This window comes from Nerophis lumbriciformis, linkage group LG31, assembly GCF_033978685.3.
Source record: "Nerophis lumbriciformis linkage group LG31, RoL_Nlum_v2.1, whole genome shotgun sequence".
NCBI lineage: Eukaryota > Metazoa > Chordata > Actinopteri > Syngnathiformes > Syngnathidae > Nerophis > Nerophis lumbriciformis.
The window spans coordinates 20,532,577-20,604,665 of NC_084578.2; the positions used below are offsets into that span (position 1 = coordinate 20,532,577).

At 42.8% G+C, this 72,089-nt stretch overlaps 2 protein-coding genes across 2 annotated transcripts; both read right to left on the bottom strand.

Moving 5' to 3' along the window:
- Positions 1-7,977: 7,977 nt before the first annotated feature.
- Positions 7,978-20,699, bottom strand: LOC133574235 (trace amine-associated receptor 1-like). Its single transcript, XM_061926332.1, has 2 exons — positions 20,649-20,699; positions 7,978-8,794 (listed from the first exon to the last, which is right to left on the bottom strand). Exons 1-2 carry the CDS (start codon positions 20,690-20,692, stop codon positions 7,978-7,980), a joined length of 861 nt encoding a protein of 286 aa, XP_061782316.1. The 5' UTR covers positions 20,693-20,699.
- Positions 20,700-42,951: 22,252 nt separating this feature from the next.
- LOC133574191 (trace amine-associated receptor 13c-like) lies at positions 42,952-44,101 on the bottom strand. Its single transcript, XM_061926286.1, has 2 exons — positions 43,929-44,101; positions 42,952-43,759 (listed from the first exon to the last, which is right to left on the bottom strand). The coding sequence occupies exons 1-2, from the start codon at positions 44,099-44,101 to the stop codon at positions 42,952-42,954; spliced, it is 981 nt and encodes a 326-aa protein (XP_061782270.1).
- Positions 44,102-72,089: the final 27,988 nt, after the last annotated feature.

Consider the following 72,089-nt stretch of genomic DNA (forward strand, 5'->3'; position numbering starts at 1 on the left):
ATACACCAAAATCAATGCCAAAAAATATGCAGCCGAAGAAACATGACACAAAGGTCAAAAAGTACGAACATAATTGAAGATGCCACTAAGTAAGCAATGCCACGCTGGAACGGTAGTAAAAATGTAAGAATTATCAAGTAAGTATAATACATAAACTCACGCCATCCATCTTCTTCCACTTTTTTGAGGTCAGGTCGCGGGAGCAGCAGCCTAAGCAGAGAAGCCCAGAATGCTCTTTCCCCAGCTACTTCGTCTTGCTCCTCCCGGGGAATCCCGAGGCGTTCCCAGGCCAGCCGGGAGACATAGTCTCCCCAACATGTTCTGGTTAGATGCCAAACCACCTCATCTGGCTCCTCTCGATGAGGAGAAGCAGCGGTTTTACTTTGAGCTCATCCCGAATGACAGAGCTTCTCACTCTATCTCTAATGGAGAGCCCCGCCACCCGACGGCCGAAACTCATTTCGGTCGCTTGTACCCGTGATCTTGTCCTTTTGGTCATAACCCAAAGCTCATGACCATAAGTGAGGATCGGGACGTAGATTGACCGGTAAATTGAGAGCTTTGCCTTCCGGCTCAGCTCCTTCTTCACCACAACGGATCAATACAGCGTCCGCATTACTGAAGACGCCGCACCTGTCGATCTCACAATACACTCTTCCCTCACTCGTGCACAAGACTCCGAAGTACTTGAACTCCTCTGCTTGAGGCAAGATCTCCTCTCCAACCCGGAGATGGCAGTCCACCCTTTTACTGGCGAGAATTTACATTAGTGTGGAGAAAATGTATGTTGAAGCCAACACCAAGGATACAAAAATGCAAGCATGAGACAAAACTGAAGCATGTTTGAACAGTCTTGAACAGTCAGTCAGACAAGCATGGCAGCAAGGCTGAGAAAAGGAAGGCCTAATTTGCAAACATGCTCTCAGGAGGATTTGCTCAGAAACACCAAAGGAGGGCACTGCAAGATAAAGCAGGGGGCGATAGCAAAGTGGCAAGAGGCAGGCAGGACATTTTTATCCTAGTTTGTTTTGACAAACTGCGTTTTTTTGCACTTTGACCTGGCTGTGGTAAACGTGAGTTCATTGATCCATAACAACATGTGATAAACCTTAATAATAACTACATTAAGTCATTTTAGTAGAAACAGCATGTACGTGCTCCAATCGTGCTCCTATGCTGAAGCTGAACTGATATGCTGATGGAGATTGGAATGAATGTAGAAATACTTAAGAAAATGGTTTGGATGTTGAAGTGCAGAAGCTGTACTGAAACGTAATAAGAATTCTTAAAATGGAAAATGCATGTTGTAATGGTTGAAAAAAAAAAATAGGGGAATGTTTGGAGTATACCTGCAGAATTAGCTAAACGATAAATTATAGTACTTCCAAGAGGGTCCCAAGTAACGAAATCCATGACTTCCAGCTTTAAAACAAAGAAAGTTAGTTAAACTGCGAGTATAAAACATTAGCATGCTAATGTAAGTAAGTAATTAAAGCAATTATTTTTAGCTTCAACTTAAAAATTTTAGCTTTACTTCCAAGACGGGGACAAGGTTACAATTCTTGGGCTGAAAATGTTATGTAGGGGAGGAGTAAATATTACAGACAACAAGGGGGAGTAGTTAGCTCTATGTATTTATAATATATATTTACAATATATATATAATAACAAACAATAATCTAAATAAACCATACTTGCCAACCCTCCCGGATTTTCCGGGAGACTCCCGAAATTCAGCGCCTCTCCCAAAAACCTCCCGGAACAAATTTTCTCCCGAAAATCTCCCGAAATTCAGGCGGACCTGAGTGACGTGTTGACAGCCTGTTTTCACGTCCGCTTTCCCACAATATAAACAGCGTGCCTGCCCAATCACGTTATAACTGTAGAATGATCCAGGACGAGTTCTTGGTTTCTTATGTGGGTTTATTGTTAGGCAGTTTCATTAACGTCCTCCCAGCGCGGTAACAACACACAACAACAGCAGTCACGTTTTCGTCTACCGTAAAGCAGTTTGTCTGCCGTAAACAGCAATGTTGTGACACTCTTAAACAGGACAATACTGCCATCTACATTGCATGCATATGTGACAATAACATCTAGGGCTTTTAGAGAGTGCAGTGCACAACTGTGCACACAACAAGGAGACGAAGCAGAATGCATCATCAGAGAGGGTGTTCAGCATGGTTAGAAAAATAGTGACAGAGACTAGAACAAAGATGGACAATTCAACCCTTAACTCAACAATGAGTAGATGAGTGTTATGTGTGTGTGTATATGTGTAAATAAATGAACACTGAAATTCAAGTATTTCTCTTATTTATATATATATATATATATATATATATATATATATAGCTACAATTCCCTGAAAGTCAAGTATTTCATATATATATATATATATATATATATATATATATGAAATACTTGACTTGGTGAATTCTAGCTGTAAATATACTCCTCCCCTCTTAACCACGCCCCCGACCTCCCGGAATTGGTTGGCAAGTATGAAATAAACTAGGGAATGGAGTGTGACTAAATCCCAGAGTGTGTATGGTAGGCATAAACTATGTATGAATTAACTGTTGTGTGTTACCGGGAGTGTTGAGTGAGAGGCGGAAGTCCCGCAGCGGAAAAGCAGGCTTGAATGTCCGTGAGACAGGCAGGTAGTCGGGGGGGTATAGCGAGGCGTCAACAGGTCCGTGTCCAGGCAAGAGGTTGACATCCAAGAGGGGAAGCCAGAGAACCAGAGGGGAACAACAAGGAAGACGGGACGCACAGCTTGTCACGTGGAACGAAGTCAGACTGCAGGAAGGACGACAAGGAAGATATGAGACCAATCAAACACGACAGTTGCAAACACACAGAGAGAGAGTAAGGTTGCATAGAGCTGGATGATCGCTTACGGTACTCGAACAGATGATTACGTTCTGGCCCGCAGGACTGCACTGGCTTAAGAAACCCAGGAAAATCATCAGTGACAGGTGTGCTGAGTGCTGATTGATTGCAGCTGCTTGCTGCCGCCGGAGTGACGTGTGCAGGAGATGAGCGGCCGTGGGCGTGTCCCGAGGTGCGCTCCGCGGGGCTTATTGATGAATAATAATGGATTAGATTTATACAGCGCTATTCTTGACTCTTAAAGGCCTACTGAAACCCACTACTACCGACCACGCAGTCTGATAGTTTATATATCAATGATGAAATCTTAACATTGCAACACATGCCAATACGGCCGGGTTAGTTTACTAAAGTGCAATTTTAAATTTCGCGCGACATATCCTGCTGAAAACGTCTCGGTATGATGACGTCAGCGTGTGACGTCGCGGATTGTAGAGGACATTTTGAGACAGCATGGCGGCCAGCTATTAAGTCGTCTGTTTCATCGCAAAATTCCACAGTATTCTGGACATCTGTGTTGGTGAATCTTTTGCAAATTGTTCAATGAACAATGGAGACAGCAAAGAAGAAAGCTGTAGGAGGGAAGCGGTGTATTGCGGCCGACTTCAGCAACACAAACACGGCCGATGTTTCATTGTTTACATTCCCGAAAGATGACAGTCAATCTTTACCATTGGCCTGTGGAGAACTGGGACAACAGAGACTCTTACCAGGAGGACTTTAAGTCGGATACGCAGACACGGTACCGTGAGTACGCATGCAGCTGCGGCTTCCAAACATTTGATCGCTTGCCCGTACGTGCGTGCCGCTTTGTGCATGTCACGTACGTAACTTTGGGGACTTTGGGGAAATATATGTGCTGTATGAACTTTGGGGAGATGAACGGTACTTTGAGCTGTGGGATTGAGTGTGTTGTGCAGGTGTTTGAGTTGTATTGGCGGGTTATATGGACGGGAGGGGGGAGGTGTTTGTTATGCGATATTAATTTGTGGCATATTAAATACAAGCCTGGTTGTGTTGTGGCTAATAGAGTACCGTATTTTCCGCACCATAAGCCGCCCTGGGTTATAAGCCGCGCCTTCAATGAACGGCATATTTCAAAACTTTGTCCAGCTATAAGCCGCCCCGTGTTATAAGCCGCATCTAACTGCGCTAAAGGGAATGTCAAAAAAACAGTCAGAAAGGTCAGTCAAACTTTAATAATATATTAAAAACCAGCGTTCTAACAACTCTGTTCACTCCCAAAATGTACGGTAATGTGCAAATGAGCAATCACAAACTAAAATTCAAAATAGTGCAGAGCAATAGCAACATAATGTTGCTCGAACGTTAATGTCACAACACACAAAATAAACATAACGCTCACTTTCTGAAGTTATTCTTCATTCATAAATCCCTCGAATTCTTCTCCTTCGGTGTCCGAATTAAAAAGTTGGGCGAATACGGGATCCAAAATGGCCAGCTCCGTCTCGTTCTGTGAATCCTGCCTTCCGGAAAGCTCGGACCACAGTTGTGACCGAAATATCCGCCCAGGCATTTACGATCCACTGGCAGATGTTGGCGTATGTCGTCCGGCGCTGTCTCCCTGTCTTAGTGAAGGTGTGTTCGCCTTCGGTCATCCATTGTTCCCACGCCGTTCGCAGTCGTGCTTTAAATGCCCTGTTGACACCAATATCGAGCGGTTGGAGTTCTTTGGTTAATCCACCCGGAATGACGGCGAGTGTTGTATTTGTGTGCTTCACTTGTTTTTTGACACCATCTGTGATGTAAGTTTAAATTCTGCGTTATACGCGTGTCGCTTAGTAGGAGCCATTTTGTGGTCTTTACAGATGTAAACACACAAATGAAATGAAACGTAATATCCGCGCGCTTCTTCTTCTTCTACGGGGGCGGGTGCTTACCTTGGTGGTTGCTTACAGTAGAAGAAGAAGCGCTTCCTCTTCTATGGGGGCGGGTGCTTACCTTGGCGGTTGCTTACCATAGAAGAAGAAGCGCTTCCTCTTCTACGGGGAAAAAAGATGGCGGCTGTTTACCGTAGTTGCGAGACCGAAACTTTATGAAAATAAATATTTATATTAATCCATATATAAGGCGCACCGGGTTATAAGCCGCACTGTCAGCTTTTGTGAAAATTTGTGGTTTTTAGGTGCGGCTTATAGTGCGGAAAATACGGTATATATATATGTCTTGTGTTTATTTACTGTTTTAGTCATTCCCAGCTGAATATCAGGTCCCACCCGCCTCTCACAGCATCTTCCCTATCTGAATCGCTCCCACTGCCCTCTAGTCCTTCACTCTCACTTTCCTCATCCACAAATCTTTCATCCTCGCTCAAATTAATGGGGAAATCGTCGCTTTCTCGGTCCGAATCGCTCTCGCTGCTGGTGGCCATGATTGTAAACAATGTGCGGATGTGAGGAGCTCCACAACCTGTGACATCACGCTACTCGTCTGCTACTTCCGGTAGAGGAAAGGCTTTTTTATCAGCGACCAAAAGTTGCAAACTTTATCGTCGATGTTCTCTACTGAATCCTTTCAGCAAAAAAATGGCAATATCGCGAAATGATCAAGTATGACACATAGAATGGACCTGCTATCCCCGTTTAAATAAGAAAATCGCATTTCAGTAGGCCTTTAAAGCGCTTCACAGAGAACTAAGAACCCATCATTCAGTCATTCATTCATTCCACATTCATGACAGTGATAAGCTACATTTTCAAAGGCCCCTCAGACCACCACCAAACAGTCATTCACATGTTTACACCAGTGTGAGCAGCACTGGGAGCCAGGTGGGTGAGATGTCTCACCAAAGAACACAACAGCCGTGACTAGGACGGCAAAAGCTGGAAACTAACCTGGAACCCTCAAGTTGTGACACAGAGATGCTACCTCAGTAGAAGCATTTAAGTCCCATCTTAAAACTAATTTGTATACTAGTCTAGCCTTTAAATAGACCCCCCTTAGACCAGTTGGTCTGCCGTATCTTTTCTGCTCTGCCCCCCTTTCTTTCGTGGAGAGGAGGGGCACAGATTCGGTGACCACAGATGATAGCTGTCCAAAGTCGGGATCCAGGGTGGACCACTCATCCGTGCATCAGTTGGGGATGTCTCTGCACTGCTGACCTGTCTCCACTCAAGATGATCTCCTGCTGGCCCACTATGGACTGGACTCTCACACTATTATGTTAGATCCACTATGGACTGGACTCTCACAATGTTATGCTAGATCCACTCGACGTCCATTGCACCGGTCGCCAAGGTTTCTCATTGTATCCCATTGGGTTTAGTTTTTTCTTGCCCTGATGTGGGATCTGAGCCGAGGATGTCGTTGTGGCTTGTGCAGCCCTTTGAGACACCCGTGATTTAGGGCTATATAAGTAAACTTTGATTGATTGATTGAAAGACTAAATTGAGAGTTATTTGGACACTAGGGGAACATATTCTAAGTAACAAAGACTTAAGGGTTAGGGTGAGGGTTAGGGTTATTGTAGTTTAGTTTTTTTGTGATGTAAGAACAGACCATATTCATTAAGTGGTATTAAAGGGCCATGCAGAATAAGACATTAATAAGTACTTAATAATGACTAATTAAGAGCCAATATCTTACTAATTTGCATGTTAATAAGCAACTAATTAATGGTGAATATGTTCCCCATACGAAAGTGTTACCATATATATATATATCGGAGTGCCATTTATGGTACAGATGCACACCCCTAGTGGTTACATTTCTACAATTCAACATACCTGGAAAGGGGTAAGAAGAAGCGAAAGTATATAATCATACCCCTTCTCCGTGTCTTTTACTGATAATTGTTTCACATCATTACTTCGTCATGGTTCCCTCCCTGTGTGAAAATGTGTGCATTATGTTTGTCATTATATAAATTATTAATTTTGAGCAAACATTCTATCAAATGTACATAGTATATGTGTATTGTGGTGTGGTCTAAAACAACTGTAACAATTTTAACGTGGTTGTTTTGAAATGTTTTAATTTATGCATTGTATCTTTAAACAGTTTAAGAATTGATAGGTCTCTTTGCAAAGGCACATTATGGTTTATACTTACTGGCATACGCATTTTATGAATTGACAGTTGTATAGGTCCCCTTTTGAATAATGGGTGATTGTGAGAGGGAGTGTCTTTATATGAATTATAGGTATAAATACTTATAAATTTATATTCATGGGAGAAAAACAAATGTCACACCGCCTGACATACAATATTTTGTATGTAAATGGTGTCAAATTAAAGACTACAGATGGATTCCTTGTGAATAATGTATTGTACACTGTACATAAACTAATAAAAACAAACATCTCAATAAGTAACAAAAAAACCAAGCACATTGCATCTAAAGATACAGTACATGATGATCTGAAAAATGTGACTTATTTGTACACTTTGCAATAAAGCCCTAGACAAACAGTGTGTATATACTGGATATAGGGAATATGATTAGAGCCAAGAAAATTAAGTGCACGTCTTCTTCTAATATTTAAATGTGCTTGATTGTTTGTGTCTTATATTTGTTATAAAGATCCAGACTGGAAGTGCATTTGATGATAAGATTATTAAATGAAATTATGCACACAACATTCAGTGTTAGATTTATTGGTCAAATATATTCAAGATATTCACAAGTATTCACACCTATAAAGATGCACATGTTGTTCTGAAAGGATTGCTCGAGAATGTGCACACTCCTATAACTGTGCACAAGTGTGTGCTTAGTCTAAATAGTCTAAAAAACAGTATTTGAATATTTTTTAAATTACAAACACAAATGCTAAAAGTCTGTTGTTACTTTCCAGGATAAACAAAAATCAGCAAAATACATTTCCTTTGACTTAAAAATGTGCCGAGTGCATAAAATGATGTTGGCCTAAACACTGACTTAGAGACTTAGACTTAGATTTAGACTTTCTTTTTATTGTCATTCAAATGTGAACTTTACAGCACAGATAAGAACGAAATTTCGTTACATAAGCTCATGGTAGTGCAGGATAAAAAAACACTGCTGAATGACATTAAACAACTGGTTAACTGATTAATGTGTTCATGTGTCAATCGTTGATTTTACAGTACGTTGCTCTGCCTGGAGCCAGGCTGCAGTATGTGCAGAGTGAGAATAAGTCTTATGGCTCTTCTAAACCAAGAATAAAACAAGGCATATATCAAAGGGTTTAAAAAGGAGTTGAAGTGAAAGAGTAATGGACCATATTTTGCAAAATGATGCATAAATTTTCTGTCGGCTCCCAAATGGACAATGTAAAATGGGCAGAGACACATTAGGAAGACAAGGACAAGGATACCAAGAGTCCTGGCTGCCTTCAACTCTGACTTCTTTGCTCTTACTGGAACAAAATGCTGAACTTTGACTGATGTAACATGAGAGCGCATGGCTCGGGCCTGAGACAAAGCGACCACAAACACTCTCATGTACAGAGTGACGATGATGCTGAAAGGAAGGACAAAGGTCACAACGACATCAACATTTCCTGCATTGTTGTCAAAAATAACAGCGCACTCTCCATAGCAGGACTGATACTTTCCAGGATGAGCCAGCTGATCTTTCAAAATGATGCTGTTGTAGAGGAGAGCAAAGAACCAACAGAGACAAACACAAAGTTGAACTGTTTTTACACTGACTTTGGTGTTATAATGCAGAGGATCACAAATAGCAACATAACGATCCGCTGATATCAGCACCATGTTTCCTACTGAGGCAGAAGTTGCTATGAAGGACAGTAAATTATACAGAGAACAAAAAACGTCACCAAAATGCCAACAGGATGTTTGTTGCAGGATTCCTTGCGGGATCCCCAGAAGGCCCACCAGAAAGTCAGAGACAGCTAGAGACAGGAGAAGGAAGTTGGTGGGAGTGTGGAGCTGCCTGGAGACATAGAAATAAAGAAGACAACATAAGTCCGGAGTGGACTAAAGAGGATTAAAGACATAGTTCACCACAATTTACACAGAAAATAAGATAGGACACTGAAAACGACACATTGAAAAACAGTATAGATGTCATGCAACAGGCTACATTAGGAACATGTTGCTGTGAGCCTTGAAAAAGGATAAGTGCCTGAAATGGGAGATTGAGATGATGACCAGCAGGTTGAGAACCACTGTGAAGATGCAGATGCTGTACAACAGAACACTCCAACGAACACCTTCAGACCAATGAGACGTTTCCTTCCTGCAGGATATGTTGAGGAGTTGTGGAAAGCAGTACTCGGATTGGTCCTTTGTCTCTATCATTTAGAAGAAGAGATGAGAAGCTGGAGCCCTGGCAGATATCTGTCTCAGCCCTATGCTTTATACATCTTATTAGTTTTCATACACCCCTTTGAACCTCCCTCAAGCAAACCCAAACAGTGATTAAGAGTATGATGTCATGATTACATGTTATGCTTGTGGTTGCAATAGGGGTCATTGAAAAATAATTATAATCATAATATTAATGATGTTTAATGGTGAAAGATGAATGGTGAGGTGTGCTTACCTTCACACAAACTGACTTGACCAGAATGTAAAACTTTTGTTTTTGCTCCCATCTTTTATGAGCCAAACTAAATTACTGAGAAATATTTAGAGATAGCTCTAACTAGTTTCTATGGGCACAAAAGGCCTATTTGTCAAAATCTGTGTTCTGAACCCTTCTCTTTTGTCAAGATAATCCAGCCACCTCACAGGTGTGACATTTCAAAATGTATTATTCAGTTTTAAAGATGTTTTTTTTCTTTCTTTCGTTCAGACGCCATCGGTTTGATGACGTAGAAATAAAAAAAAAAAATTAAAAAAACATATTTATGCATTCACACAGACAATGGGAGGAAGGATGAGGTGATAGAAGAAAGAGAAAAATACACGTTTGTCTGTGGCAGCATCTGAATGCATATAACTGTGGTGCTTTCAAGGGCCGTCAAATGGTTCGAAACTGAGGCTTAAGTAAGTTTTAAAGGAAAACTGCACTGTTTTGGGAATTTTTATCATCATCAAAAATCCTTTTGTAAAACGACAGTGAAAAGTGCTAGCAGGCGGCAAACAATGAAGGCACACATACATATACTTACACGTACAAATATATATATATACAGTATATATATATATATATATATATATATATATATATACAAACCCCATTTCCATATGAGTTGGGAAATTGTGTTAGATGTAAATATAAACGGAATACAATATTTTGCAAATCTTTTTCAACCCATATTCAATTGAATGCACTACAAAGACAAGATATTTGATGTTCAAACTCATAAACTTTTTTTTTTTTTTGCAAATAATAATTAACTTAGAATTTCATGGCTGCAACACGTGCCAAAGTAGTTGGGAAAGGGCATGTTCACCACTGTGTTACATGGCTTTTCCTTTTAACAACACTCAGTAAACGTTTGGGAACTGAGGAGACACATTTTTTAAGCTTCTCAGGTGGAATTATTTCCCATTCTTGCTTGATGCACAGCTTAAGTTGTTCAACAGTCCGGGGGTCTCCGTTGTGGTATTTTAGGCTTCATAATGTGCCACACATTTTCCATGGTTAGACAGGTCTGGACAGGTCTAGTACCCGCACTCTTTTACTATGAAGCCACGTTGATGTAACACGTGGCTTGGCATTGTCTTGCTGAAATAAGCAGGGGCGTCCATGGTAATGATGCTTGGATGGCAACATATGTTGCTCCAAAACCTGTATGTACCTTTCAGCATTAATGGCGCCTTCACAGATGTGTAAGTTACCCATGTCTTGGGCACTAATACACCCCCATACCATCACAGATACTGGCTTTTCAACTTTGGGCCTATAACATCCGGATGGTTCTTTTCCTCTTTGGTCCGGAGGACACGACGTCCACATTTTACAAGAACAATTTGAAATGTGGACTCGTCAGACCACAGAACACTTTTCCACTTTGTATGAGTCCATCTTAGATGAACTCAGGCCCAGCGAAGCCAACAGCGTTTCTGGGTGTTGTTGATAAACGGTTTTCGCCTTGCATAGGAGAGTTTTAACTTGCACTTACAGATGTAGCGACCAACTGTAGTTACTGACAGTGGGTTTCTGAAGTGTTCCTGAGCCCATGTGGTGATATCCTTTACACACTGATGTCGCTTGTTGATGCAGTACAGCCTGAGGGATCGAAGGTCACGGGCTTAGCTGCTTACGTGCAGTGATTTCTCCAGATTCTCTGAACCCTTTGATGATATTACGGACTGTAGATGGTGAAATCCCTAAATTCCTTGCAAAAGCTGGTTGAGTAAGGTTTTTCTTAAACTGTTCAACAATTTGCTCACACATTTGTTGACAATGTGGTGACCCTCGCCCCATCCTTGTTTGTGAATGACTGAGCATTTCATGGAATCTATTTTTATACCCAATCATGGCACCCAACTGTTCCAAATTTGCCCATTCACCTGTGGGATGTTCCAAATAAGTGTTTGATGAGCATTCCTCAACTTTATCAGTATTTATTGCCAACTTTCCCAACTTCTTTGTCACGTGTTGCTGGCATCAAATTCTAAAGTTAATGATTATTTGCAAAAAAAAATGTTAATCAGTTTGAACATCAAATATGTTTTCAACCCATATTCAACTGAATATAGGTTGAAAATGATTTGCAAATCATTGTATTCCATTTATATTTACATCTAACACAATTTCCCATCTCATATGGAAACGTTTGTACACATATATATGCAGTGGCAGGCCGTGCGTTTCCCACCAAGGCCTTTAGTGATGTCCGACTTCAATGATTACCTCTCAAAATACCGTAATTGATGTCACTACATGATCATTGCTGGAGAAATACTATACAGCAACACATTTACACCCTACTGGTGAAAATGTCAACAGTATACATATCGGGTTATTTTCTGGCGCATTTAAAAATCAATTAAAACGCATCGGCATCTAAAACATATACCGTAAATTTCTCTGCTTGGCTTATGCAACTTCCGGTCTATAAAGTTTGATTCAAAGTACACACTTTTCAAAGATATATTAACTGCCCTGACCACATGATGGCGAAAAATACACATGTAACAATGTTAATTAAATGACAAGCATGACACACTTTTACGACAGGAGTTTAGTTGTAACAGAACATCTACTGTCAACAACTTGTGATCTGATTGGCTATCGCAACTGTCTATCAACTCTATATGTGTTCTCAAATTAATCCACTAACGGTGAGTATCCAATCACAGGGCACATAAATGTCACGTTCAACATGAGGCCAGCTAGAAGGCCTTACTGACGACAACTCGTGATCTAATTGGCTGTCGCAACTGTCTATCATCTCTATGTCCCTTTCACTTACAGTGTACGGGCGCCAGCATTGTTGATTCTAAAGGCATCTGGCAGATTGGGTACAGCATGGCAACATAAGCTAGCTGAATTCTGATTGGATACAAACTAAAACTAAAAACATCAGCACTGGAAGGAGCATTATATGACATGAAAATAATATGATGTATGTATGTATGTGTGTATATATATATATATATATATATATATATATATATATATATATATATATATATATATATATATATATATATATATATATATATGCATATATATATATATATATGTACATATGTATATATATATATGTATACATTTACATATATATATATATATATATATATATATATATATATATATATATATATATATATATATATATATATATATACTCTAGGCATTTCACTTCACAGGTGTGATTGAAGCAAGTATATATATATATAAATATATATGTATATATATATATATATATATATACACTCTTGGCAGTTCACTTCACAGGTGTGCTTGAAGCAAGTATATATATATTAGAGATGCGCGGTTTGCGGACACAACCGCGGAGTCCGCGGATTATCCGCGGGTCGGGCGGTTGAAATAAAAAAAAAATTAGATTTTATCCGCGGGTCGGGTCGGGCGGTTGAAAAAAAAAAAAAAATTGATTTTAAATAGATTCAGACGGGTGGCAGTTAAACCAATTCGGAAATATATATACATAGTTAAATGTTGTTACCCACATACGAAAAACGAGCAGGCACCTGCAGCATGCCACAACAGAAGAAGAAAAAAAAAAGAGATAGCAACGCCGGCAGCAAACGTGGTACGCGACAAACTAAAAAAGGGAATACTAAAGACCAGGGGAAAAAAAGGCCAGAAAAGTTCAGCGTGGACTCGTTTTTATGAGGTTGTAAATCAGGATGATAGTAATGCTGGCTACGTGATTTGCAAGAGCTGCGACGCTGTTTATGTCTACGACAGTCACAAAACCGGGACATCTAACATGGTGCATCACATTTGTGCAAAACCCCGAATCTCCACAAACACCCTGAGCATGAGCAGTTTCGGCCGCCGTGATCCCAGAAGAGTGCGACAGGATGTTAAAACAAGATAGAAAGCAGCTGCCTGCAGCAGTTTGAGTGGCGCGAGCGCGCTTGGAGGTGCGCTCAGCGCGGCTCCCAGATGATTGCGCACTGGTGTGCATCTGGGCCGTGACAGCGTGGCACGCATTGAATGTCTCTGCTACATTGGATCAGTCTCCTTTCTTTAACAGGCAAAAGCTTTATAACCTCACTAATGCCTTCCATCGTCTATATTAGATATATAACAACGGGCGGGTGGCGGATGGCGGGCGGGTGCGGCGAGGCCTCACCTGCCATCATGGAAAGAAAAAAAATGTTAAAAAAAAAATGTATTAAATTGTTATATGTATCCAGTGATTATACTATAAAGTTATTTTCCATTTAACTTCACCAGTTTTAGATTGTTTTTATTCAAAATCGCTGAATTTTCACATTTGTCGTTCAAATACTGAGAAGAGGTGGTGCGGTGATCCGCAGCCAGTTGAGGCACGTCACTCAATTGTGCCTCACCATGGATTGCGGACTCGGCTAACTGCTGGCCTGATGTGCAGTGAGACCGAATTGCTATATGAATTATATTATACATTTCCATAGTTTAGATAGCTGAGGTGTATAATGTACAGTGTATTTTGTCAACAACTGTATGTGTGTAACGTATTTCTTGTGCTGAACAATCATAAAACTGCTGCGAAGACGCACTGTGTGAGGCTTGCGTAATCCCGCCTCCTGGTGCTGGTTAATGCACCTCCTCCGCCGCAGACTGCACCCCCCGACGGGAACGCCACACCAACCAAAGCCCACACCCAAACCCTCCACGTGCAAGACCGAATCCACCCAAAAAAAGTCACTTAACAAGAAGCCAAAAAGTGCAAAAACAACAATGCTCGCGCCGCAGGAGCCGTGAACGATTGCAGGGACACAGCATTAGGTACACCTGCAGACTGCAGCACGGATTTCATATTTCATTCATTCACAACTTCTCCAACACGAACACCACTGTTCCCGCACTTATAAGTAAAGGTAAGACCATAAAAACGTTTTTTTTTATTAAATGTGCTTTTTTTGTGTGCTACAGTTTGTATGTGTAAAGTTAAAGTTAAGTTAAAGTACCAATGATTGTCACACACACACTAGGTGTGGTGACATTTGTCCTCTGCATTTGACCCATCTTCTTGCTCACCCCCTGGGATGTGAGGGGAGCAGTGGGCAGCAGCGGCACCGCGCCCGGGAATAATTGTTGGTGATTTAACCCCCAATTCCAACCCTTGATGCTGAGTGCCAAGCAGGGAAGAATGCTGGTATGAGCTTTTAAACATAACCCATTAACTGCTGCCAATCAAATGGTGAATAAGATACTCTTTAGGGTTCATATGTTTGTAAATCTGACTGTGATGAAGTCAGTGCCTCACCAGCCATCAACCTCACCGCACGTCACTGATATATATATATATATATATATATATATATATATATATATATATATATATATATATATATATATACTTAAATACTGCGGTTGTCAAACAATTAAAATATCTTTGAATAATAATTGCATTGTTGATAGTTAACACAAAATTAATCGCGATTAATCGCAGCTGTATATAATTTTTCATCATTAATAAGTGTACCCTAGACAGATAATTGTTCAAGTTTTAACACCATGAAGTAGGGATGATGTTCGTTAAGAAATTATCGAGTTCGAGCCCATTATCGAATCCTCTTATTGAACCGATTCCTTATCGAATATCTTATCGAATCCAGATAGGTTGTTGTGTGTATACTGAGTTCCAAAAGCCATAGATGTTATATGACTGGGCCGGCACGCTGTTTATATGGAGGAAAAGCGGACGTGACTGAGGACAGCGTGCGGCCGTTGTAGAGTGAAGGTTTCAGGTGAGAGAGGACGCTAAAGGCACGCCCCCAGTGAGCATCTCGTGCTGCTATGTGCGTTGTAAATAAAAAAAATTGCCGACAAACACATCACCAACATGGACGAGGTGCCGCTCACTTTCGACATCCCGGTGACGCACACTGTGGAGAAAAAGGGACCGGCACGGTAGCGAATCGATACGCACAACGGGGCAAGAGAAGTTGGCTTTTACTGTTGTGCTAGCTTGCTATGCTAATGGACAACGAGACTGACTTTGAAAATGAGGAGAGGGAATCTGGCGTCTTTGATGGAGAACTTGCCCAGCTGTTCATTTCGGACACAGAAGATGAGGACTTTGATAGATTTGTGGATGAGGATTGATCAAAAAATAATGTGAGTACATTGATAAATACTTCAATAAAGTACAACCGAACTCAGCTTTGCTCCTGCTGCCTTTTTAAAACAGCGTCCGTGCATGCTCGCGTATGTTTTAAGCTAGCGTATGTTTTAAACTAGGGTATGTTTTAAGATTGCGTATGTTTTAAGATTGCGTATGTTTTAAGATTGCGTATGTTTTAAGCTAGCGTATGTTTAACCATGCCTGCGCCCAAAATTACGATGCGCCTTATTTATGCGTTAAATACAGAAATAGCACCCGTAACTGACACGGCACATTTTAATATGGTGGGCCCTATGGTCTTTGATAACGGGAACTGGTTCTCAAAAAAGGATTCAAATCCATGGAATCTGTTCTTTTCTTATCGAACAATCGGGAGAACCGGTTTCGAACATCATCCCTACCATGAGTGTGTTGGTGTCTCGCCAGATTTTGTATTTTGTAGAAATAAATCATTTATATTCCTGCTTTAGAAGCCCTTGCATTCAGAGGAGGAGCTACATTTCCATGTTTAGATAACAGTTTCATGCATAGATAACACAAAATGTTGATTGTTATGATCCCGCTTTCAATGTCAAAGATCCATCCATCCATCCATTTTCTACCGCTTATTCCTTTCGGGGTCGCGGGGGGAGCTAGAGCCTATCTCAGCTACAATCGGGCGGAAGGCGGCGTATACCCTGGACAAGTTGCCATCTCATCACAGTTCAATGTCAAATATGTTTTTGTAATATCCAATCATCCATTTTCTGCAGTTTATCCCTTTTGGGGAAACGAGGGAGCTGGAGCCTATCCTAGCTGTTATTTGTGATATTTCTACCTGAATAAATGCTTCTGTACATTACATGTTAATGGTTTTCATATTACTGAATTGCAATGTTTTAACCTTCTCTCTTAATTAATACAAATGTAATATTCACCCTGCTAATTATTGTCATGATCCGTGGGTCGGATCATGTTTTGTTTATATTTAGTATTTCCTTAGTTGTTGATTTGGTTCTGTTTCAGCACACTGGTTTGTTTCTTTGTTGCCATGGGTGCTGATTATTGTCACTTGCCTCTGAAGAAGACTGCAGATGACAGTTCAGGGTGGTATTTGACAGACGTGTGGACTCGAGTCATGAATTTGATGACTTTAGACTCGACTTGACAAAATGTAAAAAGACTTGCAACTCGACTTAGACTTTAACATCAATGACTTGTGACTTCACTTGGACTTGAGCCTTTTGAATTGACATGACTTGACATGACTTGCTACTTTCCCCAAAACCCAAAGATGAAAAAGTTATTCGGGAGCGCTCCGTATTTTTCATTGTGTACTTGTCTATCAGCGTTGCGTGTGTCAGCTGGTGTGCTCTCAGTACAACAGCCAATCAAATTAGATCTACTTTGTTTTCATCACACAACATTCATCCAATCAAATTGCAGGACAACCAACGAAGAAGACATGTCCAAACCACACGCCAGTGAACAAAAAATGATACCTAAAATAATTTTGTTTGGGTATAAAAATTACGAGGTGGTCAACACAAAACGGTTTGCAGTATGCAACACATGCGGTTCGAAAATTACTGATGGAGAGGCAACAACTTCCAACTTCGTCCGGCATTTGAAGTTGCACAAAGAACGGTAAGTTTTGAATGTAAGATAACGTTTATTGGCTAAGTAACGTGACTTTTATTTGCTGTGTAGTTAAATCAGTGAGGCTGTAAACTCACTGCTAACGTTATAACGTTATTGCAAACACGGGAATCTGTTGCAGTTCACTACCTTATTCATACTTTTTGTTCAGTGATTTTTTCTAAGCAGGGTTACGTTAGTCAATATATCACACGTAACGTTAGACGGCGGTCAGCAGCAGGGCCGGCCCGTGGCATAGGCCGTATAGGCAAATGCTAAGGGCGCCGTCCATCAGTGCCACAAATGTTGGAGAAAAAAAAAAAAAAGTTGGTACTATTATTTCTAAATACAAAAAATAATCCCACGTTAATTAAAATGCAAAGTAAAGCCTATATAATAGAAATATTATTTGTTACAACATTACGCCCCCCCGCCCCCTCCCTTCCCGTATCATGACTCTTTTTGGACGTCACCACATCAAAAAATCAACACAAGATGTCAAAACGGCCAAAACTGTCAGGTGCCCAGGGAAGAAAAAAGAGAAAAGAAGAGGAGGAGAAACGAGAAAAAGACAAGAGGTAGCAGGTAGGTAACGTTAGCCTACATGAAATTATTTGTCTGTTACAGAATGTGATAGTAACCTGGCTTTTTAGCATTAAGCTAATGTTAGATGATTCGGCAATTGCTAATCAATAAATAGCTAGTTCTGTTTTAACGTCGGGTTAATATTGTGGAGGGGGCTAAATTGTTATGGAAAATAATAATGTAACGTTAGGTAATTACAGTACTCCCACCTTACATTCCTCAGGGACATTTGTATTAGATCTTTTAAGCAGGTGTTTTTTGTTTACATTGTTATTGCCTTCTGGTTAGCTAATGTTTGCCCTGCAGGTAGTAGTCACTTTTCCACCCCTTTATATATTAGGTATAGTTGTAAGCCTAGTTGTTAAAGTGCACATCATTAATGTAAATTAAGCAATATGTATGTAAAAAATATTGTATTTCATACATTCATTTTTTATTTTTTGCATTCATTTATTTATTCATATTTTTTTTATCTTGTTAACTATTCTGATTGTTAATTTGCTTTCTTTAAGTAAAAAAAAGGTCAAAGACAAAGCTATTCGGTTTCTTGTGAGTATATACACTTCACTGCCGATGTGGGGGGGCGCCACCTAAAATCTTGCCTAGGGCGCCAGATTGGTTAGGGCCGGGCCTGGTCAGCAGCACCGCGTATTTTAGCCACCTAAAAAAAGACAAAAATAGTAAAATAAAGGTCAGTTAAAATGTATACTATATTATGAATATGTGTACCGTTTTAGCTAGCTTTCTGACATACTGTTGGTTGTTTACCTCAGGGGTCCCCAACCACCGGGCCGCACTACAAAGACAAGATATTTGATGTTCAAACTCATAAACTTTTTTTTTTTTTTGCAAATAATAATTAACTTAGAATTTCATGGCTGCAACACGTGCCAAAGTAGTTGGGAAAGGGCATGTTCACCACTGTGTTACATGGCCTTTCCTTTTAACAACACTCAGTAAACGTTTGGGAACTGAGGTGACACATTTTTTAAGCTTCTCAGGTGGAATTATTTCCCATTCTTGCTTGATGCACAGCTTAAGTTGTTCAACAGTCCGGGGGTCTCCGTTGTGGTATTTTAGGCTTCATAATGTGCCACACATTTTCCATGGTTAGACAGGTCTGGACAGGTCTAGTACCCGCACTCTTTTACTATGAAGCCACGTTGATGTAACACGTGGCTTGGCATTGTCTTGCTGAAATAAGCAGGGGCGTCCATGGTAATGATGCTTGGATGGCAACATATGTTGCTCCAAAACCTGTATGTACCTTTCAGCATTAATGGCGCCTTCACAGATGTGTAAGTTACCCATGTCTTGGGCACTAATACACCCCCATACCATCACAGATACTGGCTTTTCAACTTTGGGCCTATAACATCCGGATGGTTCTTTTCCTCTTTGGTCCGGAGGACACGACGTCCACATTTTACAAGAACAATTTGAAATGTGGACTCGTCAGACCACAGAACACTTTTCCACTTTGTATGAGTCCATCTTAGATGAACTCAGGCCCAGCGAAGCCAACAGCGTTTCTGGGTGTTGTTGATAAACGGTTTTCGCCTTGCATAGGAGAGTTTTAACTTGCACTTACAGATGTAGCGACCAACTGTAGTTACTGACAGTGGGTTTCTGAAGTGTTCCTGAGCCCATGTGGTGATATCCTTTACACACTGATGTCGCTTGTTGATGCAGTACAGCCTGAGGGATCGAAGGTCACGGGCCGCGGCCCGGTGGTTGGGTATCGGGCCGCACAAGAAATAATTTTTTTCTTTTTCTTTTTTTAATTAAATCAACATAAAAAACACAAGATACACTTACAAGTAGTGCACCAACCCAAAACAACTCTCTCCCCCTTTTGTTCTGGGCATTGAACATGAAGACTCTTCCTTCACTGTTCCGAGTGGCCATGAGAGTCTTGGCAGTGCCTGCCTCCAGTGCTCCAGTGGAGCGAGTTTTCAGCCATGGTGGCATCATACTACGCCCCCATCGTGCACAAATGACTGACAGACTCTTGGCTAATTTGGTCTTTTGCAAATGCAATGCAGCATAGGGCCCTGACATATAAAAAGTACAACTTTTTTGTTATGTTCACGTATATGTCATGTTTTTTCAATGTTAACACTTTTGTACAAATAAGTACATTTGCACTTTATTTTTCAATGTGTTTGTTCTGTAAAGGAATGAGTTAATGTTTAAAATGACTGGTTAGTAGTGCTATTATAAAGTGCAATGTCAGCACAATTTTATTTCCTGCAATTTAAAATGCACTTGTTTTAATAAATAAATACAGCGTTTGAAAAGCATACACAATCTGTGTTAATATATTAGTCTGTGGTTAAAAGGACTTGAAAGGACTCAAAACTCAAAATGTAGGACTTGACTTGAGACTTTCCAGTCTTGACTTTGGACTTGACTCGGGGCTTGCCTGTCTTGACTCGGGACTTGACTCGGACTTGAGGGCAAAGACTTGAGATTTACTTGTGACTTGCAAAACAATGACTTGGTCCCACCTCTGGTATTTGACCATCCTGAGGACGGTGGGGAGGCTAACTCCCGGCTCCATTCTATACAGCAAGGCTTCGCTCTGTCGCAGAATACACCCCCGAGTTCCGTATCCTAGCTGCTGACAGTGGGTGGGGGGACAAGGCTCTGCAGAGCGCGTACAGGCGGGGACTCAGCGAGGCAGTGAAGGACAGCTTACTACGGGACCGATCAACGTCCTACAGTGCTCTCATTGAGCTTGCTCTCCTAATGGACCACAGGTTGAGAGAACACCTTGTTGAGCGAGCACAAAGAGTCCCCAACGCTTACACCAAACCTGCCCTTGCTGAGACACGGACTTTCGCGATCTCCGTCTCTGTCTCCAATGCTTCTCCAGCTCACCCTGCCATAATGCCTCGATCAGCATCCGCCTCTGTGACACCCATGCAGCTAGGCAGGTCATGTCTTGCGACCGAAGAGCGAGAGAGGACATCGTCTGCTGCTTCCACGCCTGCCTCGTCTGCTGCTGCTTCCACGCCTGACTCGTCTGCTGCTGCTTCCATGCCTGCCTCGTCGTCTGCTTCCGCGCCTGCCTCATCCGCTGCTTCCACGCCTGCCTCGACGACATCCGCTGCTTCCACGCCTGCCTCGACGACGACGCGCCCACCTCCCCGTCGGCCACGGATGTGGCCGTTCCCTGGTCGCCCGCCTCGCCAAGTGTAGCGGCGTTCAAAGTCGCCGCCACCTGACTCTCCCTCGCTGGTTGCGGGGACACTTGATCTGGCGACCCACCGCCAAGTCCCCAAGACTACCTCAAGGGTATGCAGAAAGTCCGACAATCTATTCACAAGCAATGCATGCAAGCATGTCCAAATTTTACCCTCCAGGAGGAAGTCAAGTCCTGATATACGTAGTTGACGTATTATTATTAGCATCACCGGATAAGGAAACCTGTAGAAAAGATACATTAGCAATATTAAATCATCTACATAGTGAAGGACACAAAGTAAGCAAAACAAAAGTCCAATTATGCAAAACAGAAGTAAAGTATCTAGGACATTCTCTAAACAAAAATGGACGCACTATTGTGGAAAGCTGAAAAACAGCAGTACTACAAGCACCAAAACCACAAGCAAAGAAGCAAATGATGTCATTTCTAGGGTGAACTAATTACTGTAGAAGTTGGATACCAAATTACGCTGAAATAGTAGCTCCATTAAGTAAATTAATGTATAAAAAAGATCTAAAAATGTCATCACCTGTAAAGTGGAATCCAAAAGCTGAAGCAGCATTCTGTGAAATAAAAAGAGCATTAGTGTCCAGCACAACGTTAGCCTTACCAGACTATAGCAAACCGTTCATACAAATGGTAGACTGCAGAGGCCATTTTATGACATCCGTGTTGCTACAACAACATGGCGCTAAACAAAGGACTTCTCATCTAAATTAGACAGTGTAGCATGCACACTTCATCATTGTGTGCAAGCTGTAGTGGCAGCATCTATGGCAGTTGATAGCAGTAGTCAAATTGTACTGTTCCACCCATTGACCCTAAAAGTGCCTCATGCTGTGTCAGCACTATTACTACAAACTAATCTAGCGTTCTTATCACCAGCTAGACACTTATCCTGTATGGCAACGTTACTATCTCAACCACATCTGACAATAGAGAGATGCACAACACTTAATCCAGCAACATTAATTCCTGACCCCAGTGACAGAGAACCACATGACTGTCAACAGTTGGGAGAACAAACATCTAAACCCAGACCTGACTTACAAGACCAACCTCTCACGGAGGGAGAAGTACTGTTTGTAGACGGGTCTGCACGAAAAGGGGAAGATGGAAAAAATAGAACAGGATGTGCGGTTGTCACAGCAACTAAAGTGTTGAAAGCTCTCAAATTACCATTGAATTACTCAGCGCAAGCTGCAGAACTAGTGACACTAACAGAAGCATGTAAATTAATGAAAGATCAAAAGGTTACAATACACACAGATAGCCAATATGCATTCTCAACAGTGCACACATTTGCACAACTCTGGCAAAATAGAGGAATGATAACGTCAACAGGAAAACCTGTAACACATGGAGAGTTATTAAAATAATTATTAAAAACGGTACAGCTACCAGCTAAAATAGCAATATGCAAATGTGCGGCACACACCAACGGAACGGACGCAATATCGCTAGGTAATGCGCTTGCGGACAATACAGCAAAACAAGCAGCAGAAGAAGAAATACATGCAACAAAAAGACATGCAACAACAAAGTACTCCAAAAGAAAAATATAAATGGATAAAAAACGGAGCCACGTTGAACAAAGAAGACATCTATGTATGTCCAGACAATAAACCAATCTTACCAAAAAATCTGTATAGGTGGTGTTGCGTTTTGGACCAGTTTTTCCTCCCAGGGAATTCAAGTCACAATCCGCTCCCAAGTTCTTTCCGACACTTAAAGCTGAGTTTAAAAACCACCAGAGACAGAATAGGTATTTTGTTGTATATATTCTCAAAGCTTTGACAACATACATTTTAGATCGAGACCAGTCTAACCCTAGAACCTTCTCTCGCGCACACCCAAAATGGTCTCTCTTCCCAACGCCAAAAACCTCTCTTTTCTTCCACCTCCCTAGCCATAACAAAAGCGCAACTCCCTAGCCATAATACATTCCAAAGAACTCAAGGTTATCACACATAGTATGCTTGCTGACAGAGCATCAAGAGAATAAATGGAAAAAGACGAGCTGTTTTCAAATATGACTAATAAATGAAAGAAGTACAACTTAAATTCGGATATATGTAAATATCTGCCTCCGACAATTCCCCCTTCAGATCTTCTAAAAAGATCTTTATCACTAGAACAACACTTCTAAAATACGCCCCTCTTTGAGCAAGCTAGTAAAAATTAAAAGCATAGTTACATGGGAGATAAACGGATGGAATCTATGTCAATGTCGTCACTCTCCGGGAAGGAAACTAGCATTTCTCGAAAGTCACCACTTTGCCTGACCCCCTTCAGTGACATAGCAAACCCAGGTTGTTCAGCAAGCCCCTCAACAGCATCACGAGTCAGGTTGGTCAGTCTCAACAGATTATAAAAAACATAGTTAATGCGTTCTACATTTTTAGTAGCAGTCACAGGGAAATTAGCACCAATTATAGGAAGGTTCTCGAAACCTGCACAGGATTCACACCACAATTTATGTTGTGGTGGGACCCTCCTTGGTTGTCCAATTGCATCAAAGTAAACACCCTCAGGGTTTCTCATCAAATCAAAGGAGCCCGTTACACTCCTTCGAGATAAAACATGGCGTCCTCTGCGGGAAGTTAGAGAGGCCGCTGAAACAGGAGTTCCAAGGGGTGTTAATTTGGTACCCTCTAGGGTGACTGGGGTCACCAGTCTAACCATAGCACAAAGCCCAACGGCTGACGTCGGGATTCTAATGTACAATCTGTGCTCCCCACAATACCAGAATAAGTCAGCTCGTGCCCAAGGGCCTATCCTTGAGCCATCTATCAGGGTGGTGCAACAGGAGGGGGTAATGTCACCCAATTTGTAGGGGGATGAAGGGGATCCTGTAAATTGCCACAAAGGGAAGAAGTCGGGTGAAATTGTCAACAGGAGGGTGCACACTAACCAACAAATCACAACCTGGCGGTGTGGGTTCAGAAAACAAGGAGATAAGACAGTTTGAGCCATTAGTGTCAGTCAACTCAAAAGGGGCGGGGTAAGTGTGGGGAAAGGGACGTCCACCTAAGCCACAGGTTGCCTGCACCTGCTCCTAAGGTCAAAGCTACCAGGTCTTCAAGGGGGCAGAGGTAGTTAACGCCCTCTCAAGGACATTCATTTTAATAATTCCTTTACGGTCTGTACCTGTCTGGTCAACCCCCAAAACAACATAAAAGGGACTAGGTATAACACCTGTTCTGGCAATTGTAGGGGAAAGGGGGTTCTGGGACCGATCAAAGTTCCTCTGAAAGGTCATCCCTCTCAGAATAACTTTGAATTGTGGAGGTATGTTGGCATATTAAGGGTCATGGTAGTCTAAGGGCCCTGTGTTGTGGGTTACCTGCTTCCATAAGGGGCACCACTTACCAGAGTATGTTGTCCGCATCCGACACCAATAGTTCAGGTTTGAGTCGTAACAAAGATGGAGGTTACTAGCACGGTAAGAACCAATTTTCCCCTCGCACTTAATCACACTACACAGGTCAGAAAAGTAAGTCTTGCTGTCCCCCTTGACCAAGTCTATTTCAAGTCCGCCGTACGTTCTAAGACACGTGTCAGTCACTTTCGTCGGGAAGGAAGAATTGAGACACAAGGTCAGTAGAGCAAGCCCAAACACCAGTCCGTCAGGGAATCCTACTGGGTATAACATCCTGCCTTTCAGAAATCAAAATCAGGGTAATTCAGGTAATGAGACAGGGATAAACATCAAACTTTTCACTTAATGTAACGACACAAATAGTATGCTGAAAGCAAGCAAGAAAAACTAAGAAACATCTAGCATATAGACTGGTCTCACAATCAATGGTATACAATATTGAAGTTGATCAGAGTATTGTAGGTAGAAAATCTGGAAGATCTACACGACGGTAGACGGCAGCTCAACGGAGAGAGGTGTCTCTCAGCGTCGTCTTTTGGGCCCCTTCCGTGGCAGGCTCCTCCTCGGGAGTGCGGAGGTAGAGGTGGTACCAGGTGTCCCCTGTACCAGCTAGTCGAAGGGCGTGGGACGTCCGTACCACGACCTTGAAGGGACCATTCCACCTGGGCTCTGTACATTTGCGTTTGATGACCTTGATCTTGACCCTCTCAGTGGACGGAAGGGAATCTGGAGTGGAGGGCTGTCTTCCTCGAATCTGTACAGAAGAACTGGCACACAAATTCTGCATTTTGTGTAAAATACCATTTTGGTTTTACGCTGATTCCTTCTTCCAGGGGGGTGTTGATCCTGGGAAGGGGCTGACCTGTATGCAGTTCATAGGGTGAAAAACTCAAAGGGCGGTAAAACAGTTTTATTCACGGACATTCGAATGATCATTAAAGCTAATTGCAACATGTCAATCCAATTCAATTTGGTCTGTGCACAGATTTTAGCCAATTCGTTTTTGATGTTCTGGTTCATCCTTTCAACCTTACCTTGGGACTGAAGATGGTACCCCCAAACCAAACCTGTGTTCTAGTCCAAGAGCATTTTCGACCAAGGCTAAGTGAGTAATTTCAAAATGGGTGCTTTTGTCTGACCTAATCTTTTTGGGGAAACCATGTCGGGGAATTAGGTCATTCACAAGCCATTTAATTACTGATTTTGCATCCTCTTTTGAGGTTGGGGTTGCTTCCGGCCAACCACTGTGATTGTCAACACCACTCAGCAAGTATCTTTTCCCTTTTCACCGGATTGATTATATCAATGAAGTCAAAACTATACACGGGTCACCCTCACCTCCTCCATATTCCGAATTGATTTACTAAACTACTATCGATGTGCAAAATCGTTATTTTCAAGTTAAATTTACAAACTTACAACAATTTAGTTATAACTTCTTCCCCACAGGAATATTGTTAAAGCTATTTTGTTGTACGGAGTTTGAATCCAAAAGTCTGAATCCACCCTCTCCTCCTCCCCCTTCTGTTTCTGAAAAAGGAACTGTGTCAGTAATACTATCACTTTCAGAAACATCTAAGAAAAAGGTCAGCTAATAGTCAAGTACAGCAAGAGCAGGGGCGGAGGACATGTCATGTTTGAGGTCAATGAAAGTCATTTCAGTCTCTGTGGACCACTGGAGGGTGGTATTAGGGTAGGGGACCCCTTAGCGAAATCAGAAATAACTCAAACTCAACTAAATCCTAAATTTTATGTACCTTATTCAATATGGTGAAAGCTTCAAAATATGCCTATATTTATATCGACACAAATACTAGAAAAACACTAACCTTATGGCGGATGCTTTTCGCAATAGTAATTTGACATTTCACCACGCCTGGTGGCCACAATAACAAATTAAGTCAAGCTCATGTTGTAGAAAGTCGAATGATGCGGACACGTTTGTTACTGAATACTTTCTATCAGACTTCTGTCATGGTGACTGTGTGTTTGTAATAAGCAGAATGTGTCGTTTTAGCTCAGCTGTTGTGTAGCTGCTAGCTCCTCGTAGCCTACAGCCGGGGTGTCCAAAGTGCAGCCCATAGCTATGTGAAAATGTGGTTTTGGGGTGTCGGTGCAATGAGTGGCAGTTACGCCGTGTTTTATCATTGGACCTAAGTCTTTGGTTTTGTAGGCGGGGCAAAGAGCAAGGGAACAATGTGGGACAGCAATTGTGTCCATCTTATACTATGCTAGTTGTAGCAAATATATGTCAACATGAGCAGCCACACCTTGAGTTCCAACATATATAAATATAAAGGAGTCAAAGGCCTCCTGGCATGAACATGAGGCGAGTCGGGTGGCGGTACACACGGAAGCATCTCAGTCAGTCAGGGTTTTCACTGATAGAGCAGCTGGAGATGTCAGCCATTTCTGGTGTTTCAGGCTGTGGTAGGAGCTCATGGAGGAGCTTTGGTAGTGGTGTCGCAGCTTGGTGGTTGAGCCGTCAGGTAACACCAGGAAGGTTCCTTCTGTGCGATATTGAATGTCAGGGTACAGTCTGTAAAGGAGGTCATTACCAATTAGGCAAGGTGTGTGCAGGTCAACCACGAAGGGGTGCTTCAGCGAGAGTCCAGCAATCTGAACCGGAAGAGGTTTGGTGACCGGTAACATTCTTGTGACCTCAGCGAAGCCTTCGACCTTCAAAAAGGAAGCACACAGTTTATTTGGTACCTCTGCATTCAGAAATGAGTGGGTGGCACCAGTGTCAATCACAAACTGATAACATTGTCCGTTGACACTTATGTCCAGCAGGGGGCCTGTCTGTATTTCCTGCTGGGGCTTCTGCCTTGGGCGTCCTTTGCCATGCCTGTATGATGTTTTGGCTGCAATTGGGAGCCTGTCTCGTTCAGAGGAGTTAGGACATTCACGTTGCCAGTGACCCGGCTGGTCACAGATGAAACAGTTTTCACCCTGTCTTGGCCTTAAAGCACCGTGTCCACCACCCGAGTCCAACCGTCTGGTCACACGTCTGTTGAGGTTTCTTTCCTCCACCTGCTGGGACTCAAAAGCAAGGTCACCCACTGCTGAATATACGCTAGCTGATCTTTGACCTTTTGGTTCTTTTAACTTTTCATCTTCAGCGATCTGTAATTTAAGTAGTTGTTTCCTTGCAGAGGTGGGTAGTAACGCGCTACATTTACTCCGTTACATCTACTTGAGTAACTTTTGGGATAAATTGTACTTCTAAGAGTAGTTTTAATGCAACATACTTTTACTTTTACTTGAGTATATTTATAGAGAAGGAACGCTACTTTTACTCCGCTACTTTTATCTACATTCAGCTCGCTACTCGCTACTAATTTTTATCGATCTGTTAATGCAAGCTTTGTTTGTTTTGGTCTATCATAGTGCCTGCGTTTCAACAAATACAGTCACTGGTGACGTTCACTCCGTTCCACCAATCAGATGCAGTCACTGGTGACGTTGGACCAATCAAACAGAGCCAGGTGGTCACATGACCTGACTTAAACAAGTTGAAAAACTTATTGGGGTGTTACCATTTAGTGGTCAATTGTACGGAATATGTACTGTACTGTGCAATCTACTAATAAAAGTTTCAATCAATCAATCAAAAGTGTGAGGGAAAAAAGATACTTGTTTTATTTCAACCGTACCGTCAAAAGCCTCAAGACTGACCGCACATGAGGACGTTCCTGTCTTCACAATAAAAGTGCCGCGCCATCGCGCCTGCGCTTTCAAAACAAGAGTCTCCGAAAGCCAGCGCAAACAAGCTAGCAAGCTACGGAGTTTGACGCCAATATATTTCTTGTAAAGTGTATAAAAACGAATATGGAAGCTGGACAAATAGGATGCCAAAAACCCACCACTTTCATGTGGTATTAGACAGAAAGGAGGAACTTTTCTTCTCCTCCATTTGAAAACGTGGACGTTATCATCACGACTGTCTGATTACAATCAATGCAAGTCATCAGAATCAGGTAATACACCAACTTATATTCTAGTCTTCATTAAAGAAAGGAATCTATATGTTAAACATGCATGTATATTCATTAAAACACCTTTAACACGTAAACAAAAACAGCAAAATAAATACTTATAAATTATATACTGTATATATCAATGTATATGTATGTATGTATGTCTATATATATATATATATATATATATATATATATATATATATATATATATATATGAGTGTGTATGTTACTCATCAGTTACTCAGTACTTGAGTAGTTTTTTCACAACATACTTTTTACTTTTACTCAAGTAAATATTTGGGTGACTACTCCTTACTTTTACTTGAGTAATAAATCTCTAAAGTAACAGTACTCTTACTTGAGTACAATTTCTGGCTACTCTACCCACCTCTGTTTCCTTGTTACTCTACCACCATCCTGCTCTGTCCAATTTTGCATATCACGTTTAAAATCACAGCATTAATTGTCCCATTAAATGTTAATCAATACTCCTAAATCAAAGATTATTCGTACTACTTCATGTGTATTTAAGTAACGTTTTAATTCAATTAAAGATTATCTATAAGTTAATTAAACTATCATTTGTCTAACAGTTGGTTCGAGCACGCTGTCATGCTACACTTCACTTGTGCACTCTGACCTCCTGTCGTGCGTGATATTCTACAAAATAAAGCATGTTTTTATTCTCGTTCCTCCATCTGCTTATTCAAACCAGTCACAACATGCACACACACACAGTGTTGTGCGCCAGTTATTTTTGATAGCGCGGCACAAACACACACAAGGCCGTGTGCTAAGTGATTAGCCGAACCACACTTCTCCCCTTTATAAAACTTTACAGATGCTAACCTAGCTCAATGCTAACCTAGTTCAATGCTATCCTAGCTCAATGCTATGCTAACAGTGTCACACCTCTCCGGCCCACGTCCAACGTGCAGCACGTCACACAGCCTCGTCACACCGACACATCTCTTATCTCAAAATGTCTCCCAGCAGAGCCTCCTTTTTTTCTTTTTTTCTTTTTTTCCTTACTGCGTCTTACTTTACCATAAAACTTCCAGTTACTTTTCTTTATTTACCAAACGTTTGAGTTCACGACTTTTCGAGTATTGTAAACTTCCTCTTAACCCTTATTTTTCAAACGTTCTCCTTTTTTCTTTTTTTCTTTTTTTCTCTTTTTTTCTTTTTAAACTCTACCTGCCAATTTCATTGTTGACAACAGTTGGTTCATCACACTTCTCCCCCCCCCCCCCCCCCCCCCACCGCCATCACATTCCTGTCTGTCACACTCCGTAGCCATTGTGTCTTTTACCTCAGAATTTTTCGTCCCAGACTGGAAACCCCTTTACCTCAGAATTTTTCGGCCCAGACGAAGGGTCTGGAAACCCTGTACCTCAGAATTTTTCGTCCCAGACAAAGGGTCTGGAAACCCTGTACCTCAGAATTTTTCGTCCCAGACGAAGGGTCTGGAAACCCTGTACCTCAGAATTTTTCGTCCCAGACGAAGGGTCTGGAAACCCTTACTCGTTTAGGCGACGACCAATGACCCAGGGTGAGCTACACCCAACTATTAGTTTATTCGTCAATGAAACTGCCCGTCACGGTAGTCGAGACACAATGGCGCGAGATGACCACTTATTTACAGCTTTTATGTAATGGCGGACAAGGGAGAAATGCAATCAATCCATCAAAATGTCCACTCTCACATCCCCGTCTCGTACAAAACACCTACTCTGTGTCTGGGGTACAAACAGTGTTTGACTTACATACTTCAAGACAGACTCCTAAAGCAGATTTTAGAAAAAGGCTCTGCTTACCTTGTTTTTGTTTGGCCACTAGTGAGTCTGTCCAGAAGAGTGTAAGAGGTGTCCAATTCTCAGCGTGTCGCCCGGACGAGCCCCCAATTTGTTGCGTTTTGGACCAGTTTTTCCTCCCAGGGAATTCAAGTCACAATCCGCTCCCAAGTTCTTTCCGACTTTTAAAGCTGAGTTTAAAAACCACCAGAGACAGAATAGGTATTTTGTTGTATATATTCTCAAAGCTTTGACAACATACATTTTAGATCGAGACCAGTCTAACCCTAGAACCTTCTCTCGCGCACACCCAAAATGGTCTCTCTTCCCAACGCCAAAAACCTCTCTTTTCTTCCACCTGCCTAGCCATAACAAAAGCGCAACTCCCTAGCCATAATACATTCCAAAGAACTCAAGGTTATCACACATAGTATGCTTGCTGACAGAGCATCAAGAGAATAAATGAAAAAAGACGAGCTGTTTTCAAATATGACTAATAAATGAAAGAAGTACAACTTAAATTCGGATATATGTAAATATCTGCCTCCGACAATTGGCAGCAGTATTGAGCCATGTCTCAACAGGAGGAATGATGACCCTTATACAGAAGTACTATACTACCTACGGCTTTTATTCTTATTCAAAAAATGTGTGTAGGTCATGCATGACCTGTGCGAGGCACAATCCACAAGGGAATATGCGCCCACAACGAGGCCAATTCCCCAAACCACAACACACGTTCCAACATCTATGCATGGATTTTATTGGACTAAATAAGAGTGAAGGAAAACAGTATTGTCTGGTCATAGTAGATGCATTTTCAAAGTGGGTAGAAACAGCACCGCCCCCAGTCCCCGGCCCGACGCGTCCGCCTGCAGACAGCAAGGGATGGTAAAGTCAGGCATGCGCAGTACCGGCTCCTCGCAGAGTGCTCTTTTTACCTTCTCGAATACCCGCTAGCACTGCTCCGTCCACTGGACCAGATCTGGAGCACCTTTTCGGGTGAGGTCAGTCAGTGGGCTGGTCAAGTCCGCGAACTGGGGGATGAACTGGCGGTAATATATCGCCAGACCCAAAAACTGCCTCACCTCTTTTTTTGTCTTGGGGGGTGGACAGGCTGCGATCGCCGCTGTCTTGTCTACTTGTGGCCGCACCTGCCCCGCCCCCAAGTAGTACCCCAGATACTGTACCTCCCTCCGGCCAACCGCACACTTTGCCGGGTTGGCGGTGAGACCCACCCGCCTCAGGGACTCGAGCACCGCCCCCAACCGCCGCATGTGTTCTTCCCAGCCGGTACTCTGGATGATGACGTCATCCAGATATTCCGCCGTGTATGCCGCGTGGGGGCGCAGCACTCGGTCCATGAGACACTGGAACGTGGCGGGCGCACCGAACAAACCAAACAAAAGTGTCACAAATTGGTATAAACCTTCCGGAGTGGAAAAGCCCGTTTTTTCTCGGGACTCCAGTGACAAGGGAATCTGCCAGTAGCCCTTGGTTAAATCCAGTGTCGTGAAAAAACAAGCAGTGCCCAGCCGATCTAGGAGCTCGTCGACCCGAGGCATTGGGTATGCGTCAAAACGTGATATTTCATTCACCTTGCGGAAATCCACACAGAACCGCACCGACCCATCCTTCTTCCCTACCAAAACGATGGGGCTACACCACGTGCTGTGGGATTCTTCTATTACCCCCAACTCAAGCATGGTTTTTAATTCTTCCCGAACTACTTTGCGTTTGTGTTCGGGAAGCCAGTATGGCCGAGACTGCATCGTAACCCCCGGGCTGGTCTCAATATGATGCTGGATGAGATTTGTACGGCCGGGCCGAGAGGAGAACACATCAGAGAAGCCGCTGCAGCTTAGCAACATCCGCTCTCTGTCTCTGCCCCGATCCGGGTGTCGAACCTCGTAATCCACATCACCCACTCGCCGTGTGACCTCATAAGGCCCTTGCCACTTTGCAAGTAATTTGGAGCTTGAGGTTGGAAGCAATACAAGCACTTTTTCTCCCGTAGCTGGGTCCCCTTGTTATACGCGCGCTGCTGACGCTCCTGGGCGCGGAGCAAATTCTCGCGTGACAAGTGCCCCATCGTGTGGAGTTTTGCTCGCATGTTCATGACGTACTGAATTTCATTTTTGCTGGAGCTCGGACCCTCCTCCCAGCTTTCTTTAATTATGTCCAGAACTCCGCGCGGCCTCCGGCCATATAATAGTTCGAAAGGCGCAAAACTTACGGAGGCCTGGGGTACCTCCCGCATCGCAAACATCAGGGGATCCAGCCATTTATCCCAATTTGGTTTGTCCTCGTGCGTAAACTTACGGATCATGGTTTTCAGCGTTTTATTTAATCTCTCCACCAGCCCATCTGTTTGTGGATGGTATACGCTGGTGCGGATGGCCTTAATTCCCAGTAACCCGTATAGTTCCTTTAACGTGCGTGACATAAAGGATGTGCCCTGGTCAGTCAGAATCTCTTTGGGGATTCCAACTCGGGAGATGACCTGAAACAGAGCATGTGCAACACTCTTGGCAGATATAGAGCGCAGAGGCACTGCTTCAGGATAGCGTGTTGCGTAATCCACCAGGACTAGCACAAAGCGGGAGCCCCTTGTGCTCGGGTGGAATGGTCCGATGAGTTCAATCCCAATTCTCTCGAAAGGGACCTCGATGAGCGCTAATGGGCGCAAAGGCGCCTTTGGGGTGGCCGCTGGGTTCACCAGCTGGCAGTCCGGGCAGGCAGCGCACCAGCGGCGCACGTCTGCCCGGCCAATAGAATCGGACCATGACCCGATTAAGTGTCTTATCATACCCCATGTGGCCAGACATGGGATTAACATGCGCCGCCTGGAAAACCATTTCCCGGCGGCATTTTGGCCCCAACAACTGGGTGTATTCCTCTCCGGTTTGAGTGTCACGGCTCACTCAGTATAACCTATCCCTAATAATTCCAAAGTGGGGGAATACCCGCGCTTTCCCCGGGCGCACCAGCTGATCGTCGATGTAATCCACCTGGTCCCAGGCCGCGCGCAAGCTTTCATCACGGGACTGCTCGAGCGGAAAATCCTCCGTAGGTTGCCAACGGGGAACCTAGGAGCTTCCCGCGAAGCCCCCACCGGTTCCCGCTCGGCAGTGTCGGATGAACCCGCGTCGCCACTGAGAACTGCGCGGATATTTCCCTTTCCTACGGTCAGTGAACACATCCCCACACATTGTCTCACTAGGTGATTAAATCCTGGCCAATTTGTTCCTAAAATTATGGGATGCGTAAGGTGCGCGCTTACGGCAACCTTGAAAATATGCTTTTGTCCCTGATACCAAATGTCCACAGGCACAATGGGATACGTGTGCACATCCCCATGAATACACTTAATTCGCCCCCATTTCGCTTGCCTCAACGCCCCGGGTCGAACCAGGTTTTGGTGGATCATGGACTGTTTTCAGCCCGAATCCACCATTGCCCGGTATGTACTCCCTTGACACAATACGCCTCCCCTGGATCGGGGGAAGGTGCTGGGGGTCCGACAACCCGCATCACCTGTCCCACCTCCATCAGGAAGCAATCCCTCCTCACGTGACCAGGCTGTCCGCACCCCCAGCACACCGGCCCTGGCGATCGAGGTGACGTCTGCGGGGGAAGCCCCCTCTCAGCAGCGCCGGTACCCTGGACAGAAGGAGGAACACTGGAGATGTTACAACCCCCAGACCCCCCCTTAATGTTGCTGGTGGATGGTAATGTGTGTGGGTGTCCATGTCCGGGCCGGGAACCTGCTCGCGGGTTGCGGTCGTCTCCACCGGGCGGAGTCTTGGCTCCAGCGCTGCCTCCTCCGTCTGCGCGCTCCGTCTTCACGGTGCTGGGTGGGCCATTCGGCCGCCCGTGGCGCTGGGGTGGGTCTTTCGGAGGCCTTTGGACTCAGCTCCCGGTGGACTGCCAGGTGGTCCTTGGCCAGGGCCACTGCGGCCATCAGGTCCCGCGGACGGTGGTACCGGACCCAAGCTGCAGTTCTGGGTGGGATGGCATCCACGAATTGTTCTAGGAGGATCAGCTCAAACATCTTGCTGTCAGACTCCTGGGGTTGGAGCCACCGGGTGGCCACGTCTCGGAGCCGCTGCGCCAGCGCAAACAGGCGGTCCTCCGGACCCAGCCACATCGCGCGGAACCGGCGTCGGTGATCCTAAGGGTGGCTACCGACCCGGTCCAATATTGCGCGGCAGAGGCTGGGGAAGTGCACCCTGGTGTGCGCCGGTAGACTAAGCACCGCCCGCTGCGCCTCCCCCGCCAGGAGCGGCAGCAGCTTTACACCCCACTCGGGGTCTGGCCAGCCACATGCTGCTCCTGTGGCCTCGAAGATGTCGAGGAACACCTGCGGGTCTTCATCATCTGCCATACGCTGCATGGAGGCCGTTGTTCCCGTCTTCGCAGCACCTCCCGTCTGGCTCACCAGATGGAGACAGGCCGCCAGCAGACCCAGATTCTGCAGGCAGCCCATCTCCATCTGCTGCTGGGTGGCCGCTGACACCTCCGCCAATACTCTTCCGAGCGCCTCCAGGGGGGTTGGGGCCGACATCTCTCCTCGGTCCTTGCTTGTGTTGGGCGCCAAACTGTGACAGATAAATGCTTTAAAATGTAATATCGGAAATTATCGGTATCGGTTTCAAAAGTAAAATAAATGACTTTTTAAAACGCCGCTGTACGGGGCGGTGCATATCCGGTAAAACACAGACGTAGGGAGCAGTACAGAGCAGTTGCGTCTTCCAGTCAGCAGCCCCTCCCATCTCCCCTCTCCCCTCTCTCACACACAACACAGGAGTTGACGACTGCAGCATGAGAGGTTTACTGGCGACGCTTGATGACCTCATCAAACTGCCGCGAGCGGAGCATAACAACAACAAGAGTGTGTTGTTGCCGGTGCTGTAGCCATGGCTAACAAGCGAGCTCGCTCGGTGACTGACTAACGACACCATGTCTATGGTTTGGGATTATTTTAAAGTGTGTCTGACCGATAAAAAACGGGCAATTTTCAATGACTGCAAAAAGTTGGTTATGCAAGGAGGAACCAAGACGTCTTCCTTTAATACAGGACGGCATGGCGAAGTTGGTAGAGTGGCCATGCCAGCAATCGGAGGCTTACTGGTTTCTGGGGTTCAATCCCCACCTTCTACCATCCTAGTCACGTCCGTTGTGTCCTTGGGCAAGACACTTCACCCCTTGCTCCTGATGGCTGCTGGTTAGCGCCTTGCATGGCAGCTCCCGCCATCAGTGTGTGAATGTGTGTGTGAATGTGGAAATACTGTCAAAGCGCTTTGAGTACCTTGAAGGTAGAAAAGCGCTATACAAGTATAACCCATTTATCATTTGTTATTTACAAGCAATTTGATCTTCCACCTCTTCAAGAATCATAAAGAGATACACGATGAATACAAGCGAAAGATGGATGAAAAGCAAACACCGAAAGCAGCTTGCAGTGAACAGAGGTGCCCTGTCTCAACGCAGCATTTCAGAAACTCTGGCTGACTGCTAGGCCACTTCAAGCACTCACCACTAGCTTGCAGCACATTTGTGTTACTCATACAAATACGTTACAGCAGGGCAGATTGAGTCCAGTTTATAATTTCCTGTTATACAGTATGCCAGGCAGTCTACTAAAGGAGGACTATGTTATCGTTTACTTTATTACTCTAGTATACTCTGGACTGAAACTGTGTGCCTTCAATGTTTTTGTAGCTGTTGTTTTGAGGCATGTTTAAAAAACAAAAATAATAATGCACTTTGTGAAAGTCAAAGTATAGTATTTCCCATAGTTGTAGTGGGTATTAGGATTATCTCAGGGAGAGTGTCAGGTTCAAACACTGATGACATCTAATAATCAAACAAGAAGCAAGGAATCATGCAGAGAGTTCAATTTAGCTCATGAGGAGACACGTGTTTTGGGCTGTATTCTAGTTACAGATCCAAACTGCGTTCTAAAAGTAAAGCCCGCGCGCCTCCTCTATTTATTAGGAAGGTCCCTATTACATCACTGAAGCTGTCGCTGAGGGAAGGGGGTAATCTCGACAACTCCAGTTAGACACAATATATGAATATATATTCGTACGATCCCGTATGAATATACGGGATCGGTAATTAAGAGTTGGACAATATCAGAATATCGGATATCGGCAAAAAAGCCATTATCGGACATCTCTACTTAGCACATTGTAAAAAGGTCATATCTGTTGAATCCTCCGATAAGGAAAGTGAAGCGAAGTCCGGTAAAAGTGCGGACTCACACGACAACTAGAGTTGAGCAGAAGCTAAAGCCAGTGAAGTATTTTCAAACCACTGACCTCAGTAGAGGAGTGAATCAGCAGAAAATACACCTCATGGCTCAGGTGGTCCATAACATGCCGGTTATCAATATTGGTACTGGTCGGCCCTGCCCTCCTGATATGGTTAATTTGGGAATTTGCAGAAAATATAGAACTTAGAAAACAAAATAGAACCACACCGATGACAAACTCGACCAAGCTAAATATCCAGGGGGCAAACCACACTCACAAGTACAGCCGCATTAAACGACAAACAGAAAATGCTAAGGCAAGAAAAACGAACTATGTCGTCTGTTCGATAAATCTAATCCTAAGCCCAGGTGCAAATATAACAACCTGTGTCCCATGGATAGTGTCGTGGGCCAACAGTGAATCACTGATTTTTATGGTAGCTCCCAATACCACCTCTACAATACTACTTCCTATAAGAAACTTAAAAGGATTCCGACTTGGACATCCCACCATGGGAAAAGACTGGCCAAATTACTGGTGATACCTCACAAGCCATACCAGTACGGGGGGATTGGGACACTCTGGTCACTACACAACAAGGAAATTATTGGCCCCCGGGAGATGGTGATGAAGCGAAATTCTTTAAAAGTCGAATAACTCTGAAGCATCAAGGCCCAAATCTAGTGTTAACCATATCACTCCCTGATGGACAAATTAGACCACCCAATGCCACACTGTTCAACACATCCTGCTGGGGTTTCCAACTATGAGCATGGTCAAATGGACCAGACCCATATTTCCCGGTAATTGTTTGCATAAATCAAACCATGCGCAACACCGAACAACCCAGAGTGAACGTCTGTACTAAACGCCCTGGAGTCACAGTTGTAAGCGTACCATTTGATGGTGTGGATGAATGGTTCAAAGTAACAACTGGTGTGTCAAGGTTTGAAAATAATTGGTTACTCATGGCGGAGGAAGCAGGAAAGGCTGCTAAAACTGATTGTGTTGTATGCCTAAGTCCCAGGCCATTACTCAAGATCATCCGGCACCTATGAATCAAGAATGTTTAATAGAGGTGATGAGTAGGACACATACTGAAGGGAATTGCACTACATGGAACAAAATCTACCCTGTAACCTAAGAAACAAAGCAGAAACCAATATTTGATAAACATGTGACAAAAGCTAATTACACCTGCATTAACATGCTAGGCTCCGGGCAACAGTTAGGAAACTTATCATCAGACAACTGATTACACATAGCAAATGTATCAATATTTGTACCAGTATCACGAGGTGATGTGTGGTGGTGGTGCGGTGAGGAAAGAATCTCTGACCGATTACCGAAAAATGTAACAGGACATTGTGCTCTGATCACACTCCTCATGCCCACCTCCATATACCCCACAACAGCACGAGAATTGTTAACACACCTGAACAGTTTGATACCCGAACATTGGAAAAGAACTAGACGTGATGTAAACTGGCAAAGTGTTGGAGATCCAACTTATATCGATGCAATAGGTGTCCCAAGAGGTGTACGTGACGAGTACAAATTGGTAGATCAAGTTGTAGCAGGTTTCGAATCATCTGTCTGCTGGTGGTGTACGATTAACAAGAATGTTGACAGAATAAACTACGTCCACTAGAACGTACAGAGATTAGGAAATTGGACACAGGCCGGACTTGAAGCCGACGCTGATCAACACGCCGCCACCTCCCTTATGGCTTTTCAAAATCGTATGGCGCTGGACATGTTGTTAGCGGAAAAAGGAGGTGTGCGCGCGATATTTGGTGAACAGTGTTGCAGGCTCATACCAAACAACACTGATACAGAAGGTAGCCTGACCAAAGCACTGGAAGGCCTGCGCACCCGCAACGGTGAAATGAAAGAGCACTCATCAATTCTAGTATATATGGCTGTGTTTGCAGCAATACTGACGTTGTGTGGATGTTGTTGTATTCCCTGTCTGCGTTCTCTGCTTAACCATCAGATTACCACAGCGATTAGCCCAGCAGATGATAGAACTTTTCAGATGCACCTCCTGGCGGACGACAAGGAAGATGAATCTGATGACAAGGATTCCTACCTGGACGGTGTTCCTGATCTGTTTTCAGACCCTAGTGACTATGAAGAGAAAAAAAAAAGAACAAAAAAAATTATGTTATACTCTGTGTGTAAACATAACTTGGCCCTAGGGAAATGAACTATTAACTGAAAATCGCAAGAAGAAGTTATTAGGGATAAGAAGGTTCTGGGGAAGTTATGTGATAAACAGGAGGGAAATGTTAGAATAAATATGTATACGTTATCACACAACTCTTATGCTTAAAGGCCGTTGCTATAGTTGTTATCTATTGTGCTCAAGTTGTACTTTTCTATCTGTGCAAAGGCACACAACTTGTAATTGTCCATTGCGAGTTGTGTCGCAGCAGCAGTTTGTTTCCAGACCCTGCCTGCTGACAGCCAAGGACTGACTTCGAGTACCTCAACGCAGACAAAACAGAGACAGGGCGAAATCACGAGTGTCAGCACATTTCCATTTTGAATAATCGTGTATTGTGTCTACTGGGGCTGCTTGCATTACCCCTCCCTTCAGAAGCAGCCTCAGTGATGTTAACTAGGGAACTCCTGAATAAATAGAGGAGCGCGGGGACTGTACCTTAGAGCGTAGGGTGAAACTATAACTGAGTGTGCAGCACAATACGTTTCTCCTCATGAGCAAAATTTAACTCTGTCTCTGCCTGATTCCTTCTTCTTGTCTTGTGTAATAGATAGTTCGGTGTTTGAAACTGACAGTGCTTGACGCCCCAGTCGATCCACTAGTCCTCTGGAGATCTTGGCCGCATCAGCACGTCCCACACGAATCATGAACCACGGGCAAGATCTTGGCCTGGAGCACCCATGCCACGCTCACTGTCTCAAATCTGCAATTCCCTCGATCAGCCCGCTGATCTCACCCATATACCTGCTGTCTACCACAATCTTGCTGCAGTCTTCAGCAAGGAACGCGCTCTATCCCTTCCCACACACAGACCCTATGACTGCGCCCTCGAATTGCTGCCCAACGCAGTCCTGCCGTCCAGCCGTTTGTACAATCTGTCACTCCCCGAGAAAAAAGCCATGAATGATTATATTGCTGAGTCTCTCGCCTCTGGAATCATCACCCCGTCCAAGTCTCCACTGGCAGCAGGATTCCTTTTTGTGAACAAAAAGGACAGCTCATTAAGACCTTGCATCGACTACCGACAACTTAACAACATCACCATAAAGAATAAGTACCCTGTGCCTCTCCTGAGTTATTCCTTCAAACCACTCGCACTAGCCACCATCTTCACTAAATTGGACCTACGGAACGCCTGTCACCTGGTGCGGATCAAGCAGGGCGACGAATGGAAGACAGCATTCAACATGCACTTGGGACATTTTGAGTATCGGGTGATGCCTTTTGGGCTCACCAACGCCCCAGCTGTCTACCAAGCACTTGTGAACGACATTTTGAGGGACATGCTCGATCATTTTGTTGTATATCTTGATGACTTATTGATCTTCTCTCGTAGCACCATCAACACGTCTGTCTCGTCCTGCAGCGCCTGTTGGAGAATCATCTTTTCGTGAAGGCTGAAAAATGCGAATTCCACACACCTTCAGTGGGGTTTTTGGGGATTTGTGGTCGAGAGAGGTCACATCAGAGCTGACCCCAAGAAAGTAGAGCCGGTATTGGCATGGCCACAGCCCTCCACTAGGACGGAATTAAGGAGGTTCCTTGGATTTGCCGGGTTCTACCGAAGGTTTATTCAGGACTTCAGCAAAGTAGCAGCACCACTCCATGAACTCACATCTACTAGTGTCTCCTTTCAGTGGACCCAGCAGGCCAGGGAGTCATTTAAAGGACTCAAGGAGAGCTTCAACTCCACCCCTGTCCTCATCCATCCCGACTTGGACTGCCTCTTTATTGTGGAGGTGGATGCTTCAGACTCGGGGATTGGTGCTGTACTCTCCCAACAATCCAGGGCTGACAATCTAATTCACCCCTGTGCCTTTTTCTCCAGGCGACTTTCTCCGGCTGAGCGGAACTACGATGCAGGCAATAGAGAGCTACTGGCTTTCCATGAGGCCTTGGCAGAATGGAAGCACTGGCTGGAGGGGGCCAGCCATTAGTTCCAGATTCTGACGGACCACAGCAACCTGCTCTATATTCGCTCAGCTAGGAGACTGAACAACCGCCAGGCTCGATGGTCACAGTTTTTCAGTCGTTTTGATTACCTCCTGGGTAGGGGGTTGGTATATCTGGTCGACTGGGAGGGGTATGGACCAGAAGACAGATCTTGGGTGCCGGCCTCCTACCTTGCCGACGCCTCACTTTTAGAGGACTTCTACCGGGCCAACTTCGATGCTCCCCGTCGCTCGTTAGGAGCCTCGCCTAAGGAGGGGGGTACTGTCACGACGCATGTGCAATCCCTCATGACAGCTCCGCTATGAGCGCGCCGGAACACGCCTCTGCTTCGCGGCCACGCCCCTGCACGGCTGCAGGCAATCAGCAATCTACGCACCTGGGTCTGATGAGGGCAGACGGAATAAAGACCAGCGGACCCGTAGATCCAGTGCCGAAACGTAGTTCACTCTTGTATTAAGCATCCCGTTTCTGGCTTCCCTCCTCGTACCTCTGTGCTTTCCCTCTGCCCGTGTCCTATGTCCTCTGTGTCCACCGCAGTATTCCCTCAGTATCCTGTGATCGAGCTGTGCGTCTCGATTTCCCACCGGATTTTGAACTGCTTCCCTCGATCCTCGACCCCCACTTGGACACGGACCTGGTCGCCTCTTTCCAGCCCCTGACCTCTCGCTTGCCCACGGACTGTCTTCTTGCCTTGCTCCTCTGGACTGTTGAAGGATTCATCCAACACACACAAACAACAACCTCTGGTAACATTCACATTGCTAATTCTTCACATCGTCTTGCACCATTCACTTAGAGTAGCATACACACCCCAACATATTATCAGGTTCAATAAACCTATTGAATTGATCCCTACTGTTGTGTCGTCTCCTTCTCCCGCCGTACGTAACATGTTGGTTTCCATTTGAAGGATTATTTTTAATACTAAATTGGCCCTAGTGTGTGAATGTGAGTGTAAATGTTGTCTGTCTATCTGTGTTGGCCCTGCGATGAGGTGGCGACATGTCCAGGGTGTACCCCGCCTTCCGCCCGAATGCAGCTGAGATAGGCTCCAGCACCCCCCGTGAACCCAAAACGAACAGGCGGTAGAAAATGGATGGATGGAAGGACGTACATTTTCAGAATGTGATCTTACCAGTCCGGCACACGTTGGAATAGATTTCCCTCCATGTGGCCCCTGAGCTAAATGAGTTTGACACCCCTGCTCTACCAAATGTGGAAATAGCCGCTGACGTCATTAAGGCAAAATATGTCACATACGTCTCAAACTCCAAATGGCTCGTTTGGATTTTAAACATATATTTCAAATATCTGCCATGCCTTCATGTTTGATTACACATTTTTGGGACTTATAGCATTTCCCAAATACACAAAAACAAGTACCAAGTGGTAAGAAAAGTTGGTTTTGCATGATAGGGCCCCTTTATGCAAACCTTGTCTTTAACATGCTCTTGGGGAACTCAAAGTGTCAAAATATACAAATGTTGCATTCATTACGACTTGGGGCCCTATTCTGTATTGAATTGGATTCTTAATGAGTGCAAAACAATCGGGTTGAGCAGATGGTCATGTTTAGCACACCTGTTAATATCTATTACACATTTTTCAAGTGGTGACATTTTTTTATTTAATGATTGAGTATTTTTTTTTACAACTAATAATAATAATAATAATAATAATTACTATTATTGTTCTTTTTGTAAATAACATAGGAAAGTTTGGAGCAAGTTAATCCCTAACACACCTCTTTTTTTTCGCAAACATGTACTCTTTCATTGGTAAACATGTTTTGTAAATGTGCCTTAGATTATAGACATATGGATAAAAATATTGATCATGATCCTTACTGGAGGTTAAGCAATTGTCTGGTTTGTTCAAAGAGGTGAGTGATTCCTTATGCTTACGGTCTACCATAAACATTTTTAAAAACAGTAGTTTTCTTGGCAGTCAAATTATGGTAAGTATATTCGGACACACAACACTATTATTTTATGTTTGTTATGTTTATTTGTAAAAAATCATGAAAATATATTTATCTCTGTTGTTAACAGTAAAAAACATTGACCTTATTGTAAATGTCATTTAGTTATTTGATTTTCAAGGAAATCACTGTGGCACACTCAAACAATGCTCTAACATATAATATTATTGCCAATAAATCTTATTCACAGCGTTAAAAATGTAAATTAGGGTTGAAACTTCACTATACATTTTTAATAACACGTCTACAGTATGTACAGAAGAAGACAGTACAGCAAAATGCTCTTAAAGTTCATGAACATGTAAGCATTTTAGGAACATAATGTACAAGCTGTAATGCAAGCTGTGTCAAACAGGTCAGTTCTGTTAAATAAATGAAAAAAAACACCTTGTGCACCTACATTATGTTATCCCCACGGGAGCCAGGCTGCAATATGTGCAGCGTGACAATGTGTATGACAGCTTTTCTAAACCAGGGATAAAACAAAGCGTATATCAGCGGGTTGAAACAAGAGTTGACGTCGAACAGATACTGAACGTACTTTGCAGATGAGGAAAAGGTTGAATTTGCCAGAGAAAAAATGTAAAATGGACAGAAACACATGAGGAAGACAAGGACAAGGACACCGAGAGTCCTGGCGGCCTTTAATTCAGATTTCTTTGCTCTTCCAGAGACTGAAAGTGGTTTGAGTGATGTAACATGAGAGCGCATGGCTCGGGCCTGAGACACAGCAACCACAAACACTCTCATGTACAGAGTGATGATGATGGCGAGAGGAAGGATAAAGGTCACAATAAGGTCAAGAATCCCTCCTCCAAGGTCAATATTAATGACACACTCTCCAAAGCAGGAACTAATCGTTTGCGGATGAGCCAGTTGATCCTTCAAAATGATGCTACACAGGAGGAGAGCAAAGAACCAACAAAGACAAACGCAAAGTTGAACTCTTTTTACAGTTACTTTGGTGTTATAATGCAGAGGATCACAAATAGCCACATAACGGTCGGCTGATATCAATACCATGTTTCCCACTGAAACAGACGTCACAATGAAGGATATATAGTTATACAACAAGCACAGAACATCACCAAAGGCCCAGCAGGATGCTTCCAAGTAGATCTCTCCAGGCATCACCAGGAGGCCCACCAGAAAGTCAGAGACAGCGAGAGAGAGGAGAAGAAGGTTGGTGGGAGTGTGGAGCTGCCTGGAAACAAGGACGAAATAAAGAAGACAACATATGTCCTTAGTGGACTAAAGAAATCTAACAAGATAACTTAATTGGGATATGCACAACGCCAGAGTATAAATGTCACACACACTACTCACGACACATTAGAAAAATGTTGCTGTGAGCCTTGGAAAAGAATAAGTGCCTGAAATGGGAGATTGAGATGATGACCAGCAGGTTGAGAACCACAGTGAAGATGCAGATGATGGGCAGCAGAACACTCAAAAAAACACCTTCTGACTCATAAGACTTTAGCTTCTTGCAGGAGATGTTGATGAGTTGTGGAAAGCAGAGCTCTGGTTGGTCCTCATTCTCCATCACGACGAGAAGCTGGAGCTCTGACAGCTTTCTCTCTAAGCCTCTGTTATACGTCCCATTTATGTCTTCAAGAGCGAAGATCTGACCCCTTGTACCTCCCACAAGTTAACCTTATTGGTCAATGTTTCTTAAGGTAAAGTGTCATGATGAACATGCTTTATGAATATTAAACATTGTAATTATTTGCTTGGTTTGTAAATGGTGGTCAACAGCAAAGAAAAAAAACAACTTCATTTTTACATTTGATAAAAATGAGAAATGTACTTATTGATGTTTTTGGCCTGCAACCAGAATCAAAATCTCACTGTGTATTTGTCTTACGTTAATACAGAGCTAACATTTCAAAATTGATTGCACTAATCGGAAAAAGAGAATACATTACCAATGCAGTATAATGCCAGAGTGTTTATGGACTGGACAAAAGCATTTGACACTATCACTGTACTTTCTGGATATTGGTATACAAGCCGCACCCACTAAATTTTAGAATAACTTTTTTTTTTCTCCAAATATTAGTAGCATAGTATATAAATGAAATAAGATATTTACAGAGAAAACATTTGTTAATGTTACCTTAACTGTTTCCAAATGGTGCCTATAACACGGCAGTAAAACAGCTGATCAAACAAAACAGAAAGTCATTGTCATGGACTAAATAACTCAACCATGAGGTTTTGGTAATTTTACTGAAAAATGCCATTGCCACAGACACTTGTAAATGTGTTAACATATTAGTTCATGCTAATAGCATGTATATGTATGCATGAAAACACACACTGTCAAACATGTGACAATTTACATGGTATGCATTGTTTTAGTTATATTTTAAAACTTTCAAACATTGCTTGAAGTGATGAATGAGGAACCCATACGAGTAGAAATGCTATGGACGATGAGTAGACGGAACAGCACTTGTACTTCTGGTTCAAGGCACGAAACATAAGGAATTACTCGAGACTTTCAACCAGAGGCACCTGCAGTAAGCAAATTTGTCCAAAAGAAGGCGCCGTATCATAAACAATGACACACCTTTTTAGTCTCTGTGTCGGTGTTACTACTATGTAAGTTTGCTGTATATAAAACAATATGGACGTTAGCAAAGAAAAGTCCATAGATTAGTTGCACCTTTGTATAAACTGCGGGGTTCAAAGCTTGGGTAAAAAGTAGCGGCTTATTGTCCAGAAAATGAGGTACTTATAACCAGTGTTGGGTTAGTTACGGAAAAGCAGTAACTAGTTACAGTTACTAGTTACTTCATTTCAAAAGTAACTCAGTTACTTACACCAAAAAGTAATGCGTTACTGTGAAAAGTAACTATTTAGTTACTTCTTTTTTTCTTCAATTTTTTTTTTTTAAAGCTCCCATTAATGCCCTTTTAGCCTTCATTTCAGTACTGTTATTGCACTGGAGAATAATACAATCTGTTGAGCAACTTGACATGCATTTGCATCACTGATCTCTGCTAAGCAATGTGGTCTACATACAACACACAAAGACAAAGATATGTTACAAAGGCCAATTTGTTTCTGTCCAGAACAAATTGACAAAACTATTTTAAATAGCTGCAACATAACATACATAAGTAACAAACAGCATAATAACAGCATAGATGTAAAGCAAGAAAGGCACACACTACATACACAAAGCCTAACCAGGCATTTTCTTCCTCAAGTAATTCTGATACAAAATCATGTCTGAAGCCCAGAACACTCTACACATTTCCCCAGTTTTAGTTTAGAGATAAGGAAAGATTGGCCTGGCCCACTAGGATCCCTCTTTATGTTTGTGAACTTTATAGTCTATACATTTAGAGTGATGTGATAATCAAACACTCTAGAAGTCCAGAATGAAAGAGTATATAAGAGAATTGACAGCAACGTTCCCTCTCAGGAGCGCGCCTGTGCAGTTGCGCACTGCTCAAGCGTCCTCTGCGCACGGCAAATCTATGCCATGCACAAAATCAAATAAAAAAATAAGCGCATAACAATTTTCGACACGACACGGACACGACAGAGAAAACCGTTTTCGTCATCATTGTTCAAATATTGTAACGTCTGTCGAGACGCTTTGGGAACATGAATTCCATCCATCACTTTACTGAGCAAAACTCTTTATTGTCGGCCATAAACACATCACCAAAACATTAGTAAAAAAAATGATATCTAGCAAAAGTGGTCATTTTCTGCAGTACAAACCAGACCAAAAGCAACTTTGTTATATCAACAGCAGCCACTCGCTCTTTCTCACGTGCGCCAACACTTGCACATATGGCACTTAGCCAGTGATGCGTTTAGAGCCACACAAAAAGTCGGACAACTCCAACACCACACATAAAGTGTAATACCAGGTCGTTACACTATGATTTACCAATCAAATGTGTGCTTACTCTAGTGTCATTTATTAGGAATCTTAATTTATAAATATTAATCACTAAATGCTGTTAGTATATTAAATAAATACTAATAAACATATATTTTTAACAAACAGGAAGTTGCAGGAATGTACACATGATCCCCTGCTTACATCTCATTGTGCAACATGTGGATGTTTTAATGGGAACTAAATGCAATGTCTGAAAGGGTACAAATGATTTCTAAAGCAGGACCTCCACCCAGACAAACAATACAAGTACATAGTTCATGAAAAGCAATATTTGTTGCTATTGTCATTGTAAGTGGGCCGAAACACTTATATTAGAAATGGAAATGACTGTGTGTATGTGTGTCATTTGATTATAATAATAAGAGAATGTTGTCTGTCTATCTGTGTTGGCCCTGTGATGAGGTGGGGACTTGTCCAGGGTGTACACTGCCTTCCGCCCGAATGCAGCTGAGATAGGCTCCAGCGACCCCGAAAGGGACAAGCGGTAGAAAATGGATGGATGGATGGAGATTGAAGTTGTTATTTAGTCAGGTTTGGGACAGGTGTGCTGCTGGTGTAGCCACAGTGTGCACGTCTGATGTTGCTCACATGGGCTCCACTCATGCTCAGGGACTTTTTGCGTTTGCTCACACACATGAAAAATTAGAGGGAACATTGATTGACAGAGTGTGTGTACCTTCAGCGGTGAATGATGAGCAGAGGCAAACTTAATCCTTAAGTGGTGGTGGTGGAGATGAAGTGTCATTGGAGTCTCTATCTCTCTTTACTAGCTTCGTCGAAGCATGTTGCTTATGTAGCTTGTTTCAGCAGATTTGAATTGCTGTTTTGGGCAGTAGATGGGATCTTTGATCCAAAGCACAATTTACATTTAACTAAAATGTTCTTTTCTTTGTGCTCGACAAAAGAAAAGTAGTGAAAATGTCTCCATGTTAGCAAACTCGACTTCTGGCTCCGCCATGATCAGACACGCCCCCCCCTCCCCACACTCACACCCACCCTCACACACACCCACACAGAGCGCATGTCTCTCTCTCTTCTCCGGCTTGTGACACAAGAAGAATCAGAACGATGACACAGCAGCGCTCCGATAAAACACACTTTATACTACATAAAAAGTAACGTAAAATAACGCAGTAACGCATCATGTAGTAACGGTAACTGAGTTACTGAATATAAAAAATAACGCGTTAGATTACTAGTTACCGCCGAAACTAACGGCGTTACAGTAACGCGTTACAAAGTAACGCGTTAGTCCCAACACTGCTTATAACAGTCACGGCCCGGGCGCATAATAGTGCGCATTCATCTGTGCACTGCGCTGAGCGCACCTCCAGGAGCGCGCCAAGCGCGCGCTACTACGGCTGCAGCAAGCGGCTGCATTCAATCATCAGCAATCAACACACCTGTCGCTGATGAGAAGACCTACCTTCTTAAGCCAGCGCAACCTGCTATCCTGGGCCAGAACGTAGCAATCTGTTCCCGTACAGTAAGCCCTCATTCAATCTCTATGCTCTCTTTGTGTTCCTTTCCTGTCGTGTTTCATTTGTCTCGTGTTTCCTTGTCGATCCTGCGGTTTTCCTCCGTTCCCGCATTACGAGCTGTGTGTCTCATCTCCCTGTGTTCCCCTCTGGTTCTTTGGCTGCCCCTTTTGGATCTCGACCACCCGCCTGGACACAGACTTTGACGCCTCGCTATTGCCGCCGACTTCCTGCCTGTTCTCACGGACTTCCAAGCCAGCCTGCCCCTCTTGGACTTCCGCCTCTCGCTCAACACTTCTGGTAACACACTACAGTTAATTTCCACACATAGTCGCACACCACATACATAGTTTGGATTATTTACACATGTCATTTATTATTTATATATATATATATATATATATATATATATATATATATATAAATATATAGTTTATACATACATACACACATGATGGTAGTGAAAACAGTAACAGGACAAATTTTAAACTCAAAAAGGTTATTTGATAATGACCGAGAATTCTCGAACCTAATAAAACTAAATGCTTTTGCTATTTGATAACAGAAAATAAACTCAAACACAAATAGAAATAGAGGGTGCACTGTAAAAATTAAAATCTCACCAAGTATATGTTTCTAATTTCAAGTCAAAATATTTAAACAAACTTAATGCAAATCACAATCCTTTGAATAGTAATTTTTCAGTCAGACATAAGAATTTATTTTTAAGCAATAAGTCTTCTGAGGACAAAAATAATACTTTTGAGCATCACATGTTTGTTATAAGACACACATCTTCACAATACTAGTAAGATTAGCTAATAATAAGTTTTAATTGCTAATTTCATGATCACTTTCAAGTTTTTAAAGCTTACATTTAAGTTTAATTATTTCTAGAAATCTTACCAAGACAATTTTGATTTGTTCATTACAACAAAATAATAAGTTGCAATACATATTTTTTTGTTTTAATCTTTTTAAGAGGTCATTTCTTTCCAGTGTGTGAACATTGACCGAGTAAAATAAATAAATGTTCTAGGCATGATAAGTAAAGTCCCGACTTCATGTGAAAGTCCAGTCCGTTGGGAGGCCAGCAGGGGATCATCTTGAATGGAGACAAGCCAGCAGCACATAGACGTCACCAACTGATGCAAAGAGGAGTGGTCTATCCTTGGTCTTGACTTTAAACAGCTAGCGCTTCATCTGTGGAGGCTGATCCATGGTCACCTGATAACCTCCCCACGCAGGAGAAGGGGGCAGAGCAGAAAAGACAGACAGCAGATAAACTGGTCTAAAAAGGGGTCTATGTAAAGGCTAGAGTGTACAAATGAGTTTTAAGATGGGACTTAAATGATTCTACTGAGGTAGTTACCGGCAGGGCATTCCAGAGTACTGGAGCCTGAATAGAAAACGCTCTAAAGCTTGCAGACTTCTTTTGGGCTCTGGGAATCACTAATAAGCTGGAGTTCTTTGAACGCAGCTTTCTGGCCGGGAAATATGGTACAATACAATCAGCAAGATAAGATGGAACTAGACCCTTTAGTATTTATACGTAAGTAGTAAAACCTTAAAGTCGCATCTTAAGTGCACAGGAAGCCAGTGCAGGTGAGCCAGTAAAGGCGTAATATGATCAAACGTTCTTGTTCTTGCCAAAAGTCTAGCAGCCGCATTTTGTACCAACTGTAATCTTTTGATGCTAGACATAGGGAGACCTGAAAATAATATGTTACAGTAATCGAGACGAGACGTAACGAACGCATGAATAATGATCTCAGCGTCGGTGGTGGACAAAATGGGACGGATTTTGGCGATTTTACAGACATGAAAGAAGGCTGTTTTAGTAACACTCTTAATGTATGACTCAAATGAGAGAGTTGGGTCGAAGATAATAACAAGATTCTTTACTGAGTCCCTTTGTGTAATTGTTTGGTTGTCAAATGTTAAGGTGGTTTTATTAAATAGGTGCTGGTGTCTAGCAGGACCAATAATCAGCATTTACGTTTTCTTAGCGTTAAGATGCAAAAAGTTGCTCGACATCCATTATTTTATTTTATTTTGACAAGCCTCCAGGTGACTACAACCTGATGTATTGGTCAGCTTTAGGGGCATGTAAAGTTGGGTGTCATCAGCATTAGAGTGAAAGTTAACACCGTATTTGCGTATGATGTAACCTAGCGGCTACATGTAGATGCTGAAGAGTGCAGGGCCAAGAACTGAACCCTGTGGAACTCCGATCCTCAGGGGTCACATTGTTATGGGAGGCGCACTGCATCCTGTCAGTAAGATAGGAGTTAAACCAAGAAAAGACTAAGTCCAACATACGAATACATGTTTTGATACATTCTAATAGAATTTTATGATCGACGGTATCAAAAGCAGCGCTAAGATCAAGTAGCAGCAACATGGATGACGCATCAGCATCCATCGTTAGCAATAGATCATTAGTCATTTTTGCTAGGGCTGTCTCCGTAGAGTGATTTACCCTGAAACCGGACTGAAAGGGGTTCACAGAGCAGACGCTAAGTGTTCATTTCGCTGCTGTGCAACAATTTTTTTGAGGATTATTGGAGATTAAAGGGAAGGTGGGACGCCGGCCAATAGTTTACCATGAGGTCTAGTGATGGGATCGGCAGTTCTTTTGACTGTACTGAATCACTAGAATCAGTTCCTTAAATTGAGTCGTTCAAAAAATTAGTTCACCGAATACCCCCACCTCCGCAAAAAAAAAAAAAGGAAGAGGGGGCGGGGGCGTGCGTAGTACAGTACAGTGCAGACATTCGCGGGAGAAGCAGCAAATAGGGTGAACGCGAGTCCCTACACAGCTCTGTGCATGCAGTACACCAGGCAGTGAGTGTCTGACACAGCGCCACAGTCAGCACGGTTCAGTACGTGAACCTGAATCACTTCTGCAGCAGCAGTTCTGTGTGCAGTTCGGCGAATCACGAGTCAGTCAGTAACAGCTTCCCCAGCGGCAGATCTCGGTGTGTGTCAGTTCGCGAACGACACAAGCCCTCAGCACCCAATGAACGACGCGCACAGTGACTGAACGAGAGCCTCAATGTGACGTCCTCCTCCGCGACACAGTCAGTTCTCTGTGTCAGTAGGTTCGCGAGTCCTGATTCTGTCGTTCACTGAGTGATTCATGTCGTTAATCCGCGGTGAACGAATCGTTCGCTCAGTCCCTCCCCCCGCCCCCATGATGAGTAGCTGTCTGCGTCGTTCGCCGACGTCGAGGGTTCAGTGAGTCACAGAATGCGCCAGTTCCACTCATACCGGCATGGTCGCGGCGGAGCTCAACTGAACTGAGAAAGGAACGAATCAGTTCATGAAGTGATTCGGTTCAGTACGTTCACTCAAAAGATTCGTTCATTCGAACGAATCGTTCGCGAACGACACAACATTAATGAGGTCAGGATCGAGGTTAGGTCTTTTGAGCAGAGGATGAATAACCACTTTTTTTAATGCGAGGGCAACAGTACCAGAGGAAAATGGTAAGTTAATAATATTTAGCACTGATGGTCCTAATATTAAAAACTGCTCCTTGATAAGTTTCCCAGGAAGTGGCTCAAGTAAACATGTTTGTTTTATCCCATTTACATGTCGCAGGAGTTTCTGTAATGTTCTTTCTTCAGAAAAAGAAACATTATTTTGGTGGGAAATATCCGTCATACATACATTCTTATCTGCGTTAATAGAACCCAGTTGGAGCTGGGACGCATTATCTTTAATCTCCTTTCTAATGAGTTACATTTTCTTACTAAAGAATTTCATAAAGTTATCAGCCGAGTGGGTGAAGCTACAGGGGGAAGTCCCTTGTTGGGTTAGCGATGCTACTGTACTGAACAAATATTTAGGATCGTTTTTCTTGTGGCGGATGAGATTGGAGTAGTAATTAGTTTTAGCTAAGGTAAGCGCGTGTTTACCTTAGCTTAGGAAACAGCACAGCACTATCACTGCTACGATGAAGGTGGTAAATTACATCATTGGAGAGCTTGATAAAAAACAGTACTGTGCCTCACTTTTTATAAATCTCTCCAAAGCATTTGACACTGTAGACCACGCTATTTTAAAACTCAGGCTGTTTCTCATTGGACTGTCAGAACATACGCCGCTTGGTTTTCAAATTATTTAGAAAACAGGACCCAGTGTATTAAATTTGAGGACATTTGTTCGGAATTTGTCACTGTTCATAAAGAGGTGCCTCGGGGATTTGTTTTGGGGCCCCTCTTATTTATCTTACACATCAATGATCTCGAACAACATTTCTTTGATGCGAATATGCATTTTTATGCTGACGATACAATTATTTATTGCTCTGGATCATCTGTTGAACAGGCTGTTAATTCCCTGCTTTTGTCGCTGTCCAGAATTCACTTATTGACTTAAAACTGGTTCTCAATGCTGACAAGACAAAACTTAATGCTGTTTTCCAAACATATAAAGGTGCCTCAAACTCCCCCGGTAGTGTCCACTCTTGAAGGAATGTCATAGAAGTGGTGTATGAATATAAATAACTTGGTGTTGAAATTGATGACTCTTTCACTTTCAAACCATTCATCCATCCATGTTCTACCGCTTGTCCCTTTTGGGGTCGCGGGGGGTGCTGGAGCCTATCTCTATTAAAAATATTTTCCGTAATAAGAGATGTTTTTCTTTTACTGTAAAAAAGTGCCTTGTCCACATTTTCATCTGTGCTAGATTATCTTTTTATATGAATTCTACTCGTTCCTGTCTTCAGATGGTCGACTCAGTTTACCATGCTTATTTGAGGTTCATCACAAACTGTAGCGCCGTGACACACCACTGTGACTTTTACTCTCGGGTGGGATGACCTTCTCTGTCCACTAGGAGACAGTGTCATTGGTACAATTATATTTACAATGCATTTCTGGGACTATTGGCCGATTACATTTGTACATTAATTACACAGAGAAGTACAGACTCCTATGCACTGAGATTCAACGATCAGCTGTTGTTCTCTGTCCCTTTTGCTCGCACTGAGCTGGGGAAAAAAGCTTTTGTCCATGCAGCTCCTTGTGCTTGGAACATGCTACAGAGAGACTGGAAGCTGACGGAATGTTTATCCTTAAATGCTTTTAAATCTAAACTAAGAGCATTTGAAGCAGCCTCAGTTATCTGTACCTGTTTTACTTGATGTCTATCCTGTCAATTTAATGTGTAATGTGAGTGTAATTTTATGTGTGACTTTGCTGCCTCTTGGCCAGGAGTCCTTTGAAAAATAGTTTTTTAATTGTTTCCTAGTTAAATAAAGGTTAAATAAAAAATAAACTGTCAATCCATGCTTGTTGGAAAACCAAGTTTAGTCGCACGCCATTTGTGTTCCTGCTTTCTACATGATAATTAAGAGCTCTGCCTTCCGCCCGAATGCAGCTGAGATAGGCTCCAGCATCCCCCGCGACCCCAAAAGGGATAAGCGGTAGAAAATGGATGGATGGATGGTTTCTTCTGTAAAACTGGGGGTACGCCTTTTAAGGGCCTTTTTTAACTTTAGCGGTGCTATGCTATCAATAGCGTTGCCCAGGGCATCATTAAAGTTGTTAGTGAGGTTATCGATAGAGCCCATATAGTTTGGGAATCGCGCCATTACCAAAGGCAGTAGGCTAGCAAGAGTCGTGGTTTTGACAGCATTTCAATCAATCAATCAATCAATGTTTATTTATATAGCCCTAAATCACAAGTGTCTCAAAGGGCTGCACAAGCCACAACGACATCCTTGGTACAGAGCCCACATAAGGGCAAGGAAAAACTCACCCCAGTGGGACGTCGATGTGAATGACTATGAGAAACCTTGGAGAGGACCGCATATGTGGGTAACCCCCCCCCCCCCCAGGGGAGACCAAATGCAATGGATGTCGAGTGGGTCTGACATAATATTGTGAGAGTCCAGTCCATAGTGGATCCAACATAATAGTAAGAGTTCAGTCCATAGTGGGGTCAGCAGGAAACCATCCCGAGCGGAGACGGGTCAGCGGCGCAGAGATGTTCCCAACCGATGCACAGGCGAGCGGTCCAACTCGGGTCTCATCTCTGGACAGCCAGCACTTCATCCATGGCCACCGGACCTGTGTGTCTCCCCCTCCACAAGGGATAGGGGGGAGCAGAGGAGAAAAGAAAAGAAACGGCAGATCAACTGGTCTAAAAAGGGTGGTGCTGGTTAGCGCCTTGCATGGCAGCTCCCTCCATCAGTGTGTGAATGTGTGTGTGAATGGGTAAATGTGGAAGTAGTGTCAAAGCGCTTTGAGTACCTTGAAGGTAGAAAAGCGCTATACAAGTACAACCCATTTATCATTTATTTATTTACATATGGCACAATACAATCGGCAAGATAGGACGGAGCTAGACCGTGTAGTATTTTATACGTAAGTAGTAAAACCTTAAAGTCACATCTTAAGTGCACAGGAAGCCAGTGCAGGTGAGCCAGTATAGGCGTAATATGATCAAGTTTTCTTGTTCTTGTCAAAAGTCTATCAGCCGCATTTTGTACCAACTGTAATCTTTTAATGCTAGACATAGGGAGACCCGAAAATAATACGTTACAGTAATCAAGACGAGACGTAACGAACGCATGAATAATGATCTCAGCGTCGCTAGTGGATAAAATAGAACGAATTTTAGCGATATTACAGAGATAAAAGAAGGCCGTTTTAGTAACACTCTTAAAGTGTGACTCAAACGAGAGAGTTGGGTCGAAGATAATACCCAGATTCTTTACCGAGTCGCCTTGCGTAATTTGTTTGGTTGTCAAATGTTAAGGTGGTATTATTAAACAAATGTCGGTGTCCAGCAGGACCGATAATCAGCATTTCCGTTTTCTTGGCGTTGAGTTGCAAGAAGTTAGCGGACATCCATTGCTTAATCTCATTCAGACACGCCTCCAGTTGACTACAATCCGGCGTGTTGGTCAGCTTTAGGGGCATGTAGAGTTGGGTGTCATCAGCATAACAGTGAAAGCTAACACCGTATTTGCGTATGATGTCGCCTAGCGGCAGCATGTAAATTCTACAGAGTGCAGGGCCAAGAACCGAACCCTGAGGAACTCCGCACGTTACCTTAACATAGTCCGAGGCAACATTATTATGGGAGACGCACTGCATCCTGTCAGTAAGATAAGAGTTAAACCACGACAAGGCTAAGTCTGACATACCAATACGTGTTTTGATACGCTCTAATAAAATATTATGATCGACGGTATCGAAAGCAGCGCTAAGATCGAGAAGCAGCAACATAGATGACGCATCAGAATCCATTGTTAGCAGTAGATCATTAGTCATTTTTGCGAGGGCTGTCTCCGTAGAGTGATTTGCCCTGAAACTGGATTGAAAAGGTTCACAGAGATTGTTAGACACTAAGTGTTCATTTAGCTGCTGTGCGACAATTTTTTCGAGGATTTTCGAAATAAACGGAAGGTGGGACACCGGTCGGTAGTTTACCATGAGGTCAGGATCGAGGTTAGGTCTTTTGAGCAGAGGATGAATAACCGCTTTCTTGAATGCTAGGGGAACAGTGCCAGAGGAAAGTGATAAGTTTATAATATTTAGCACTGATGGACCTAATAATACAAAAAGCTCCTTGATAAGTTTCCCAGGAAGTGGGTCAAGTAAACATGTTGTATGTTTTATCCCACTTACACGCCGTAATGGTTCCTCTAATGTTATTTCATCAAAAAGACAGAGACTATTTTGGATTGCAGTATCGGTCGTATATACAGTCGTATCTGTGTTAATAGAACCCAGTTGTAGCTGGGATGCGTTGTCTTTAATCTCCTTTCTAATGAGTTCAATTTTCTTATTAAAGAAATTCATAAAGTCATCTGCCGAGTGGGTGGAGCTATTGGGAAGAGTCCCTTGTTGGGTTAGCGATGCTACTATTCTAAACAAAAATTTAGGGTCGTTTTTGTTGAGGCGGATGAGATTTGAGTAATATTTAGCTTTAGCTAAGGTAAGCATGCGTTTAAAAATTATTAAACTATCACTCCATGCTTGATGGAAAACCTCAAGCTTTGTCGCGCGACATTTGCGTTCCAGCTTTCTACATGATAATTTATGAGCTCTAGTTTCTTCTGTAAACCATGGGGTGCGCCGTTTAGGGGCCCCTTTTTTGTTTTAGCGGTGCTATACTATCCATGGTTTCGCGCAGGGCATTGTCAAAGTTGTTAGTGAGGTTATCAATAGAGCCGACATAATTTGGGAATGGTGCCATTACCGAAGGCAGTAGGTCAGCAAGAATCGATGTGGCAGCATTAATGTTGCGGCTGCTATAGCAGTTATTATTATTATTAGCTTTTTGACAATGAGTCAGAACTTCGAATTTTATAAGGTAATGATCGGACATTACTTTAGTATACGGGAGTACCATAACTTTGGAGGTAGTGACACCCCTGACCAGCACTGTTGTATTGCCGTTGCGATGCGTGGGTTCATTTATTATTTGTGTAAGACCACAGCTATCAATTATAGTCTGGAGCGCCACGCACTGAGGGTCCGATGGGGTATTCATATGGATATTAAAGTCCCCTATTATGATTATATTGTCGGCGTGCCTCACTAGATCAGCAACAAACTCTGAGAATTCATTGATAAAGACCGAGTAGGGCCCTGGGGGGAAGTAGATAACAGCCAGGTCGAGAGGCAGCGGTGTGACAGACTTCATAGTAAGCACCTCAAACGATTTATATTTATTATTTAGGTTAGGGGTAAGGTTAAAGTTTTCATTGTATATTAGTGCGAGTCCCCCACCCCTTTTGAGGGGAGGGGCAATATGTGCATTCGTATAGTTAAGAGGAGATGCCTCATTTAGCGCAAAAAAATTGTCTGGTTTGAGCCAGGTTTCGCTAAGACCAATGACGTTAAGATTGTTGTCTCTAATGACCTCATTAACTAAAAACGTTTTGGGAGACAATGATCGTATGTTTAAAAAGCCCATATTATAAGTATTTGGCTGTTTTGACGAGTTTTTGTTGAAATTATCCGTAGTAGCAATATTAATAATGTTGCGTTTATTATGCGTGGTGCACTTTAAATAGTTTCGACCATATCTAGGTATTGATATGATGGGAATTTTCAGATTGTTTGCTTGGTGCTGCGATAAACTGAACGCATCATAATTTGCCACCTCAGTAGAATGCATATCTACCTCTGACACAGTCACAACAGAAAAAAACATTATGTGAGTTGTGTATTATTCTAAGAGAATTGCTATGCGTACAGGGATTATCCAGCCTGGCGCTGGCTAGTTCTAGCTTAACTGACTCCTCACCCGGACTAGCAGGCTCTGTAATTGCCTGTGACCGGGCTTGCTCTAGTGTAGTTAGTCAAGTGTGACTTAAACAGTAGTCTATGTTTTTAGGCAGGATGATGGCGCCTTCCTGGTTAGGGTGAAGGCCGTCTCTCATCAGCAAGCCTGGTTTGCTCCAGAAAGAGGGCCAATTATCAATAAACGTTAGTCCCTGTTGTCTACAGAAGCTAGCCAGCCAATTGTTAAGCGAGACTAATCTGCTATATCTCTCATCATTGCCTCTCGCAGGCAGGGGGCCAGAGACAATTACTCGATGCCTAGACATCTTTCTAGCGAGATCACAAGTCCTGGCTATGTTTCTCTTTGTAATCTCTGACTGTCTCATTCTAGTGTCATTGGAGCCAACGTGTACAACTATATTCGCATAACTAGTGGTGCGATTAGCCTGTCGTACGTGTTTACTAGGTCTGTTGCGAGTTAGCTCCCTAAGATTAGCTTCAATGTCAGGTGCTATGGCCCCGGGAATACACTTAATTGTGGCTGGTTTGCTAAGCTTTAGGTTTCAGGTGATGGAGTCCCCTATGACTAAGGTGTGGTGCCCGGTAGACTGGGGTGTAGGACTAGCTAAAGAGCTAAATCTATTATGCATCTCAACCGGTACACCGTAGCTTGTAGGCCACTTAGGACTACTACAGGCTGGGCTAGTTAGCTCGCTACAGCTAACGATAGCAGATGTGTCCGCAACATCTAAAGTAACGAGATTACTCTGCTCTAACTGGCGGACACGGCCCTCTAGCAGAGCCAGCCTCTCCGTGAGTAAGGTGCACGAAGCGCAGGAAGTCATACTCAGGGAGTTTTCTGTCACCGAGTGAAGTTCCTGCTGTCTTCTGGGAAGTCGTGGTCACGGTGTGCGGGGAGTCGCTTCCTTCCGACCCACGACCGGCGCCCCCTTTCTCCGCGCTAGCTTCGTTAGCTTAGCAGCTAGCAGCTAGCTAGCTGTGGGAGGGGTGGTGAGACAGAGATCGGGTGAATTGCAAGTTAAATAGTACTACTAAATATGTTTAGGAAGTAGTAAAGAAAGCTGCAGAACAATTAAAAGCACACAGATAGAAAAATACTTAGCTTTCTCGAAACAGCGAGCAGTCAGCGAGCAGTCACGCACGGTGAACCGGAACCGTTTATGTTTCGGCTGCTAAAGCACTGGTTGTTAGTAGCTTGTTGACAATAAGTCAGCAAATTTTATAAGGTAATGATCGGACATTACTTTAGTGTACGGGAGTACCATAACTTTGGAGGTGGTGACAACCCGGACAAGGACTAGGTATATCGTATTACCGTTGCAATGCGTGGGTTAATTTATTATGGTAGTGTGATCAATTGCTCAGCTAACGCTGACACGTTGCCGATGCCCAGTATGCTTAAACTGAAGTCACTTGCACCGTTGTACGTCTACGAGTGAGCGTAGATGGCCAACGGTTGCTGTCTTTCTTGGACACCCAAAGCCTCCAAATTAAAAGTACCTCCAAACTACACTGCACCACACGTTTCTCGAGATCCGGATGAACCTTATGCTGACATATTCTTGGACGAGCTAACTGTTAAACTGCAGGTGCACACTATGTATTATGATAAAAACCATGTGGTTGCCAGCGTCACTTTGTCCTCCATTCAACTGGCATACTTCCATGACTCAGCTCCACATATCTTGCTGGCCGGATCTTCTTACATACAGTGGCAGGACAATGGTCCTTTTGTGTCTCTTTTGTGTTACGCTGCCTACAACCTAATGACTGGCTACCTGCCACCGCTAAGTGACCCACCTACTCTCCATCTCTTGACACTTACCAGACTGCCTTTGCAACAGATGTTAAGGCTTTCCTGACCGTCGCCATCATGCATGATTAAATTTGCATAACGCTGGCTCGAGTGCTTGCTCCTGCCATCATATCCCCACTGTTAACTACGGTACAAGCCTACCTGTGGGCATCTCATAAATACAATGTTGGTTTGACTAAAACAAATTTGATTCTTTGGTGTACCCCTGGTGATACACGTACCACAGTTTGCGAATCCCTGGTCCAAATAATAAGGTTCACTAAATGGCTCTGTGCATACGCAGACAAGTTTTGCCAACCCTGACTCCATTAGCCACCCACCCCCAACCTGAATTCCCCTTTCAACATCTAATGATTGATTTCATGGAACTCTACCCAGACAAAGGGAAGAAATACTGCTTGGTGTTGGTAAACATGTTGTCCAAGTGGGTCAAAGCATTCCCCACAAAGAAAGCGACAGCTGACACCATAGCAAAGCTACTAGTGCGAGAGGTAATTCCACGGTGGAACACCCTGGAAAAAATATCCTCTGACAATGGCCTCCATTTTGCAGTGGGTCAAAGCATTCCCCACAAAGGATGCGACAGCTGACACGTAGCAAAGCTAATGGTGCGAGAGGTAATTACACGGTGGGACATCCTGGAAAAGATATCCTCTGACAATGGCCCCCATTTTGCAAACACATTAATGACCAATATGAATGACACTTTAGATGTCCATCTGAGAAAACACTGCAGTTACCACCCACAGTTGCGAGGGGGCAGTAGAGAGAAAACGGCAACATTAAACAGAAATTAGCAAAATGCTGTGGTGAGACAGGCATGAATTGAATATGATGCCTGCCCCTGGTTGAGAGTTCGCAGGCAAAGCAACCTGTCTCCATTTGAGATTTTGTTTGATGCCCCACCAAATGTGCTAATGAGTCCCAGGCTATGAGGATCCTTCCAGACCTTCATGGGAGATGATGCGTTAATTGAATATTGCTTGCACCTAACCAATTACTCTTTTACTGCCATCAGGAGGAGCGTTCAAGAAGCGCTTCCCAGAACCACCAACAGACTTCTGCACAACAACCAGTGATTGGGTCCTCATCTGGAACTCATACCCAAAGAAGTTCAAGCTCAGACGCTGGCTTGGGCCATTCAAGGTTCAACTGACGATGCACACTACAGTCAAGGTCGCGGAACGTGCTACGTGGGTCAACGCTACTCACTGGAAACGATTCCCACAGCTGACGACGGTTCCGTGTGTTAAGTGCAAGGGCCCATCCCACAAAACCCTGTGCAAGGAGGACTGTTGCATGGGCCCGAAGACAAGCACAGGAAAAGAACATTGCACACACGTGCAAGGAATGAAGTGCGAGTAACCTCTCGTCCTAGGTCATAGAGGAGCAAGCCCTTTTGCACCAAACAAAGAACCTTGTTACAGGGCCAGAAGTAGACGAGTCTACAAGGTGTCGCACTGGCCGACGTCGCCGCAAAAGAGCTCGGCCATCTAAACACGAATTGTGCTCTCCTTCCAACCCTCACATTCCGCCGCTGTTACCCACTGGTAGTACTGAAGGACGTGACTTGTAATTGTTTTCATTCTTGTATTTTTTTTTTTTGTGATTCCTTTGGAATCAAAGGGGGGAAATGTATTCAAAAACTTTATATGCCAGCGGATAACATTTAGACGTTGTTTTAGTCAACGTACTCTGCCTCTAGTCTTTGAATCAAACCTAACATATGATGCTTTAGCCTTGAGAGAACTTTATGTACGAATGTACAATGCTCTAGTCTTTGAAGGTTATGCAAAGTCCCCAGCATCTGCTCATTCATTTGTTCAGTGTCAAAGGTTACTCCCTCCCTCCTACTTGCATTGTATAAAATAATGGCACATCTGTCACTTTGCGCCTTTTCCCTTACATACCTGCTGTGAATGCGAGCTAAGCCTTTTGAGATGCTCAAGCTTCTCAAAATAATACTAAAGACAATGTTATTTGACTATACTTAATCAGAAAATGTCCAATACAATAGAATGGATTAACAAAGTATTTTTTTAAATGATGTACTGACATGAGCCAGTTTAAGAAACTCAAAGTGTTTGATAAATGTAAGAAAGTGTTTGTGTGAACTTAATTTATTTCTTGATCTCACAGATTGCACAGGAAGCAGACAAAAGTGTCTTAAGTGCTGGCTAGTTCTAGCTTAACTGACTCCTCACCCGGACTAGCAGGCTCTGTAATTGCCTGTGACCGGGCTTGCTCTAGTGTAGTTAGTCAAGTGTGACTTAAACAGTAGTCTATGTTTTTAGGCAGGATGATGGCGCCTTCCTGGTTAGGGTGAAGGCCGTCTCTCATCAGCAAGCCTGGTTTGCTCCAGAAAGAGGGCCAATTATCAATAAACGTTAGTCCCTGTTGTCTACAGAAGCTAGCCAGCCAATTGTTAAGCGAGACTAATCTGCTATATCTCTCATCATTGCCTCTCGCAGGCAGGGGGCCAGAGACAATTACTCGATGCCTAGACATCTTTCTAGCGAGATCACAAGTCCTGGCTATGTTTCTCTTTGTAATCTCTGACTGTCTCATTCTAGTGTCATTGGAGCCAACGTGTACAACTATATTCGCATAACTAGTGGTGCGATTAGCCTGTCGTACGTGTTTACTAGGTCTGTTGCGAGTTAGCTCCCTAAGATTAGCTTCAATGTCAGGTGCTATGGCCCCGGGAATACACTTAATTGTGGCTGGTTTGCTAAGCTTTAGGTTTCAGGTGATGGAGTCCCCTATGACTAAGGTGTGGTGCCCGGTAGACTGGGGTGTAGGACTAGCTAAAGAGCTAAATCTATTATGCATCTCAACCGGTACACCGTAGCTTGTAGGCCGCTTAGGACTACTACAGGCTGGGCTAGTTAGCTCGCTACAGCTAACGATAGCAGATGTGTCCGCAACATCTAAAGTAACGAGATTACTCTGCTCTAACTGGCGGACACGGCCCTCTAGCAGAGCCAGCCTCTCCGTGAGTAAGGTGCACGAAGCGCAGGAAGTCATACTCAGGGAGTTTTCTGTCACCGAGTGAAGTTCCTGCTGTCTTCTGGGAAGTCGTGGTCACGGTGTGCGGGGAGTCGCTTCCTTCCGACCCACGACCGGCGCCCCCTTTCTCCGCGCTAGCTTCGTTAGCTTAGCAGCTAGCAGCTAGCTAGCTGTGGGAGGGGTGGTGAGACAGAGATCGGGTGAATTGCAAGTTAAATAGTACTACTAAATATGTTTAGGAAGTAGTAAAGAAAGCTGCAGAACAATTAAAAGCACACAGATAGAAAAATACTTAGCTTTCTCGAAACAGCGAGCAGTCAGCGAGCAGTCACGCACGGTGAACCGGAACCGTTTATGTTTCGGCTGCTAAAGCACTGGTTGTTAGTAGCTTGTTGACAATAAGTCAGCAAATTTTATAAGGTAATGATCGGACATTACTTTAGTGTACGGGAGTACCATAACTTTGGAGGTGGTGACAACCCGGACAAGGACTAGGTATATCGTATTACCGTTGCAATGCGTGGGTTAATTTATTATGGTAGTGTGATCAATTGCTCAGCTAACGCTGACACGTTGCCGATGCCCAGTATGCTTAAACTGAAGTCACTTGCACCGTTGTACGTCTACGAGTGAGCGTAGATGGCCAACGGTTGCTGTCTTTCTTGGACACCCAAAGCCTCCAAATTAAAAGTACCTCCAAACTACACTGCACCACACGTTTCTCGAGATCCGGATGAACCTTATGCTGACATATTCTTGGACGAGCTAACTGTTAAACTGCAGGTGCACACTATGTATTATGATAAAAACCATGTGGTTGCCAGCGTCACTTTGTCCTCCATTCAACTGGCATACTTCCATGACTCAGCTCCACATATCTTGCTGGCCGGATCTTCTTACATACAGTGGCAGGACAATGGTCCTTTTGTGTCTCTTTTGTGTTACGCTGCCTACAACCTAATGACTGGCTACCTGCCACCGCTAAGTGACCCACCTACTCTCCATCTCTTGACACTTACCAGACTGCCTTTGAATCAAACCTAACATATGATGCTTTAGCCTTGAGAGAACTTTATGTACGAATGTACAATGCTCTAGTCTTTGAAGGTTATGCAAAGTCCCCAGCATCTGCTCATTCATTTGTTCAGTGTCAAAGGTTACTCCCTCCCTCCTACTTGCATTGTATAAAATAATGGCACATCTGTCACTTTGCGCCTTTTCCCTTACATACCTGCTGTGAATGCGAGCTAAGCCTTTTGAGATGCTCAAGCTTCTCAAAATAATACTAAAGACAATGTTATTTGACTATACTTAATCAGAAAATGTCCAATACAATAGAATGGATTAACAAAGTATTTTTTTAAATGATGTACTGACATGAGCCAGTTTAAGAAACTCAAAGTGTTTGATAAATGTAAGAAAGTGTTTGTGTGAACTTAATTTATTTCTTGATCTCACAGATTGCACAGGAAGCAGACAAAAGTGTCTTAAGTGCTGTGAAACAGAGGAGGGGTAACATTAAATAAGCTTTGCTTCTTCCCAACCCTTTTTGAACATGTTGAAGGGAAGAACTTTAAATATTTGATGTAACCTAATGTTGTTATGGAACACTATAACTATGTATGCATGTTCAAGATAAACTAAGATCATAACCATAGACACAAATCCTTACAAACTTAAATACAGTAACAAATACAATCCACATTTTTTTTTCCCGTAATTGCTAAAAAAATGTATAATAATCCCACATCCCAATTAATGAAATACAGTGGAACCTTGATTAATGAAGCTAATTGGTTCTTGAACATGGTTCGTAAAACAGAAAAGTTTGTATCGTGAAGCAGAGTTCCCCATAAGAAATGTAGTAATGTAAGTAATGTAAATATGAATAATTGGTTTAGCCTCAACAAAAGTCACTTGTACATGTGTATGTATATCAGTGGTTCTTAACCTTGTTGGAGGTACCGAACCCCACCAGTTTCATATGCGCATTCACCGAACCCTTCTTCATTTAGTTTTTTTTTTTAATTCAAGAAAAAGTTATGTTTTTTAACCGGTGCACAAAATGAACCATGCATGAACATCACCTTGTTCGAACAACAAAACCAACACAGTGCATGAACTCACAACAAATTTCACACCTTACACACATTACCATGAATTGATTAACGTGGACCTCGACTTAAACAAGTTGAAAAACTTACTCGGGTGTTACCATTTAGTGGTCAGATGTACGGAATATGTACTGTACTGTGTAAACTGTACTGTTTCATATAATGTATTATCTTCCTTTGCAATCTGCTAGTAAAAGTTTCAATCAAACAATCAAAAAACCTGCAAATCAGATGGAAAATTAGAGGAAACATTGTTTGGGGGTATCCATAATACGCCGATAGGGAGAAGTTTTTATTTACACGATAATTCGGATGTGTCTATACCTCCGTGGCGGAGGCTCCGCCGAACCCACGAGGCCGACTCACCGAACCCCTATGGTTCGATTGAACCCAGGTTAAGAACCACTGATGTATATGCTGTCTATTAACATATTATGGGGGCAATGGCTCAAAAATATTTTTTTATCTAAACAACACAACATTACTGCAATCTCAAATGTCAACACGCAAACACACACAAAAGCCTCTTTGGTGAACTCAAAAACGTTAACCACCATGTTGCTTAAATTAAAAAAAGACAAAAGGAAAATTATTATACTTTGTATCTGCAAATATTTGTGTCATTGTTGAACACTGTGGGAGTTTTAGAGTAAAAAACAATGACTTCACCTAGTCACTGCTAGCGTTAGCACAAACTAGCAGTGTGAGGCGATCCTTCATCGGACTCAGTTGTGCCTTTTCCTTTGCTGTAATAAAAGTTAACACTGGCATATTTTCGGTCCCATCAAAATTAACGACTTGCTGCGGAACAAATCCCCCTTTGCTGATAAAATCCTCGAACTGAAGGTGCCGCAAGTTGGAGGCTAACTAGCTAAACGCTAGCTCAAAAGGGTTGTCAAGCAGTGTACAGCAAGACTGTGAGAGTTTGGACACTTTTAAAGCGTATCTGATCACACAGAGGAATCTCTAAGACAGAATGGCACAGCTCTGACCGGTGCAAGGTACGACAGAAGTAGAAAAAATAAACACGACAGACATGACGCTCACCGTCGAAGCTCTTCAAAATGGCCGTGCCCGTGTGTGCAGGATGTAAACAGGATGTAAAATACGGGGCCCCGCCTCTTCAAAATGGCCGTGCCCGCATTAACAGGAAGTGATGTCATGCAAAACAAATGAATGAATGAATGAAGCGTTCGTACACCGAGACATGGTTCGCACACAGAGACATTTTGGCGCTATGTAAAGGTTCCTAAACCGAATACCCCACCCACATTACATTTTTTTCACACTTGAATTTAATTTGATACATGTTTTGGACTAAAACAAATTCATGGAAAATACATTGCTCACTAATCATTGTTTTAATGCAAGGAACAATTTTAACATCATTAGAACAAGTATATTTATAAAGCTTTCTGATTCAACTCTTCCCGGGATTCGAACTCGGTAACCCTGCCTTTTAAAAACAATTTGCCATCATATCCCAGCTGTCAGTGACTAATAAGAAGCAGTTAGGAATATGTTTGTGGTAAATATTTCATATGAGGTGAAAGAAGGGAAAGAAGACGTCACAGAATGCAGGGACATAGTTAGCTCTATTTATTAATATAAATATAATAGTATGGAGTGGGAAAACTAATCCAAAATGTGTATGCGCGTGTAGGGAGTGTTGAGCGAGGTGCGGAAGTCCAAGAGGGGCAAGGCAGGCGTGAGGTCAAGGTTCAGGAGAGAGGCGTCAAAGTCCGTGTCCAGGAGGGAGGTCGAGATCCAAGAGGCAGCCTGGGAACCAGAGGGAATACGGGGAGACGAGACACACTGCTCATGACGCGGGAACGGAGGAATGCTGCTGGAAGACGACAAGGGACACGAGACAAATGAACACGGAGGGGGAGAAACACAGAGAGAGAGAGAGTGTGCATAGAGCTTGATAAGTCAGTTTACTGTACTGGAACAGGTCGCTACTTTATGGCCCAGAACGCAGGTTTGAACTGGCTTAAGAAGCCCAGGGAGCTCATCAGCGGCAGGTGTGTTGATTGCTGACTGATTGGCGATTGAATGCAGCCGCCTTCTTCAGCCAGTGTGGCGCAGCGCACAGATGAATGCACATTGGAGTGCGCCTGGGCCGTGACACGCAAAAAAAAAGACCCCCGGGGATTGCGCATGAACATAAGATGGAATAGTAACATATAAAAGTGGGGAGGGTGAGGTCTGAAGCAGCTGTAATCAAACCTGTGACGCAAAGACATGTACCCTCGTGTTTAAAACTAATTGCAAGTTGAATAATGCTTGTTTTCAGAATTAAATATTTATTTCTATCTTAAAAAGTCCTGCTAATTTTTAGGTATACAAATCTTAATTTAGGATGTTTTATCAAGTAAAATTTACTCGCTGCATGGATAGACAATTTCACAAGTTAATGGTATTTTTTTTCCCCAAAAATCTAGTCTTTTTATCTTATATTTGGTCAATTCTGTCAAATTGTTACCTGGGAGCAATTTTACAGCAAATGTGTCAATACCTGACACACCCATGTAGTTAAAGCACAGCGAAACAATAAAAGACACCAAAATGTACACTGCGAAAAAGAGCTGACAAAATATAAGATATAAAGACATCGAGTTGTTGCAGAATCTTTAAATAGCTGGGTTGCATGTGATGTCACATCCCTGTTTCTTCTTTGCAGGTTAATTCACATGATGGTCAAGCAGCTTGAGCATAGCATTCAAACAAGTGAGAGTGAGTGTAAAGTTTGAGCAGAAATGCAGAATTTCTGTTCTGTTCTTGGGTGTTCCAGTCGTTTCAAATAGAGAGATAGGAAAGAGCTTTCATAGAGTGCCAAAAGAAGTGGCTCATAAAGTTAATAAAGTCAGGAAAAAACTAAAGTGCGTCAAAGGAAATAGCTCCTAAAAATGTCACTTTCATCGGACTGCTTGTGTCTGCAGTGATCACTTTGCAAAATGTTTTTTTGAACATTTGTTTGAGAAACTTGCTGTGATGTTATCAACTTAATTCTCTACTATATTAGTAGTGTTTGAGAGCAGAACTAAACATAAGAAAAAAACAAGAGATTGCTTTAGTTTGTGTTATTTTATTATTGCTAAACCTAAATATAACTACAAAGACCTGGTTGTGCAAATTAACTAACGTCATGTTAAGTCCTTGTAATAAATATTGTGATTGTTGGTCCAATCCACCATATTTTCTTTCTTGATTTTCATAACAGAAACTAAAGCTTAGTTGTTGTTGTGCAGGAAAGCCAAGTGTTTTATTCGACACGGATGACCACATTATAGCGTCTTTGGTGATATTTGTTTGCAGCAAGAAAATATCCTTAATAGTATTAATAAACTACATGTCACCTGTTCATAACGTTTATGGAAATAATTTCTAAGCACAGTCAGGGCGTTGAGGGGATCCAGTTTGGTGGCTGCAGGATTAGGTTTCTGCTTTTTGCATATGATGTGGTCCTGATGGCTTCATCTGGCCAAGATCCTCAGCTTTCACTGGATCGGTTCTCAGCCGAGTGTGAAGCGACTGGGATGGGAATCAGCACCTCCAAGTCCGAGTCCATGGTTTTCGCCCGGAAAAGGGTGGAGTGCCATCTCCGGGTTGGGGAGGAGACCCTGCCCCAAGTGGAGGAGTTCAAGTACCTCGGAGTCTTGTTCATGAGTGAGGGAAGAGTGGATCGTGAGATCGACAGGCGGATCGGTGTGGTGTCTTCAGTAATGCGGACTCTGTATTGATCCGTTGTGTTGAAGAATGAGCTGAGCCGGAAGCCAAAGCTCTCAATTTACCGGTTGATCTACATTCCCATCCTCACCTATGGTCATGAGCTTTGGGTTTTGACCGAAAGGACAAGATCACGGGTACAAGCGGCCGAAATTACTTTCTTCCGCCGGGTGGCGGGGCTCTCCCTTAGAGATAGGATGAGAAACTCTGTCATACGGGAGGAGCTCAAAGTAAAGCCGCTGCTCCTCCACATCGAGAGGAGCCAGATGAGGTGGTTTGGGCATCTGATCAGGATGCCACCCTAACGCCTCCCGAGGGAGGTGTTTCGGGCACGTCCGACCGGTAGGAGGTCACGGGGAAGACCCAGGACACATTGGGAAGACTATGTCTCCCGGCTGGCCTGGGAATGCCTCGGGATCCCCCGGCAGGAGCTGGACGAAGTGGCTGGGGAGAGGAAAGTCTGGGCTTCCCTGCTTAGGCTGCTGCCCCCGTGACCCGACCTCGGATAAGCGGAAGAAGATGGATGGATTGATGGATGGAAAAAACTCTCGTAGGCTCAACAGCATACACTGAATCTTGATATTGCTAGCAAACACTGCTGAACAGCAGGGAAATCTATAGCTACATAGTGAGCCTTAAATATGAACTTCACACCATAAAAACAACTGCAGACATGAATTGCAGATGAAAGACTAATATTTGTAGCAGGAAATCAACTTCAAACAAACTTGTCCTTTTGCTCATTAGCGTCACGTTCACAGCAGCACGGCACTTGTTATGTCAATCAAATACGATACTTAGCGATGCACGAATAAATCCAACTTTGTCTTTCACCAATTTATGTTTAATTTGTGGATCCCTCCAGAAATAAAAACATGATGTGCCTTCAATATTTTATTTTATAAATAGTGTGTGTGATAAATGATGTGAGGTTGTAGCAAGCACTAACGTCTTGGTGATGATAAATGGTTTAAATCTTTAAAAATAAATATATATATTCTTAAGAGTGTAAAAATCCACTCCATCCTATCTTAAATATTTTTTTCATGATCCCTTTATATTTGTCTCTAAACGTTTGAAAATACACCCAAATCTGCACTGTTTTAGGTGAATAAACAGTAGCCTAATTGAACTCTCGATCATTGCCTGAAACCCGGAGGTGTCTCTCGGGTCGTGATTGCAAGCCATAGTTATTTTCTCAATTTTAGCATTTTTAAACTTGAGAGGACATATTGTAAAATTAATTCATTCATGCTAAAATTAAATTTCTGATGTAAATCAATGACTAAAAATAAATGAATATCTCTTAAAACTAGAGACATTTCGAGGGATAAAACTTTAAATCTTTGCAAGTGGCAAATAATTTGCAGTGTATTTATGCAAACTGATTTGTTGTAATTAGAATAATTGACTATATTATGTACATTATTTGCAGTGACGTGCAGTCAGGGGAGGCAGGGGAGGCGGAGCCTCACGTGCCATCAAGAAAAGAAAAAAAATGTAAAAAGAAAAAAAAAAAATGTAATTGTTATATGTATCCAGTGATTATACTATAAAGTTATTTTCCATTTAACTTCACCAGTTTTAGATTATTTTTATTCAAAATCGCTGAATTTTCACATTTGCCATTCAAATACTGAGAAGAGACTTGCGGTGAGTCACCAGCCAGTTGAGCCTCGCCATGGATTGTGCAATGACTCGGCTAACTGCTGGCCTGCTGTGCAGTGAGACCGTATTGCTCTATGAATTATATTATACATTTCCATAGTTTAGTTAGCTGAGGTATATAATGTACAGTGTATTTGGTCAACAACTGTATGTGTGTAACGTATTTCTTGTGCTGAGCAATCATAAAACGGCTGCGAAAACGCACTGGCTGAGACTCGCGGTAATCCCGCCTCATGGTGGTAGAGGGCGCTAGTGATCCCAGCGATCATTCTTGAGACTACTCGGCTGCAGAATAAGTGACAACAAGCAGCAACAGTTAGCAGCGATCGTTTATTTTTTCCTCTCGCCTGGACTATTAACATGGAGGATTACATATCTAAAATAAAACTGTTTTCTAAACTGGACTTTCAATCGAAGCAGGAGGTAATAATTAAAGGAAGATCTCTATCGAGACAGAGAGACTTTTAAAACTGAAGAAAGATAAGGAAGACTTTTATAAACAAGTTATCGATGCTTTTGTTCAGAAGGAGCGGCGCATGGACTTCAATTATAAGTAAAGGTAAGACCATAATAAAGTTTTTTTTATTAAATGTGCTTTTTTGTGTGCTACAGTTTGTACGTGAAAAGTTAAAGTTAAGTTAAAGTACCAATGATTGTCACACACACACTAGGTGTGGTGAAATTTGTCCTCTGCATTTGACCCATCCCCTTGCTCACCCTCTGGTAGGTGAGGGGAGCAGTGGGCAGCAGCAGTGCCGCGCCCGGGAATCATTTTCGGTGATTTAACCCCCAATTCCAACCCTTGATGCTGAGTGCCAAGCAGGGAAGAATGCTGGTATGAGCTTTTAAACATAACCCGTTAACTGCTGCCAATCAAATGGTGAATAAGATACTCTTTAGGGTTCATATGTTTGTAAATCTGACTGTGATGAAGTCAGTGCCTCACCAGCCATCAACCTCATGCACGTCACTGATAATTTGTGTTAAGATCAAATCCATTATTAACCATGACTCAAAATGTTATCACTCCCTGTAAATCTAAGATTTGGGACCATTATTTGATGTCAAACATGTCTATATTCTTTCTTATATTAAACCAGTGTACATGATTACATAGTCTGTGTCTTTCCTCATTTCTCTGTGCTGTAAAACCCTATGGGTGTGTAACGTATTAACATTAATTTGCTGTAAACAACCCGATCATGATCATCATATGTTCCTCCCCAGTAGCAAGTTAACACGAGCAGTTTGTTTTTACCCACTAGATTCATTAAAAAAATAATTTTCAGTTTACTCGTGATTCTTACTTGTAACGATGCTTAATCGATTAAAAAAAATCAAAAATCAATTTAATTTTTTTTTTTTTTTTTTTTTTTCAATCTGTCCTGTCCAGCCACTAAGGCAAATCATATTGTTGATACAGATGGCCAAATCTTGCTGCAGGGATTTACTGTAGAAAAGAGAAGTGTTGGATACTTCTCTTGTTGCCTTATTTGTTTTTGACTTTATTAAATGTCTGGGTAGTATTTTATTGAACAAAACCAGTTTTCTATTAAGTAATATAGAAATTGAGCAGAGCTGTTTATCTATTTGTGTGTGGCGACAAAATCCCACAGTTTGTTTCCCATTACTTGGATGAATTGCCATCCAAATAATAAATAACAATTTAAAAAAAGGACTATTTCATGGAGGAATGTACTTAATCATGAAACTAGCATCCAATGTTATTAAAAAAAGTATAGATTTTTAAATCAAGAATCGATTCCGAATAAAATCGTAACGCCCAAAATCGAATCGAATCGTGTGTTGCCCAAAGATTCACAACCCTACTGTACGTGCTGACTTTTTTTTTAGAAATATTAGTTTGAAACACAAAAAAGGTAAGTGTCCTTGTTGTCCTTGATGAGAATCAGCGTCAGCCGTTTGATACGGCTGCTTTTATTTTTTCATCTTTTTTTAGTGCAATAGACTAGGTGTTGTAATCTTGGTGTATGTTTATTGTGTTCGTTGAATGATTTAGCACTTGAGGAAATAACTCCGCTGACATGGATAAAGCTATTAGTTGACTTAACAGTCAATCACTTTTTGTACTATAAGTTATTACGACTTTTGTTATTTTAGTTTCTGGAATTGTTGTCATGTCTGTGTAATCATGTTTTGTTTTAGTCATGTTTTGTTTTGTTTAGTTATTGGACTCTTTAGTTTCTGGCTTTTCACTCCCTTGTCTTGTTTCCATGATTACCCATTAGTTTCACCTTTTCCATGTTTGGACTCATTGTGCACTCTTGTTTGTCACCATAGCAACCCATTAGTTTTCACCTGTCACGTCACGCACCTGTTTCACGTTTTGAGTCACGCACCTGTTTTCGTTAATCATGTCTGTAGTATTTAAGTTCATTGTTTTCAGTTTGTCTTTCTGGTGACATCCCGCATTTATGCTCTTCATACCCCTGACTCTCTGCTTCACACTTTGTTTACCTCTGCGCACTTCATGCCATGTCCAAGTAAGTTGTTTCT

Coding starts and splice junctions, on each gene's coding strand:
- LOC133574235 (XM_061926332.1), bottom strand. CDS start 20,692: ATGGGTGTCACAGAGGCGGATGCTGATCGAGGCATTATGGCAGG. Junction 8,795..20,648: donor GATCGAGGCATTATGGCAGG/GTGAGCTGGAGA, acceptor CTATGTCTCCAG/GCAGCTCCACACTCCCACCA.
- LOC133574191 (XM_061926286.1), bottom strand. CDS start 44,101: ATGGAGAATGAGGACCAACCAGAGCTCTGCTTTCCACAACTCATCAAC. Junction 43,760..43,928: donor ATCTCAATCTCCCATTTCAG/GCACTTATTCTT, acceptor CCTTGTTTCCAG/GCAGCTCCACACTCCCACCA.